We start from the raw sequence: 69362 nt of genomic DNA on the forward strand, positions 1-69362 counted from the left end.
TCATTGAGAGTCTCCTCGTTGTCCAGTAGTTACGGAACCATCATGAAAAAAGTAAAGGTTTGATGTTTTTTGTTTATTATTAAATTAAACCTGGTGTGTCGGACGGATGCTAATCGATACAATGTTGCCGATCTCCCGGGATTATTTAGAAGTCTAGATTTCTAGATCCATCTTTTTGTCTGGTATGTTGGGTGCAACAGGAGGATGTGGCATCATGACTGGTGCACCATAGAAGTCCACGCTGAAGACAAGGGGATCGTCCTGGTGTTTCTGGTTCGCTTAGTGCAGAGAAAACCAGGCTTATGTTATTGAGGACCTTTCTGGTTTTTTGGTGCTGTGGGTTCCTGAGTTCCATACAGATGTTGCGTCCTCAGGGTCTCCTCAAGTGCCGCTGTCGCATGTTCTTCAATGACTTGAAGGTCTTCCTGCTCAGGCGCCCACCTCCACCCCCTAGCCTTCCCATGAACAGCTCAGAATACGATTTGGGAGCTGGGGGTGTCTTGGCAGCCAACAATAACACCTTAACAGCATTGGGACGACCGTGGAGGGTGACGACCGGTGGGATAACTCCGGAGGAGGAATGGCATTGCCCGGCCGCAGCCACAGGACTTCTGCACCAGCCTGGATCCTTGGTTGGTGGTAGCGCCTCATCCGATGATTTTTGCAAAGGAAAGGGTGAGGACAGATACTCACTTGGCAGCAGCCTGGACAGCGGGATGAGGACTCCTCTCTGCAGGATCTGCTTCCAAGGACCTGAGCAGGTGGGTTCCCCCCAGAATTACAAAACTAGAAAATAAAGTAGAGGCTTCTGCTTAACCTGACAATCCGTAGCACGTTTCACACAAACACCCCCACTTCTAATAACGTAACATCTGCTTCTGCCCGTAATTCATGGTAGTGATCGTTGTCTGGCCATATCATGCATGCTTGAGTCTCGTGAGACATATCGCTGATTTAGGATTAAGTCTGGGATCTTAAAATGCCAAATTATAGAAAATAATGAAAACATTTTACTTATTTACCTAAAATGCATTTACGGATAAAAAGATGTATTATTTGTAAACTGCGGTCCAAAATATCTGGGTAAGAAGACATAGAAATGGAAGCAATTGAACCCATATAATCTGCCCATTTTATGTAGCTGCTCTAAGACCTCAAACCTTACTTGGTCCTTGATCTTCTTGTCTTATAGTCGGGATGGCCATATTCTCATGTAGGCTTGAATTCCCTCACTGGGTTAACCTCTACCACCTCTACTGGTAGCAAGTACCGCTTATCCACCACTTGTGTGTCAAATGTGAATATCAGAGGTCAGTCTTCTAATTTATTCCCGTGCGGACTCCCGTGTTGCGTATCGCCTCGTAGAGCCAACCAACGGTGTTAATTATTTGAGCTGCTGAGATAGCAGCAAAGAGTTAACATATTGTAGCTGAGATTTAAATAACCTTCGACGAACGGGACTGTCTGCGGGTTACAGGATCTGGTGAGGTTGTCACGTACTATGTCCTTAAACCCTACTGTGCTGACCTACGAAGCACTCGCTGAGCCATTAAAATGTCCCAAGACGCCAAACAAGCCTTCATTCCCCGGCTGAATAGCATTTTTTCTTCCGATGTATATTTACATTTCTCCAGCAAAACTGTAGAAGTTTTTTTATTTAAAAAAATCCAATTTTTTTATGTAGTAAAATGTTACCTTCTGCCATATTCCTGTGGTTTATGGGGACAGCAGGACCTCTCCAGACCCGGCTCTCCAGTTACTGGATCTCTCGCCTTCCACTAGAATTCTAAAGGCTGATTTTAAAAGGGATTTTCTGGAAGACAAACATCTAAAAAGTTGCAGAAATGAAGTATGTTGTAGATTTTCTAATAATAATTTTATTTGAGTTAAAGCCTTTTTTCCCCCCGTAGTATTCTGACTTACTTTGTGGAAATGTAGAAACTTTATGTGTTTAGCTTTGAAGACCTCGCTGTTCTCGATCAGAGTTTCTCCAGAATTCTCCAGAAGCTGCAATAAACCAGCAAAGTTTTCTCAGCATCTCCTTAATGTGTGAAGCTGAACAGGAGGTGTCTCCATGAGGTTGGACCATGGTGGTCTTGAGACCACATGAGATGGGGCTGGTGGCTGAGCATGACCATGTATGACTGGGTTGATGGCCACAATTGAGAAACACTAGTCTAGAGCAGAAAAAGAATCCGCATACAGATCGGATCCTTCCTGTGATCCCTTTATGTGTATCTCTTCTTCAATGTGTGTTCGCCATGTTTGTTGTGGGCTGTTATATCGTGGGTTATTTTTTATGGGATGGTTGCCATCGTTTTCTGTCCCATCCCAAAGACTTTTACGCATTTCACCATCCCGTCGACGAAGAATCGCGTAACCGAATCCAGTGAACGGAGGCGAGCGAGCATTTTCACCCATTTTCTAAAAATGATGGAAAATAAGACTTTCCACCCCATGCAGGGAGACCCCGTTACACACTACGGCGGGGGCGACCGGAGGGACGGCGACACTTTCTGTGACCACATGACTCATTTCTCGTGGATTCTAGTGAATGGTAACGGCTGTTTGTTGAGTCAGTGGACGCGCCGTGCGATGTTACCGCCTGGAGAGAACGTCGGCTGACACCGTAAGGAGAGACTTTCCCATTCCGAGCGCGTGCGACCAGCCACCCGACGCGGCGTACGTATTAGAGTGACTCACCGAGAGCGCTAGCAATTAAATGCCCTTTGTTGGGAACAGAGAACATTAAGTAACAGCTCTGAGGATTGATTCATCCGAGTTTCTTTATGCTTTTTTTTTTTTTTTGCAGTTTTTCTTTTTTTTAAGGAAAAGATCTGATTGTGTAGAAAATAATGCGGCATAAAAAGTGAATCACCGGCCGCAGCACGCAGGAGGAGGCTTCCTATTCCATCCGCCTATTTCTGGACTGAACGATAATAAATCCTAATCTCGCCTCATTTTGGGGATTATATCTGAAAGATGTCTGTCTCCAGCTGTTCATTTTAGGTTATATTTCACATAACATAGAAACATAGAATCTGCCGGCAGATCGGCCCCATCCGGCCCCCGTCTAATCTGCCCGTTTCTCCTGCTGTAAAGACTCAAACCTTAATCAGTCGTTGGTCTCGTCTTAGATTCAGGAGCCGTATGTCTTTCCCATGCATGTTTAATACCCTCACTGTATTACCCTCTACCACCTCTGCTGGGTGGCTGTTCCCCTTATATACCACGCTCTCATTAAGTAAAACTCCCTAATATCACATCTATGCCTTATTTCTCATTTTGACTTTTTGCACCGGATGACGTCGTCAGACCTCAGTTAGACCTCAGATAGTTGGCGGAGCTGCTGAGTCCGGTGTCTGGCAGTTGATGTTAATGGAGACTGAAGCGTTTCTTGAAGTTGACGTTTGTTTCTGGAGGTAAAGCGGGTTTCACAAAGAGTGGCTCGTAATTCGTCCTGAAGAGTTTGTAAATGTTTCTTATCTGCCCTCAAATTCTGTGCCGACGCGTTTGCGGTTTTAGTTGCCAGCAGAAAGAATTAACCGGAGAGACTTTGTTCTGAGTGAGCAGCGAAGGGACTGTGCAGGGGGTCCCGGGCCTGGGGATCCAACGACTGATTAAGGTTTGAGTCATTACAGCAGGAGATACGGGCAGCTAGACGGGGGCCGAATGGGCCGACCTGCCGGCAAATTCTTTGTTTCTACATAGTGAAGAAAGAGGCTAAAAAGCATCCAAGTTGAATAGAATGCGATCCTTCCTGCCCTTCTGTATCCTCTTTAGGATGCTAAACCCCGCTATGATATCTCGCCTGATCGTCTTTGTTCAAGGCCAAACATGCGCGGTGCGTATAATCCCTCCTTGTAGCTCCCAGCCTCCCCTCTGAGAGGTAATTGTGAGGTTAAGAGCCGTCAGCGCTCCCCGGGGACCCTCTGTGAGCTGCTCTGCTTATCAACGGCGCTCGGCAGCCGAGCTGACACTCTACCCACAGCCGCTCCTCAGGCCGCCAAACGATTCTCCAAATGTATAGATTTTTATTACGAGGCGTTCTCGGGGATGGCGGGCGCTTCTTTAAACGGATACAAAAAACGCGCCCCGGAACTTGCGGCAAACGGCCCTTAATTACAAGTCAAGGGAAACGGTGATTTGGAGAGCGGGAAGCGAATGTAAAAGATTTTATATTCAGTAATAATAAAAAATGTACGTTAATAAAACAGATTTACTTTTTTTATCAAACCTCCATAAATAAGATTAAAACTCAGTGTCAGGAAAGTATTCCCTTTGAAATCAATGGGTGCTTTTCCTAAGCATACGCACAGGGGGTCTCGTTAGACCCCCTACAGACACAAAGTATGGGAAGATAGCTTGGGAGAGAGGAGTCCATACTTCTAGGGGCAGCCTGCAGAATCCCCCATTGCAAATGGAAATTTTAAGGGACCACTCGGCTATTATATTGAGTGCACGCTGGAGCGTCCCTTTAATGTCCTGCATGAACTCAGTAGTCCACTCATTGGAACAGATGGGAAGTGATTTTTCCTCCCCGGCGTTATTCCACTCCCGCGCGGGCGTTAAGGACGCGGGATTATCTCGTTAGGGATTTCTGATGCATTTTGCGTTAAGCACCTGTCTGGGTTGCTGCGAAAGGCGTTGGGTTCCACATCGCAGTCGTTGAGCCGCACTAACGAATCGCCGGTAATCTGGGGTCAGGCGAAGCGCGCTGAGAAGCGTCTCCGGTCTCCGCTCCAAATCACGGGGATGATTCAACGAGTGCGGCGCGGCGGAGACCTGTAAACGGGGATCGGATGAAAAGGAGAGCGCTCCAAAACGAGTGACTCTTCCTGAGTGGGACAACATATCCTAAGGTGTCCCCACATAGTGCGGAGGGACTTCATGACTACGACATGCGCAGAGCAGCCCCCTGGAACTGGAGTTCCATTTAAGGTCTCGTTAGTGGTCCCTTTAAATTTCCATGCGGTCCGATTGAAAATGCATGGAGGGCAATTCTTCAGGATCCCTCCCATATGCATTTGCCCCTTTGCCTGCCCCACCTGCCCCACGACTCTGGCTTAGCAAGGTTAACAGGCACCACTAATCGTGACGCTCACTGGCATCAGTGGGACATTCCACTGGTTGCTATGGCGATAAGACCACTTTGCACCAGAATCGCTTTGCTTAAACGCGATCAATTTGTGAACCGAGCTACGAGAGCAGATGTTTGTAAAATGCCTGTTACATTTAAACATTTCTCATTGCGAGTCACCGGGGGGGGAAAACTGCCTCTCTACCCGACGTAAATAAATAAATAAATAAAATACTTCGATTTAATTCATATCGCGCAAAAGGCTTTCCAGGGGCATATAAATCTACATTTAGGAAATAATAGCGGGATTGAGTTCACATAACACTCAGAAATGCCTTAAAAAAAAACCTTGTGTAATGCGATCAAATAACTGCCGGCGCGGTGAATGAATGAATGAATGAAAGATTCCTTTCCGTCTCGGGGTGTATATTTAGATCGTAGTAAATATATAAGAAGCGTTTGGTTGATTGCCTTGTTGTAAATCTTTGTTGTGTTCGCCGGCTCCGCAGCTGTGTTTACAAGGAGAGACATGAGGATTAATGTCACTATTGTATCCAAGCGAGACATCTCGGCGTAAGGAATGAAAAGAAGATGTATCGTCTCGGCAAGGGTTCTCATCGTAACAAAATGTAGCATGGAGCATCCAACGCAGATATCCTGTAGGCCTAATAAACTTTGATGGGGAGCACCTTTGGTGGGATTGAAAGGTTCAGGTCTAGGTTTGGGATCGTAAAGTCATGCGGGCTTTTAAGACTATGCGGTTCTTTCTTTTTTTTGGCCAAGTAATGGGTTCTCGAGCATCTCAGGAGCCTTTCAATGTCCTCTTGGATTTTTTTGGTGGAATGAGTTGGTTTTAGAATGCGCAGATCTGGGGTCAGCAGTGGAATTCTGGAGTTTGTGATCACACCTAGAGTTTCAGGCTGTTGGTTCCGGAGTTTTCAAGCTCCTTGTTGGATGTGGAGTTTTGCAAACATGGGTCCGTTTGTGGAATCTTGAGTTGATGAGCCTTCGGTAGACATATTCAATCGGGATACTTGATGAGACAATAATGGAATGATGGAAAGACATGAACATGTTGGCCACATTTAGTAAGGGTGTTAAACATGCGCGGGATAGACATAAGGCTCCTGAATCTAAGACGAGACCAACGACTGATTAAGGTTTGAGTCTTTACAGCAGGAGAAACGGGCGACTAGATGGGGGCCGGATGGGGCCGATCTGCCGGCAGGGTCTGGGTTTTTATGTATGATGCAACGTGAACCGTGTTCACGTAGCCTCTACCACTTCTGCTGGGAGGCTGTTCCATTTATCCACCACCCTCTCAGTATGGTAAAACTTTCTGCATTACGTATAAGCCTGATATTACAGACGCCAGCGGGACTTCCAAAAAGCTTTGAGCCAATGGAAGATGGCGTTTCCCCTTTACTTGGCTCCTATTGGCTGTTCAGCATCTTTACATATATAGTCTCCACGCTCCGCATATAAATATTATGTATGTGTAAAATATGAACCATTACATGGTGTGTAAAATGTAAGTTGATACAAAGAAGCAAACTGTGCCTCGCCTCAAACAGCTAATTATCCCCAAGAATGTAAGAATTTTGAAAAAAATAAAGTTATATATATATTTTTTTTCTTACAAATTAGTAGTTTATTGCCGTATTTTCACGATGGTTTATTGTGTTATTCCCACGTAGGAGCCAGACTTAGAAGTGAAGAGGAAGTTAAAATGTTACCAGCGGGGGTTTACTGTACGTTCCAGCTCTTTAAATATCCGTGACCTTATCTCTTTGTTTGCTGATATTATTCCGGCTTCGAAATGCCAGCGCCGCGCCGCGTCAAGGCAAGTGGGCGACAGATCTGCACCAAGCGGCAATTGCTCTTAATTTATATGTTCTGAATGCTCTGGGATCTGGATGTCAGGGGCTTCAAAGCACTATATGCAGATGCGAGAAATTCATTTCTAGAGGGAACTTAGAAACATAGAACCTGCCGGCAGATCGGCCCCCATTCGGCCCCCGTCTAGTCTGCCAGTTTCTCCTGCTGTGAAGTCCGTAATCATATCCTAGATGTCTCCCTACCTTGTCCGCTGACCGCTTTTATGTCCCGTCACCTTTTCAGCGGCTCCTCTTCTTCTCTTGCTTCTTCTTGTTCTTCTTTCTTCTGCCTTCTTTCTTCGTCCGCTTCCTCCTGGCATCCGCTCCGTTAACCAGGCCTCCCAGTGCTCCTCTCGGTTGGAGGAACGGATCAGAGTCAGTCCCTGTGGTAGGCGCCATGGCTCCGTCCCTTTGCAGATTTACTCCAAGAAGCCAGATTACTAGAGACGGATCTGTCTGCAATATTCTGGCTTCTTGGTGTATTTTCACAAAAGGGTGGAGCCACAGCGCACACCACGAAGAAAGTCTTTCCCTCGTTCCTCCAATCGGGAGAGAGAGAGTGTGAGCGGAGGCTCCATCCTATCGCAGAAATACCTGGATAACGGAGCTGATACCGGGGAGAAGCGGACGAAGAAAGAAGAACAAGAAGAGGCAAGAGAAGAAGAGGAGCTGCGGAAAAAGAAGACGGGACACGGAGGTGGTTGGCAGAGAAGGAGCGAGAGTGAATGAGTGTGAGTGACAACAAATTTTGTCCGAACCGAAAGGGCGAGAAGCAAAATTCATTGTTCAAAAAGAAAAGTACCAAAAAGGAACTGAAAAAGGTTGATTTAAGGACGAGGTGTATGAGAATATTTACTTTGTTGGGATAAAATATCTGTAAGAAGTGATATTTTAAGGATACGTATTGATAGATTTATCAGGACTGGAATGAAATATTGGGAATCGCGGCTGTTTGTGAATTAAGTAAAAAAAATAAAACTTAAACTTTGAGTCTCCGCAACCCGGGTGTCTGAAATATTAAGGTACGCGAAGGGTCTGCGAAAGCCTCGTTTCTGCACCGATAATTTTATAGCGGAATGAGTCAGAAGCAAATGTGGAGAGACGTAACCCGCGGTGACAGGCGGAACGCGGGGAGAGAAGAGACAGACGGGGGGGAGAGAGAAAAAGCAGAGGAGGCGGATTAAATGAGCTGTGAGGTTTTACAACAGTGAATTACTGTGGACAGCTCTGCGATGGATGTGCGACTCCACCCAGCACTGAAACGGTTAAACGATGTCTCGTTTATAAAGAAAATATACCTACTAACACGCAAACACATGTTCACTCTCACACCGTGCACTTATACATACGCACACGCATACCTTCCTCGTACCACTGACCCTTGGCTGACCCCTGGCGCTCTAACTCCATACACTGACACACACTCATGCTAACACAAAATACACAAACACACAGTCACGCTAACACCATATAATAACATCACACCATACACTGACACACACTCATGCTAACACAAAATACACAAACACACAGTCACTTTAACACCATATAATAACATCACACTATATGCTGACACACATCGTCATACAGTAACACACGCGCACATGTGCTAACAATATACATTCACACATACTAACACCATAAGCACACACACACGCTAACACAAACACTCACTCATAATAACATCATACACGTAGAGACTAGATACACAGACACACTTACTTTCCCTCTCTCCCTCTCTTCCCTCATTAGTAAAGCTTTTCAGCTCTCCCTTCTCCTCTCCCTCTCACGTCTCGGGGAGCCCTCATCATCATCATCATCACTGCGTCTTGTACTTCTCTACCAGACACCTGGGCACCCGCAGCACCGGCCTGAGCTCGCCCTTGGAAGCTGCTTTTCGCATGAATATGACGTTCTTATATGATTATGGTATTTGGCTACTGGACCCGGATCAGAACCACGGACAGAGCATGGATTCTCCGCCATCAATGTATTTGCTGCAGTCTTTGCAGTCTTTTACTCATAAATATTCTTTTCTGTTGTTCTTTCTGTTTGAGTTTAATTCTCTTCCTCTCATCTGGTCAAGAACCTTTATGAAATACTCTTTGGATTGGCTAATGTATCCGCGGGCACCCTGGGCACTCTGTGTTAACGCGGCGCTTTGTCCTTCAGGGGGAGCTGCTGAGCCCGTGCCGCTGTGATGGTTCTGTCCGGTGCACCCACCAGCCATGCCTGATAAAATGGATAAGCGAGAGGGGGTCATGGAGCTGTGAGCTCTGCTATTACAAGTACCACGTTATCTCTATAAGCACAAAGAACCCTCTTCAGGTGAAGGTATTTAACCCTTTATCAACATTTACATTTCTTTCATCAACAGCAGTTTTTGGCTTTAAAAGTCATTAAAGGTATTTAATAAAAATGATCTCCACCATTCAATGTAGTTCATCGTATATGTTTTGTATCTATATATATATCCACACACACACACACACACACCTATACACTATCGTTCCAAGGTTTGGGGTCACTCCGCTGTTTCCATGAAAAACAAATTTCTGGCTGTAACATAATTACAAAAAGGGTTTCCAACCATCAAGTAGCCTTTTACATATAAAGTTTGATCAGCGAATACAACGTGCCATTGGAACACAGGAGTGATGGGAGTGATAAAAGGCCATTGGAACACAGGAGTGATGGGAGTGAGAAAGGGCCATTGGGACGCAGGAGTGATGGGAGTGATAAAGGGTAATTGGAACACAGGAGTGATGGGAGTGATAAAGGGCCATGGGAACACAGGAGTGATGGGAGTGATAAAGGGCCTTTGGAACACAGGAGTGATGGGAGTGATAAAGGACCATTAGGACGCAGGAGTGATGGGAGTGATAAAGGGTAATTGGAACATAGGAGTGATGGGAGTGATAAAGGGCCTCTGTGGGCCTATGAAGAGATTCCATTAAAAATCAGCCGTTTCCCGATACAATAGTCATTTACAACATTAACCCCTTTTCTTTAAAAAACAAAGACATTTCTAAGTGACCCCAAACTTTTGAATGGGAGTTTATATATCGATCGATTTGCTTACAGTATGTTTGTATCTTAGACAAAACATCATTATTGCATTTCATTTATTACGGATACGTTTCTTATTCATTTGCCGGATACTTTGTATACTTTTTGCCACGTGAAGCCTATGTGATAATGTTTCCATTTTAAAATAGGCAACACATATGTATTAGACACCCATCTCATCATCTCTGACCCCGTAGGTAGATCCAAAGAGTACGGGGGTCCGCAGTGTCCAAAACTCTCCAATTTGCTTAGTGATTTTAAGAGTTAAGAAAAAGAAAAGTTTACTGTCTCTTTAATACCCGTAATCGTGGAGAACGTTTTATTTTTGTGATATTTTGTGATATCCCCCCAGAATAATTTAGCTCCTGTGTGTCGGCATGCGCGTGTCTCCTTATCATTGCAGTGGCAAGCCATCTCGCTGACCGTCATTGAGAAGGTCCAGATTGCAGCCGCCATCTTGGGCTCCCTCTTTCTTATCGCCAGCATTTCGTGGCTCATCTGGTCCACATTTAGCCCCTCTGCGAAATGGCAACGCCAGGACCTCCTTTTCCAGATCTGCTATGGGATGTACGGGTTTATGGACATTGTCTGTATAGGTGAGTGAAGAACAAAGCCTGGCGTCAGATATTGTGGTCCTGGAGTCTATAGTCGTAGAGTCTATTATCTTTTAAAGAAGATTTAGAGTCATATAAACCTTTGGAGCCGTTGAGGTCTCTTGTTCGGGTGGAATATTCATCATGAAAAATCTTTCTGTAGCTGGGAAAATGTGTCCAGATCCCCTTGATACAAACTCATACTGATACAAGACAACTACAACTGTTACATATATATATATATATTTAAAACTACATATTATGATCATGTTAACGGCTGTTTTACCTGCATATGTCAGAGACATTTGCCAAAAAAAAGTGCTAGAGGTGTTTTCACCGGTAATGAAAAGGTTTATTTCTTAAAGATTCCTGACAGAATGATGTTATTCCTCGTTGGGGGAAAGAAGAACGAAACCTTGATACATTGTACATTAGAGTTCTAATGATGCTTTTGTAGCAAGTTGTTGGCAAATGTCCCAGAAATCAATTAAGGTCAAAGGATCAATTTAATGCTCTTTTTTCCGTTGACCCCACGGAATCAGTTGAGTGCGGATCTTTCAGCTTTCATTTTCGAATCTTTCAGTGTCCTTTGTCTAATTTGCTTTTAGACGGGTTATTGAATCGCTCACCATGTATCCTTCACCTCCAGTAAATCAGATTAAGGATTAGACTCATTATCGAGCCCAAGAGATCTGAGCCGATAAAAGTCATCTGTTTAGAGACCTCGCTCATATTTACCAACACCTAAGGTGCCTCGGCAGGGGCACTTACCTATTCAATCGTGTCTAGGAACACCATATCACTTGCTATGTGATTGTACAGCACTGCGGAATATGATGGCGCTATATAAACCAATAAACAATAAGGTTGGTCGGTTGGAACACAGAGGATTTTCTAGCTCATAAAAATAAATATTTCTTGTAGCCAGTTTGGGGTATTTTATTGTTTTTTCTCAAACAAGCAAACCACTGTCGTTGGGAGATCAATATATTACATCGAATACAGGGACATTTGGTCTTTTTAACACGGTGAGCAGGGTCCTCTCTTTGGCCCCGACTATTAGCCGAAGCGTCGGCAAATAAATCGCAGCTTTTCCGGCTCATAATGTTTATAGCCGGCTTGCGCGTGAGACTCGCAGCCGTTATGTGGCATCATAAAAAGGAGCAGTCGGGCTTAGCCAGCGCTGGAGTCTCGGCACAAATCGTTATGCAGATTACAGTCTCCGTCCCTCTGATGTTGACAGATGGCAAATAATTATTTACTTGCGAGTGTTTGTTTGCGTTCTAACTTCGCTCGTTTGTAGGTTTCAGCCGGTTAGAGCCTCAAGTGATTGCGGATATCAGATCCGATTCCATTGATTCCGATAATAACCAGCAGATCAGTCTGCAGTGCCCCACCTTCATTGGTGTAAAAATCAATCAAATCTGTAGGCAGGAGTGAGTGTTGTTACGCTATAACTCACGCATTCCGATAAGGATCGGCATTATTACCCAACTCGTTTCAAGGCCCCTCTTTTATGTTATATCTCGTCAAATAATTATCTTTTTTGTACGCCGTCCAATGATTGGTTTTCATGATAAATTACCCAGAAAATCATCTATTGCAACAAACAAAGAAAAACGTTCTATTTCGATGCTTTGGGTTCACTTGGACGACGCGACGAATCCAAAGCCACCCAGATGCGTAAACCACATAGAAAAGCCGCTTACAGCTGCTGCGTCTTAAAATATACGAGCATGGAGCCGATGGGGCCACACTGGTTTAACCCTTTAAAGTGGATCCGTTACTTCTCCTGCGGGCCTAAGCACTTCCTGTCCAACCGCAGAAAGGAAACAGGAAGTAATAGTTTTGTGTTCGCAAAGAAACCATGAATTTATGTAAAATATATTGAAAAACCACACTATAAAATAAAACAAATAATAATCACATATTTAACGGGGACGTCTTCTTTCCGAGGCCTTCGCTGCAGCTTTCATTTATTTTTTTTTGCTGTGTGTACGGAGCGTTGATTTAATATCAATGCAGTGAAATCCCCCCGGGGGGGTACAACCTCCTTTTGATGATTTTCTTCGGTTCCATTTCTTGAAACATGTTATTTTTTTTCCATCAGTAGTTTACATTCACCGTGTAATTGCCAGATCCCGCCGTTAATAGCCCCCCACAGGTTATATTCTGGGAGATTTGTTTAAAAAAAAGCAGCCATTTTATTATTATTTTACATTGTGTTTTACAAACAGCCTTCGGTTGAGTCTGACATGCCGAGGCTTCATCTGGTTGTCATGAGCATAAACTCCATTTTTCTTGTTCCCTCTCTAGTGTTCAGGGTCTGATTGGCAAATATTTTACATTCAAATTGTGTCTTTCTTCAGGGTTGATAATCCACGAGGGACCCTCCGTTTATCGGATCTTTAAGCGGTGGCAAGCCGTGAACCAACAGTGGAGGGTATTGAATTACGATAAATCTAAAGACTTGGAGGACCAGAAATTAGGAACCAGCCAACAGACGAACCAACGGGCCTCTTTCCAGGCCAATGACTCTTCCACCGGTGTCGGCTCGGCGCACAACGCCACGGCAACCGACGGTGGCAACCATAACCACGTCCCGCCTGGAATGATGTCTCACCAACACTGTGCTTACACTATCTTCCACATCCTTAGCAACCTTAGGCCGCATGAACAGAGAAGTCAAACTAGCGCTAGCAGAGAGTTTGTAATGAGGGTAACAACGGTCTGAGAACACAAGATGGCCTCGAGTTAGAGCCGGGTGTGTGCCTTTTCCTTTGTTCAACAAGCGTCAGCGACACCTTCTCCTTCACAGAAGGCTTCCGGAAGGCTGGAGAAGCTGATACATCACATTCTGTGCTCAATTTAAACGTGTGACCGAGCTAAGACTTGGAAGCATAATAGATGGAACCACCTAACGTGGCAAGCATGCGCGGTCCTCGTACGAGCAGAGGGGGGAGATCGCGGGTCCCTCGTAACATCCAGGATCTCTTAGCTTCCTTTCAAAAAGGCCGGTAAATTCCATGCTACGTATTGTGGCTCCATTTAGAATCCTGGAAGCACGAAGGTTCTATAAACTCACTGGAGTTCCAGGCTTCTAGAGCCGAGAACTTGTTTCACTGTAACCGGTTATTAAACTTCATCCCTCTTACGCTCCAGAATCCAAAAAATGGCACCAAGTGGCCCATCTCTGGTCCCATTGATTAAGGGATGTGTGTTTCTGGCTTTCTACTCCAATTTCTAACGCTTAATTATTATTAATAATTATTCATCCCGATCCCCGATATATTTGTTAGTGTAACGTATTTCTCTTAAGGGTCCAATACAGTTCACTTAGCGTAAAACGAAGTTCAGATGAAGTCAAGATCTTGGTGGTGGCATGTTCAGCCCAAGTGAGGTCCTATAGGCATGGAACATGATCACAACAGGGATGATTATTACCAATGGGCGCCGCCATATTGTCCATAGATGCCATTCCATGATGGAAGCTGTAGAAAGAAATGGTAGACTCAGCACGTCCTAACGTCAACCCCACCTCGTGAGGACAGATACCCCTGCTCAGTTCCTAGACCATCACTAACAGAGCCCAGAGGTATAATCGGGGAGACAAGACAGGGCCAAAGATAGACCTCTTCTTACTTCATTGAGGCATTTATGGCAGAGCTTCCCATTTAAGATAAATTGTCTACCCTTTTTTATGTTTAATGTTTCTATTAAGGGTTGGCGTTAAGATCTCATTATTATAAGGTTATTCTTTTCCTTTATTCCGATACGGAACCTCAAAAGGGGTAATTAAGATAATAGTTTCCATTTGGTGCATTTTGGGAAAAACAAAAGCTCTGCATGAAAAAGTGCCATCGTTCCAAGAACAATATATCAGACACGAGTCTCACGTTAGTGTCTGGTCGTGGAAGTAAGTGCCTGATGACCGATCGTTTGGTACAATTTGGGAACAAATATCGTTTCTATTCTGCGCCTTTGTACCAGAGATCCACGTACCTGTGCCGAAATCTCTGTACCAAAATATATATATAAAAAATATATATTTCCAGGACTTCAAAAACCCTCCGTGTGCCAAAAAATTTCCTTCCTTGAAAATCCTGCGCTGGTTCTGGTAAAAAATCCACATCCAATCGGACAAATTCTGAAGCACAATATGTTGCGATATAATAAAGCAAATTCCCCTGTGTATTTATACACAGAAAACAAAGGATTTTGGTTCTCTGTAGAGTTCATTCTTGGTTCATGTAATCATTTTGTGTTCAGTGCCTTAAAGGTGAGGAGGGAGGGCGGCAAATCCTGTATTCTGGGGGGGGGGGTAGATATCTGCCCATCTCGCCCATATTGAACCAAATTAGGTCTGTTTAATAACGTAACCAACGTATTTAGTTCTACATTTCTTAAAGAACCAAGTAACGCAGCGTGGGCTTCCTGGCAGAAGGAACCAAAGATCTTCTCAACAAAGACTTCACGATCACATTAAAAAAAACCGATATTCATTTAAGGGAACAAAGTATCCGATATTATTGTATCCCATAACAAAGAAGAATTCCAGCTCCTGCCGGCGGGAACGTCTATAGGATTTGTCCTGTTGAGTCCTCTTTGAGTTCGTCTCTATACGTGTCTCTCGTGTGGAGGTAAAAAGAAACGGCGTGGATCCTATAAATGATCCTTAAAAAAAGGCTTTACAGAAGACAACAAGCAGGCGAGCGTAAGAACCTTCTGGAACCCCCGTCTCCGGCAGACGTCGGATCGCGGTGTTCTTAGCAAATGGCTGATTTATACCCCCCCCCCCAGAATGATATATAAAATGAAATACATTAGAGTCTTTTGGCATTTGGACGGGCGTTGAGGTCATAGCGAGTGACGTCCTAAACCTATGGACCGCTGACCGCATTCGAGGCTATTCAGAAGGATGGTCGAGGGTGCCTGGTAATCCTCCGATCGCCCGGATGAAGGTTAATTTAAAACAAAATAAAGGCATTAGGCAAATAACCAATTCAAAGAATTATTTCACTGGCCAGGTTGGGCTATCGGGCAAATTTCCCGGTGGGCCGGTGCCGCTGTGCGGAAGACTCCGTGTGCCGCCGGATACACGCGGCCACAAAGGTGTAACGATGTATCCAGCAGCGGCTGCACGGATATGATTTTATCAGCCGCTGGCCTTAAAGCGCCGGAGACAATTTTAATCAACCAAAAACATTTTTTCTGTAGATTTTTCATCTCCATAGTAAGTTTTTTTGTTCTATGGAAAATGTTCAACAAAAGTCTCGCTGCGAAGGAAACGATTCATTTTCATCTGTAATCGATCGCCTTTTGTGTGAGGACGGCGTTCCTTGGGAAATTATTAATTACGCGGCAGAATTATAGAGAAAAGAATTTAGTGAATAAGCCCCACGTAATCCTCGGCATTGTCGGGGAACGCAGCGCTGACCTGGTTTGTAATATAATTAGAAAAGCCTCGTTTAGCCTCATTTCTGCCGGGACGCGATGCTTATTGTTTGTTTGTTTTATGAGATTTTGGGAACTGAGATATTTAATTTTCGGTAAGACTAATATCAGCGGAAACGCAGGCGGAATTAGAGCCGTCCCTGGGGCCGGGAGACTGCATTCTGCACTGCCTTTATAATGTAAAAGTGAAATTATCCACATTATTATTATTTTTATTATTATTATTTGTATTATGCTTTTATTCGCTCCAACGGCAAAAGAAAAAAGAGTAGGGGGAGGGGCAGATAAACTCGGCATAATTTGGGAAATGAGTTAAATTTGGTATTTAAGCCCCTGATGTATTGCAGAGAATTTAGAATTTAGCTCAAATCCCAATAGAAACTCATCAAATCTACGTCTTTTCCCTGAATCCTCTCAGATCCTGACATTTCTTGAAGTTTTGAGAAAAGAAATCAGATTTCTCGAATGTGTGTTTAATATTCATGAGTTTATATAAGAGGCTGCAATTCTGAATTAATCAGCTTATTAAAGCCTTTGTGTTCATAAATAGCAGACAAGTCCCTCGCCGCCGCCGCGTAACGGCGATCATGAGAACAGATCTATGGAGCCAACTGTTGGATCAATAGAATTAACAAACATTATAGCGTCCGAGGCGGCTTTCAACAATTATTCTTTTACTTCATCATTAGAAACGACGGGGGAGAGAGGGAGGAGAAGAGACCTGGGGATGGCTCTGTATCTCTCCAAAGGGTTAATCGGACTTAAACCCCCTCTCACCCACGGGACGGACGAGGAAAAAGAAGAAGAAGGAATAAAAAAAGAAAAGGAAAATAAAAGAAGAAAAACGATGATGAAGAAGAAGGTAGAGGAAGAACAGAAAAAAGGAGAAGAAAAAGAAGGTAGAGAAAGAAGGAAGAAGAAGGTGGAGGAAAAAGGAATACAAAGAAGAAAAAGGAGGAGAAGAAAAGGAAGAAGAAAAAGAAGGAAGAAGAAAGAGATGAAGGAATGACTTTGGGAGGCACATGATAGGCTTCCCAGGGGTATGTTTAACTTTTTAACCCCTTCTATCATACCAGGCACGGGTGGGGGGGATGTAGAGAGGCACATGGTGGGCTCCATGCCTCGTCACTCGTTTGCTGACTTGTGTTAACGCAAACGTAGAAGGTTGAGCCGCCCGTATCGTCGAAGCGTTAATAAAATGTCCGCTCGCCGTTTCCCGGCCCGATGTCGGGTTGGCTAAAATGTTATTTTTTGGTCTTTTTTTTTAATCTTATGATTTCCAGATCTGGATTAAAAGGGTTAACAGGAGAGGGAGAACCGTGAATAATTCCAATAAAAGTCGTATGTTCGTGCGGGATAGACGTAGGGCTCCTGAATCTAAGACGAGACCAACGACTGATTTCACCCCATTACAGACCTCTATAAAATGTCGTTTACGTTATAAGGTTTTCGCCGCGTGGATCGCATTCGGAAAAAACAGGTGATTAAGGGTTAAACACCCCAAATTCTAACAAACCACAAACTGAAAATTAAAAGGAAAACAAAAAAAATAACATTAATTTAGCCACAAAAACTGATTCCAATTCTGCAGCCCTTAGAAACTATAATTAAATCTGCTTCGGCCCCCCTGGGGAGGAATAATTACGGGTTTCTGCGTGTGTTTTGAGTTCAGAACTGGGTATGGAAATGGTTGTTTTTATTTAATGTTCGCGGTTCCGTAAAAAACAAATCGTTCCACCTGCCCCCCCCCGACTGCCCAAATGACGGGTGGCTGGGCGAGCGAGCGTGTGATAGACCCTGGCAGAACGGCCCCTGTCTAGTCGCCCGTTTCACCTGCTGTAAAGACTCAAATCTGGAACCTAAGCTGCTGTGAACTACAACTCTTCTGACACTCAGCCAGCCTCTGGACACACGCTGTGATCATGATGAGATAATTTTGGGTTGAAATCCTGGGTTCTGTGGGGGGGGGGGGATTTGGGGTTATTAGGTGTGGAAGCCGAGGCCGGTGGCAGCCTGTGGCAGAGACAGCATTATCCCGCTCTCACAAAGGCTGCCTCAACCAATCAGCAACTTAACCATAGAGAAGAGATAACCTAACGGGGAGGAATAACCGAGACAGCTGCTCCCTTCTTTGTCTAGTAAATAAGAGTGCAAGCTCTTCAGGCTGCATGCAAAACAGACTTCACATCACCTCTAATTTGCTCTTTAAATCTCATTCCCACGTCTAAAAAACAAAAAAGGGGGCCCTGAGGGCCCCCCCCGAACATATTGGGGCTCACCTCCGTGTGTCGGAATTCACATTTTACTGCAGATTTAATGAAAACAAGAGAGAAATAAACGGCGTTTTCCCGGCCGGCTTCTCGTTACCGACACCCCTGTGCCCTGCGAGGCGGCGGCTCCGGGAATGAAGAGAATGAATTCATTTAATGAAAACACATTTAAAGGGAAGCCCCCCGGGAGGTTCATTAATTCTTACAATATCTACACAGATTTACGGCGTGTCGCTCCTCTGCGGCTTTGCGATCGGATGGAGCTCGCGGAAGGGGTTTTTTTTTTTTTTAAGGTCTGTTGGAAAAAAAACTTTCAGGAAGTTGTGAAAAAAATGATATCGATAGAAACGCTTTATTTTAGAATATTTGCATGGAAATCGTGGGGTGGATTTAGTCCCAAAAACTCCTTAAAAATGTTTTTTTTCTAGGCTTCCTATAGTTTGTTTACATTTAATGTGAACCGAAGCCCCGTTCCCATTTCTAGGTATCTAAAAACTAGTTGGAGACGCAGAAAACGTATTATCTTGCCGAATAAATCCATCGTCTCACAGCTCGCGCGCGCGATGACGCTCGTTCCGAGGGCCGCTGGAGAAATCGGGTCTCCAACACATCCCAAAACCGCACAGAATAAATATTACGGAAGAAGATCTCCCGGAGACCCCGGGTAACGACGGCGATTCCATCTCGCATTCTGCGGCTCGTGACGTTTTCCCGCAGGGCTCTCCGGCAGGCGGTCGCCGGAGAGATGGATCCTTCCGGAGACGTTACCATGTGACATGTATGCGGAAACAACCAAAAAACTACGTTACGGAAAAAAAAAACAACACAATTTTATTTCTTCATCTGGAGTTACAGCTGAGTGTTGGAAGCCATGAGCATTCCGGACGAAAGGCACTTCGGAGGGGGGCAGCGATCAGATGGACCTTATTAGCTAACTGGGGGGGGGGTAAAAAAAAACACAGACCGATAATAAAGGGGGGGATTATAACATAAATCAATCTTTGTGCCCCTCCCCCCACCTCCGTTCTGGATGGGCTCCCCAGGTCACCCATAAGGGATGCAGTTTAAGAAATCTACATAAACTTCACGGCCGTGAGACGCGATCCGCCGGTCCGAGCGTTAACCCCTTTCAGCCCCAGGTGTGGCGGGTTACACTCCACGTCACTCTGGGACTCGGTGGGTTAATATGTAAACTGTTGCCGTTTAACGATACTTTGCGTCGGATTCGTCGGTCCGAATCTCCAAGCGCTTGCTTTTTCGCGGCCGCCTCTGCTTCTGTTTGCAGGTTAAATCATGTCAAGCTAAAAAAACGGGAATAAACGGGAGCCGGGGGGGGGGGGGGGAGGGGAGTGAAAAAACGGTATTTTGGGGGAATGTTGCAATATTTACTATTATATTTACTTATATCATATCCTCACCAGATCATCGACATCTCCGTCTTCATCCACCATGGACGTGTCTTCGGGTTTCTTCTCTGTTTCTGCCAGAAACTGGAAGAAAAATCAGCCGGTCAGACGTACGGACAGACAGGTCCCGGTCAATCAGATGTTAAATCGGACGTACGGCGCGGTTACCGGTGCGTTACCGGCTCCTCTTATGGAACGTTACGCACGGGGGGCTCACTCGTTACCCGTTTTTAATTTGCAAGAGGCCTGAATTTTCCAGATTTGAATACATTTGTATCGGCAGAAACGCCGACGCGGCGGGGAGGACGCTGATCCGCAGAACGCGGACGGACCCCCCAAGTAACGTTTTAATCGATAATAACGGGTCCTCGCGTCGCGGCTTTACAGAAGCCCCCCGTTACGCGGGGTATCGACGCGTTTCACAGTCCCGGGCGGACGACATACCATCTTGGCTTCCGCGGGAGTCACCGAGCTGCCTTCCGATTCTTCTCGAGTGATCAGAGAGACGCCGTCTAATAAAACAAAACCAAAAGGAGATTACGGGGTGCAGACCGGTCGACCACAGCACCCCAAACCCCGTCCGGAGTCCGCGTCGGGGGATTTAAGACGGGTTTTAAAGTCGAGATAAACAAACTTGCCCGAAACTGAACAGAAAAGGAGACGTTACAGAAATAATCCTGAGCAGATCCGTCATTTTATTCTTTTCTCTCAAGATTTCTCAATAAAAAAAAAGACAACACAGAGGCTTTAAAGATGTTTTTTTCAGTCTCTATGGCAACAACCAATCTGGGCCTGTTTTTTTTTTGTGTTCCCGACTAAAACGACGAATGAGTGGAAGTTTTTACACCATTAAAGAGTTATTCCTGGGAACGGTCCGGGGCATTCGGGGTAACGGGAATAATGGATATAATGTTAAACTTAGATACAAAAGTGTCAAATTCAGCAGAGAAGGTGGGACAGCAGCTTTAAATAGGGAGGGGGAAGGAAAGAAAGGAAAGATTTGCCCCATCCCTGTATGAAGGGGCAACTAGAAAGAAAGGGAGTGGTCACGTGACCCTTGGGCACCGGCGCACATACATACCCTGAACTACTATCTCCCAGAATTCCTTGAGAGCGCCGCCTTCCACCTTTTCTTTAAGGACTTGGAGGAAATCATTAAAATTCCGAACCTGCGACAACTTCGGCGTTAAAGAAAAAAATATAATGAGCGCGCGTGAAGTTACCGAAACGCGGAGAACCCGACCCGAAACCCCAGCGGCGTTTAGCATCGGGTATCGCTGTCCCTTTAATACGGCAGATGGGGGGCCGGTGGGGGTGCATTAGCCGCCTGCTGTTGCGGGTCTGTACGGAGCAGGTGGTCTCGTCACGGCTCCGCGGGGCTCTGCTCTGCGCATGCTGGGATTCTCACTCACCCGGACGGCCTCGGCCCTCAAAGCCGCGATACAGCCGATGCTCTTGGCGTAGTACTGCGTCTGCTTGGTCTGCAGGAACTCGTAGATGCGATTAACCAGCTGATCGCTCGCTGGAAGAAGAATACAGAACTAAACGTACGGAGACAGTACGAGGGGGGAGAGCCGCAGATCGGCCAAGAGACGTCCCCGACAGAGGCATCGGCGGCCAAGAGACGTCCCCGACAGAGGCATCGGCGGCCAAGAGACGTCCCCGACAGAGGCATCGGCGGCCAAGAGACGTCCCCGACAGAGGCATCGGCGGCCAAGAGACGTCCCCGACAGAGGCATCGGCGGCCAAGAGACGTCCCCGACAGAGGCATCGGCGGCCAAGAGACGTCCCCGACAGAGGCATCGGCGGCCAAGAGACGTCCCCGACAGAGGCATCGGCGGCCAAGAGACGTCCCCGACAGAGGCATCGGCGGCCAAGAGACGTCCCCGACAGAGGCATCGGCGGCCAAGAGACGTCCCCGACAGAGGCATCGGCCAAGAGACGTCCCCGACAGAGGCATCGCGACAGAGACGAGCCGCTCGCGACAAGAACATAGACAGCCGCTCTATACATACAGAGGACATAGACGGAACTGTGCAAAGATTTGGGGTCAGTTAGCTACTTTTCAGGACTGTCTCGTGTAAGGGGGGCCGGTATTCATCATCACAGTTGCGAGACGGACTATGATATCGATGCCTAGAGGGTTGCGCATGCAGCTTAAGGTTTAAGAGGAGATTTTGGGGGAACTGACCTTCCTTGAATTTTGCGTTCTTCTGTCTGACCAAAACACGGAAATCCTCTGCCGGAGTAACGCTGCCCACCTAAAAAAACCCAGAAAATTATGATTCAGCCGCAAAAATCCCACCCACGGCATCTAAATGCAGGTCGGTGACCGGAGGGACATCCGGGAGAAGGAACCCCGCAGGGCTCCGAACAAATCCTTGCATGGGTGAACTCGGCCCCCGCACCGCTCTGCGCAGAACCCCCGTGGCCCCGAGTGAATCCCACGCGGCTCTGGGCAAACTCGGCGTCTCTCACGGCTGCACTTACAGAGGTGACGTTGCCGTCGGCCAGCCGCATGACACTGAAATCACCATCTGCAACCTTCAGCTTCTTACTGTCGGGTTCTTCATTTCTGTTAAAAAAAAAAAAAAAAAAAAAAAAAAAAAAAAGAAAAGGAAAGAAAGAAAAGGAATGAAAAGGGAGACCCCCCAGGGCAGAAGAGATGACGTTCACCCTTTCATTTAGACAGACGCCGGCGGTCGGAACCTACTTGTCCTCGAAGACGTCCTGCGCCGTCCTCTGCTCCTTCTTCTTGGCGGCTTCTTGCAGCGGGAAGCTGCGCTTCATCTTCTCCAAGGACGCCCGGCATGCGGCTTTAACTTCCGCCGGCGGCTCCAGCATGTTCAGGAGATGCTGCTCGGCGGGTGGCAGCGGGTCGTCGGGGTTCAGGGCTTTGTGCTGAAGACACTGGCGGTCAGACAGAGAGAGGAGACGGCGTAAGACGAAGACGAGGACCCGGATCGGTTTTTACGTTTATTTTACAGCCGAGGTCTGAACGGGGGAACGACCGGCATTATCTGATCCGTTCCCCGACGCGCTCACGAACACGGCCACCCCGGGGGGATGCAGCGGAACCGTTCAAAAGTTTGGGGTCACTTAGGAATTTCCTTGTTTTTGTTAGAAAAAGGAAAACAAATCTTCATAAAAATACCGTGAATTGGATCAGAAATCCAGCGCAGACGGATATTTAATGGAATCTCTTCATAGGCGCACAGAGGCCCTTTATAACTCCCATCACTCCTGTGTTCCAATGGCCCTTTATCACTCCCATCACTCCTGTGTCCCAATGGCCCTTTATCCCTCCCATCACTCCTGTGTTCCAATGGCCCTTTATCACTCCCATCACTCCTGTGTTCCAATGGCCCTTTATCACTCCCATCACTCCTGTGTTCCAATGGCCCTTTATCACTCCCATCACTCCTGTGTTCCAATGGCACGTTGTGTTCGCTGATCCAAGTTTAGGTTTAAAAGGCTAACTAGTGGTTAGAAACCCTTTCTGTAATTATGTTACAGCCAGCAGAAATGTACTTGTTTCCATGGAAACAGCTGAGTGACCCCAAACTTTAGAACAGTCTCGTGTATAAATGTACATATTTATAGTTTAGTTAAATCTGGAAAGCCCATTTCCCGGTTTATCGCATAAAATGAACGATGGCATCGATACAGAAACCACAACACAACAACAAAGATCAAACGGCAGAAGACGGATAATCTGATGCAAAGCTGTTCACAATCATGTAGTAAATGCGTGGAATGGCTCACCGCCAGAGGTGGTAGGTTGCAAGCCAAGGAATTGAGGAATCATAATTGAGAGGATGAGACGCTCTGTACTTCGCGAATCAGCTAACGTCCGTTATCGGAGGTTGCCATAGAAACAAACCTTATTGTAAAGATATCCATAAGAACTCAAGAGAGGGAAAAGCCTGCGATGCCTAACGGCCGGAACATCTATGGATTGATAACAGCGGCCAATCAGTGACCGGTCGGGGCGGGAAAAACTTCTAAATTGGGGTCAGGGCAGGAAAAAAAAAAAAAGAGAGGCAATTCTGTAAATCCGCATTAATAATAATTCCTGGCAATTCTACCAAAGAGCTCGGATTCTACTCGGTACTCTGATTAATCGGGGATTTTCTATATTAAATTATAAAAAAAACTTTTATCAGAATCCAGAAACAGGATCTTCCATTCTTAGCGGTCGCCGGGGGGGATACGGGGAGGAAAAAATAAAGACAAGAGGAAAAAACAGAAGGACAGAGAAACGAGACGTTCCAGACAATCAGGCTCCGTAACGATACGGCGTCCGATGAGGGCAAAGGTCGGGCGGCCGGAGCCAATCAGCAATGATCAGTAACAACAGAGAGATAGTTAATTGGGGAGGAATTATAATGTAGATACGGAGAAATAGTTTGGGGTCGGTCACCTGGAACAGCCTCTGGAACTGCGGGTTGGGGATTTTGCTGGGTTTAAATAAATCCTCGACACTCTCGCCATCGTTTCGCACCAAACTCATGCTGTCAATCAGGGAATCCACAGCAGACAGCTGCGCGTCTAACGACGAGAGGAGACTCATTATACGGGGTTAAACACCCAGCAAACAATAGCAGAGTGTGAAGCCCCCGAGGGCCACGTCACTATCTACCCCAGGACACCGTCACGCTCACGGTGACCACCCCCCACTCACTGGGCAACCTGTAGCCGAAAAGGCTGAGAGTGATAGGGACTGACTTACTAAGCCTTGCTTATAGCAGCCCCAGACGTTGGGTCTCCTTCTATACATTATACCGGCTCGCTGATTTATCTATACATTATACAGGGGCCGGCCACTGATTTATCTATACATTATACAGGGTGCCAGCTCGCTGATTTATTTATACATTATACAGGGTGCCGGCCACTTATTTAACTATACATTATACAGGGGGCCTACCACTGATTTAACTATACATTATACAGAGGCAGGTCACTGATTTATCTATACATTATACAGGGGCCGACCACTGATTTATCTATACATTATACAGGGGGCCGACCACTGATTTAACTATACATTATACAGGGGCCACCCACTGATTTATCTATACATTATACAGGGCATCTCACTGATTTATCTATACATTATACAGAGGCAGGTCACTGATTTATCTATACATTATACAGGGGGCCGGCCACTGATTTATCTATACATTATACAGGGGGCCGTCTCGCTGATTTATCTATACATTATACAGGGTGCCGGCTCGCTGATTTATCTATACATTATACAGGGCTGAAAACGAATAAAGGTTTTCTCGGCTCTACCTGTTGGCGTGAACTTCTTGTTGTTCTCGAGGGATGAAAACAGATATTGTCTCAAATCCTCCATGAACGGCAGCTGCACGTAAACCAAGCACTGAGAAACGACGCGGAACATCGATTAACATAAAAAACACTGCGTATGGTGAAAAAATTATAATTAAATACAGAAAATAAAGCAAATATTCAACTTTTATCCACAGATCTGACAGATAAATCTGCGCCGGCTCCGTGGCGCGTACCTCGTATTTCTCCTTGATAAGCGGGAAGGCCGCCCCGACCTGGGGGTTGGATCGTCTGTCGTACGCGTAGCGCACTATGGCCACCATTTCCATTTCATGCAGCGCGTTAATCAGCGCGGAGAGCGCCACGTTGGCGGCCTACAGAAGAGGGAGAGACGTGATGATGAGCTTGATGGACAATTACCCTCTTCCACTTCTGCTGAGCGGCTGTTCCACTTATCTACCACCCGTAACCCCCCATCTTTCCTCCATGCTATACATTTGGGATATTCTTTCCCTTTTGCTCCCTTTAGACTATCTATATCCTTCTGAAGATATATCATATTTGCTTTTTACCTCTGTACACCAAGTGGTTAAACAGCAAAGAGATCAATGACTCTTATGTGATATTGTGGCCTGGCTCAACACCAAAAGAACTGTGTAGAAGCTGAATAGATCTGGCTGGACGCAGACCGCCTAAGTGTTTCTGCTGCTAATATCGGCGAACCTAATAAAACATCGAAACCAAACTCACCTCATCGTCCTTTGGAGCAAATATCTTTACAACCTGGTTTCCCATATAATGATTTCTATCAATCTAAAAAGAAATCGGGGGGGAATAAATAAATCAACATTACAAGTAAAAAAAAACTTTTTTGTAAGAGGATCTATCACTTTGCCAAATCTTAGACATTATAGTGATATACGGCGGCTGAACCCATGTAACTGTATACAATGTATATTATATATGTAAATAACCCCCCCCCCCCCGTGCCGTACCAGCGATGATTTCGTGAAGCCCAGAACTGCAAAGCATTTTCCTTCAGTCTTATATTTCATCTGTTCCTGATCCACCTTTGCAAACGGGACGATGTCGCTCCCGTAACGGAAGCCTGTAAGGGACAAAACCAAGTCTGCGCTAAACACGATTCGGCATGTGGGGCACGCAACATAAAGCCACCAAAAGGGGGCTGCATAGAATAAGGGTCCCATAACAGAAACATGGAAAGGATCCAGGAACGTAAACAATCATACAATCCGTGTTAATATATGTACTTTTGTGTTGAACACCAAAAAAAACACAAATATAAGGCTTTTGGCCCAGAATAAGTGCAGCCCAGGGCTTTGGACGGCTGAATATTTTTGGTTCTATAGAGTAAAGAAATTGTCAGAAATAACCATGAACGGCCCCGAATACCTTGAATCGTGTCGTCTTTCTCGATTTCCGTTTCCTCGTCGTTATCCAGACAATAAACCGTTTCCTTTTGGACGTCTTCTTTTTTCAGCGTTTTGGCGTCTACAACCGCCCAGGATTTCTTCACTTTCTCCTCCGTGACCTGAAAGTACCAAAAAGTGGAAAAAATTAAACGCAAGCGCGTTGACTCCGCCACGAAGTAACCCAAACGTGAGACGTCGCGTAGCTTTAAGCGTCAGATAAGAAGAAAACATACCAAAAAAAATGGAAACAGGAAAAAAAAATTAGCGGTGAACCCGGAGCCAGAGGCGTTACGTACGCATTTATACCCCACGATGCGGATCGAAAGATGGGATCCTACGGTAAGCTGGCAGGGCCACGCCATCGGTCGCCTTTCTATCTTCTTGAATATAGATAATTGTTCCAAGCTCTCCCTAAATCAAGGTAAATATGCAAAGAGAGTGAGATGCGGCGGCCCACCGGGTCCATGCGGCAAGCGGGCCGGCGCGTTCGCAAGACCTCACCTGAACGTGTAAACCTCATCCAGTCCGTCTTCACCGTCCAAGGAAAACATGATCTTCCGAACCATCTGGACGCCAGCCCGCTGATCATCGGATAACCCTTTGCCCGGTCCCCGGCGCGTCTCGGCGTTGCCTGCATCCCCTCTGCCGCTCGGCCCTTCACCCAGACCTTCATCTTCCTCGTCCACCGGAAAGGGCAGGCTATGGAGAACACGGATTGTCCTTCGTTACCACGCAGGCAGCGTTCTCCTTCAGCGGAGCGCTCGCGTAACTTACAAGAACTGAAGGGTGATCCCAGCTTGCTTGAGGTTAGCCACGATGACCTCCACCTGGTCTGCAACGAAGGGACTGCTGAGGTCAGTGAAAACGGCGATGTGAAGCTTTTCAAACTTCTTGCCTCTAAAATAAAGAGACAAACAAAAGATGCAGAGAGTTTAATACAACACACAGCAAACCCATCGTATGCCAGAGGAGATCAGGTGGATTGACACGTCATAATGCATCATCAGACATGAACTCACGGCTTAGTGAATAAAGCCATCAGCTCCCTGGGGAGTCATTTCGCTCACCGCAGATAACCAAATTCCATCCCGCATTCTAAATCCAGAGTCACTTTCCGGCTATCGATACTTACAGAGTCTCTCTCTGAAGGATGTCCATGCACACGACCAGCGCGTCCAAGACTTTCCGCGTTAAGGTCAATTCACGTTAAATAATATTAAAGGGTTAATGACGTGTTCGGCGATCACGGGTGTTAAAGACGACGTTTCACCTGAATGACTTGTATAACTAAATGCAGCGTTTAGTTTAGTCCTCCTGAAAACTCAAAGCCTTCTTACGTCAAATTCATTTCGCTTACCGCTTTTACGGTCATGTGACACGAACGGTAGCCGCTGATAGGTTGTTGCCATGGAGACTTGGGTTGTTTTCAAGTGATTAAACTTTTTGGAGGAAAGAATAAAATAGCAGATCTGCCAAGGTTTCTTTCTGGGGATTTATTTACTTAACCATGAGCTGCCGGCGACACCATATTAAAAAATGTTTAAAAGTTTACCCCGAATCTGCCAGCTCAGCCCTTCCTGCCGGAGACGCTAACCGTGATCGGTCTGTTATAACAACGCTGGAAATCAGTGAGCCGATTGGTTAATAATCTCCATTATAAACGGGGGGCGAAATAAACCAGATGTACGCCGAATAAAGTATTTATTTCCCTTGGAACGAGGTCTGATCTTTCTTTCATTCTTAGCCGGGGAATATTGTCGCATGCATTGTACATGTATGGCTGGAAACACTAGCGTGGATCAAAACACTCCTCCACGTGGATCGGGACATCTGCCACGGCAATAAAAGCTTTGGGAAGGATACAGTCGGCTTGCCGGGAGCCGGGCTCAACTTCGTTTTGGATTTTTTCAAGGAGTTCGAAGTCTGGAACGTACAAGTGCCGCAAAACGCTGATGTTCTGGTACTGATCCCGGGCAGCCAGAGCGTTATCGGTGCCATCCGTGCCAAACAGGACCACCGCCGTCTCATCCTTGCTCTCCGCAAACACCTGGGCCAAAGAAACAGCAGGTTACCGGAAGAACTTCGTGTAAATCAGCTCACCGACTGCGAGCTGCGCAGGGAACGAAAGCTTTGTGCGTCGTAAAAGAAACATCAGCTGCTGTCCCCGGCAAAGCGCAGATTGGGGTCACCTTTACATGGACCCCCGACGCGTTTTCCAGCATACAAATCTTCAACCGTGGCAGATACAATCTAAACGAGGCGCTTTGTTACATGAGTGTTAAATTCAGCAGAGCCGGTGGAACTGCATCTTTAAAATCTGTGAATACTAAACATATCCGCGCTGGAATGTTCCTTTTAAAAGCCGCAGGGGTGTTTTATGACGATAAGATTACCTGTCTCTGCAGGAAGAGCGTCATAACCTTCTTCGCTTGTTCGAAAGGAGACTCCTCTCCCCGACTGGAATGGCTCATCGCAAATCCCACATCCATGCAGAGAACGACGGCGCTCTGCGAGACATTACACGGAATCGTTGGTAAAAACATACAACAACGTTTCTTCACTGGGAGGGTGGTGGACAAAGGGAACAGCCGCCCAGCCACATCAACTCCCATCACCCCGGGTAACCCACAGCCATTGCATCCTTCCCCACTCCACTTACACCAGCCGTCATCAGTCCAGCTACAGGTACACTTTTCACCCCGGCCTATATCATTTCAGCTTCCCTTACCCCAAACTACTTGCAAATCCCATCACCCCAGGTACTGCATCTGCCACCCCTGCTACCCCCAGCACCCCAGTATCACGTGTGTTTGTTTACATAACGCACTATAGGCTGTAAAGCCCCCTCTCAGGGCAAACCCCAGGCCCAGTACTGCAAGGGGCGGAGTGGGGGTGTCTAGCCTACCTTAGCTGCCCTCGCCATGTTATTGCCCCTCTGTTTGCAGACAGGTGTATCAGCGAATGCCTCCCCCGGGCACACAGGCGGCGGGGTACAGTTCCGGCTCAGTGTCAGACAGGAGCAGGGAAGCAGCGGCCCCTAGTGGCGGTATTGGGGTATTGCACGGTTATGTGCCCCGTCAATACTTCCTGGTCCATCTGCAATAAAGCAGCCCCCCCTATACCTACTGCAGGGTGAAAAGGATTTACCCTTTAACCCCTACACTACAGGGCTGCATTCAGATCATTCTGTCTTCCATTGTGTTTTAAGTCTTCTAGAAGGAGATGCAGCCTGGACCCTGCAGCTAATTCACGGCTGTTAACTTAACATTTAAAAGTAAATAGGAATATAAACCACATTACGCAATATGGATCACCTCATACCTCCCAAGTGAAGAGACCCTGTTTAGGAGGGACAGTCCCTCTCCTTCCCTGATGCCCCTCTTTCCTCCCCCAATGCCCCTCTTTCCTCTCCTGTTGCTCCCCTTTCCTTCCCTGATGCCCCTCTTTCCTCCCCTGGTGATCCGCTTTCCTCCTCAGATGCCCCTCTTTACTCTTTTCTAGGAGGTCAGGATGTTTGCTGGGTATGAGGGTATCTCAGGGTTCTGCAGCCCTAAAAGCCCCGATAATGTGTATCGAAGCAGATAATTTGCTCTCTGACAAGGGAACCGCGTTCGCTGCGACCGCTCCTTCTAACGATGTTAAGACCTCTGTTTGGGGGCAGAAGCTTCTTGCCTCTGGCTGTCTGTCCGGAAACAGAGGGCAAATTGTATGTGAAAAAACGAGACGTTCACAGCGACTCTGCAGAAAGAGACTGCAAGCATTGTGTGGCCGGTCTGAGTATCAGTAACGAGTATCTGCGAGCCCCCAATATGCATAAAATAACCAGACTGGTCGATCCATGGTTCCGTCGTTCCCGCTGTGGGCTCCGTGATCCCCCTACCTGGGAACTCTTAGGATTTGCCCCTGAGTTTCTGCCCTGATATTGGGGTCACGGAGTGGAGGGGCAGATTTTCGGGGTCGCACAGCCCGCAGCCGACGCATACTCTTCATTGATCTGCTAATACCTGAGGCGCCTCATTAGTGCTTTTACTGCCAGCATCTTATGGTTGACGTTCCTGCTTGAATAGAGGTGACGCAATAAAACGTATCTTTAAATAATGACAAGGTTGCAGCCCCTTTGGAAAAATAATTTAGTTTTTTGTTGTTTCTGGCGTGTTTAGAACACAGATACTGATTGCACTCCCATTTATTCTAATTTTATTATAAAATTAATAAAATTGTTCAGATATCGGAGCGATCACAGACCCTGGAGAATTTTCCCCGTTGTTACTCGTGCAACACCTTCATAAAAATCGGTATTTTGCTTTATCCAAAACTAGTTAATTCGCTATTCCTCCCCTTTGTAAGAGAGGTCAATCTCCTATTCCGCTCCGAACAGACAGCTTTCCAAACATTCCTGGGAAGAAACGAAGTTACAGTTTTCTGTAACCAAAGCGTTTCCGTTGTTTGGGGGTTTAAATGCACAGCGTCTCTTTTCCTGCACACATGTTAAAAGGGTCACTTCAGTTTTCCAGGGACCCCCCCCCCATAAAAAAAAAAAAATTCATATACATTTTATTTAAATCAGAAAGAAAAAGGGGGAAAAAAAAAATGCCGGCATGGTTGGCAGGAAAGTGGGGCGTCTCGCACCCCCGCTCCACAGTCTTTGCCACTGAAGACCCGGAGACACAGAAAAGCGGCACGGAGGTCCCAGGTATGTCCCGACCCCCCTGCTGATGTTCCGTGTCAATCATTGCCATTAAAGGCACTAGGAGAGCTTTCCGAGCTAACGGGGAGTCTGAACGGCATGCGTTCAGGCAAGAAAATGTTGTGCCACAGAATCCAGAATAATGAAATAGAAGTTCTACAATTCCTTCTTTTAACATAAATGAAATTAATTGTTGTACTGTAAACACAGCGATGGAAACAGAGAAATACTTTAAAAATCTGTATTTTAAAAGGGAGAACTCATTTCCGAGTACATTTTTTTTTTTAATACCAGAAAATGCTTTTTATTTTTTAATTTTTTTTACCGATTTCCGTTAAGAAATGCAATTCGATAAATATTTGTTTCTCCAGCTTTCGGTTGCACAGCGTCCGCATTACAACCCATGGGCAGAGAAGCACCTGGGTTTTATGGTCTGCGGCAACTCTAATCACCCTCAGCCAATTGGATTTTTAAATCAAAACAGCCAACATAGCGAGAGCTGCCTCCGCTGCCAAGCTTTTCCCAGAGGTGACATGCACGTGCTTTCTAAAAGCTACAGTTTTTTTGGAAGAAATGTGAAGAGCTTTGAACAAAAATAAATTTAAAAAATAATAAAAAAGGCTTTTTTGGGGGGTAGATTGGGGGTTTTGATCATTTCAGGCAAAAGGAGAAGAAGCAGCTCATGTGAAGCACCAGTGATGGAAGATATTTGGCTCAGACTGCCGACGTCTCCACTCCTTGAGTAGAACCTTTTGCAGAAAGGCTCCCGGAGATATTGTCTGAATCTAGAAGCTCCACGATGCTGTACGGGGAACAGTCCTCCATGCCCAGTTTGCTGCAGAGCCAACCGCAAAACCCCTTCTCCATGTCCCTGACCGCACGCCACCACTCGCCGAAGGACCAGGATATCTGGGTCACAGCCGAGTACAGAGCGAGAGAAACGGACAGGGCCACGATAATGATGGGGTAGAAGATCATCAGGAACGGACACACCGTGATCTTGTGCCAGAAAGTCCTCTCCTCGTTGTAGACCAAGAAGATGTTGTACCACGCGATGGTTCCATAATAAAACGACAAGACGAAGGCGAGAACGAAGACGACCGGCACGCAAAGGATGCTCCAAAGCAGGACATGCGGACCTCTGTCCAAGCCCACGGAACATTTCTTCCTTTCGTCCGCCGTCTTCTCTTGTAAAGGTTCCCTGGACCTGGTCAGCTCTTGAAGCTCCTTCTCCGTTAGGGTCACATGGATATCCACCATCTGGCCTTTCTTCTTCCCACGAGTAATCGTCCCGGTTAAAGTAACATAGCGACTGTCGGGGTGCGTACTCCATCCTCCTGTAAGAGTGTACACGTGGGAGGTTAGCAAGTACATGTTTTACTCTATCCATAGGGTGGTAGATTAGCGGAACAGCCTCCCAGCAGAAGCAGCAGAGACTAATACAGTAAGGGGGATATAAACACGCATGGGATAGGCATACGGCTCCTGAATCTAAGACGAGGACAGGTTATTGTAACAGATTACACAATACTTATACGGATTGTTTCATTCCAACCAAAATGTACTGTGAGTTATAAAGGTTGTTTTTTCTAAAAAGCCGCAAATATTGGGACATCCTGTTAAAATATATAACGTTAGATAAGACACATTGTATGTAAGTGATAACCGCCCCCCCTTTAAGTGATGACGGGGTATAACATACCGTCAGATACCGGGGTTCCAAGAAACCTAGCCCCTTCCTCGGCAGTCCTCTCTCCCTCTTGCCGATTTGCCTGATCTTCCTCCGACACCTTCTCATTGTCAGACCGATACACGATGATGGACTCAGGCCGAGGCTCCTTTTTCTTTTTCTTCTTCCTTTCTACGGTAGTTTCTCCAGTTACCCCCTCGAAAGACACAGCCGCCGCTGCTCTCCTCAGCGTGCCCTTCAGGGGGCTCTGGGGGGCACTTTTAGTACTCTTGGTGGCGTTCTCCACCTTCCCCGTATCCTCCTGGATTTCCTCGCTCTGCATTTTTGCGATGGGAAGAGGACTTACAGCTCATAAGCAGAACCCATTCCTTTCCACGGCACCCGGCGCCGACAACCGGCCTTTAAACCTAAAAGACAGAAATTAGAGATATTATGGAAAGTTTTCATTGGTCGTTACAACGTAACAGCATTTTCTAGCAAGCCACGGAGATTCCTTTAGATCTGCTTTGCGTTGAGGAGGATTCACTTATTTTTTTAATTAATGGAACGTTGCTTTTCAAGGTCCCCATCTATCATTCGTTCCATAAATGGAACTTGATGGGGCCCTGGGCAAGATACTAATTCCGGGGCCCCTCTTCCGCTCACTTTACACGTGGGGCAAAAAGAAAGAAACATACCCCACATAAAGGACTTTATAAAAATTCAAGTCTTCTTCTAAATGGACATTGAAATTAGAAGGTGTTCCCCATACAGAATGAATGTCTGGCCGGTGGAAATACACTTTGACCCATACACCGTGTATGGGCCGGTGGGCTTCCATACCCCAAGACTTTGGAGAGCATTTTTTTTTTTTTTCTAGCATCTGTTCACACAAACGCCGCGTGGGAATCACATCTGCCCCGGGAACGTTGCTCTTTGATGAAATGGGAAACAGTGCAAATGTCCGAATACGACCTCGCGCCTAGATGTGCGAGAACTTCCGGACGTCGTTCACGCCGCTTCCTAGGCTAACGTCGCAGTAACAAAGCGTAGATGGGAGCAAACTGTAGACGGAGCCAGGCGGGTTCCTAGGAGATGGGAGCTCGTTGGAGCAAATGGGACTGAAGTCAAACCCCCCCCCCCATTCCAATCTCCATGGAGCGAGGACGGGGCCGTTTTTAATAACGCTAATTCAGCCCGTCCAACTTGGACTGTTCTTCAAAGGAAGAGCCTCACATTCTTCCATCAACATCTAAAGAGCCATATATAAGCACTGAACCCAAGAGCTGACCATTAATAAACCTATACATTCCCACGCTACAGGTGACATGAGAATATATATATGAATTAGTAGAGCCCAGTCCCATTAATCGCCCCTTCTACTGGTTGGACTGGACTTCCAGGGCAGTTATTATGGGAATCTTGGATTAACGCCTGAAAGAAAGCAGATGAAACGTTTACGGAGCAGCTCAGACTGGAACACCAGTGCTGGCATTCACAGAATTCCCGATGAACTTCCTCCAACCCGGGAAACAAACGGTTAAAACGTATATTACCCCTTAAGCCCATGCATTTAATTAACCATCTGTGTGCCAGAGGGTATACTCCAACTAGCAAATGAAAGGAGCTTGCAATCTATTGAGCCTTTTAGTAGTTAAATGGCAGGGTGTGTATCTGGAGCTGAAACGAAACATTTGCAGCTGAATTACCCCCGGAATGCCTGTTGATAGATCAATTAGCGCATTGATCTCAGATCTGAGAGCCTAGTGTTTGAGTCATTTAAACAGTCAGAAGAATTGGCAAGTTTCACTGCAAGGGGAGGAAAAAATATCCAAGAATAGACTGGGGGAGGGGGAAGCTACTGGAGAGACCTTTCTACAGAGAGAGGAAATGCACCCAGTTACCCTGCCTGCCATGAAACCTCAGCTGGGTGTGTATGGGGGGGGCACGCACCCCCATTAATTCAGATCCTTAATGTTTTTGGTAATTACACATTTTTCCAGCCTGACCATAAATACCAAAAACTAGAAGACTTTGAAGGTTAAAATGAATAACATCCTATAATATTCTCCTAAAGCAGTGATTCTGATTGTTCCCATAATATGACCTCATTATTTAATATGATGTATGCTTTAGGCCATGATAGATAAGTGGCCTTAGGCTAGAGTTACATATCACATAAAAATATTTATATTTAAAAAGCATGATACACACAAATATTTATATTTAAAAAGCATGATACACACAAATATTTAGACAGAATGAATAATGACAGATTTGTAACAATGTAGCAGAGAATGAGATGTTTCTCCTCACTATACGATCTGCTCCCTGGAGGGGGGGGGGGGTTCTGCTCACCTCCAGCTCAGGGTGATGACTGCCATCCCCACCACACTCAGCCTGCTGCACCCTGGACAAAGAGGTGTAGGGACCCTCACTCCACCAAGCCACGCCCACCAGCGCATCCCAGGGAGGAGATAGAGCGCTTTCACATGACGTCATCCCCGCACAGCTGATAGCAGCCATGGCTGTCTGGGAGCTTTAACCCCTCTGGGCCTGAAAATAGCAGAACCTTTGCTATGGGCAATAATAGGAAGCTGGGTCAATAGGAAAGGAACCCAAATCGGGCTGTTCAAAGATATATCTATCTATCTATCTATATATATATATATATATACACACACACATATATACACATAAATATATATAATATATATAATATAACATATATAATAAAATCTAAATATTCAGAATAAAACACGGGATCATCTTGGACAATCCCAGAGCCATTGCCCCAATTTCAGCATTTCAGGGCGAAGGGGTAAGTTATCCGGGTCACACAATGTGACTCCTTCGTATGTATAAGACTCTCAGTTGGCGCTTTTGCTCCCAGTTTCATATTCCTGCTTGAATGCAGGTGACTTAACCAATAGTATCTTTAAGTCATGACAAAGTGAAGGTTTCCATGAGGACCGATAATAGAGTCATTTCAGGAACAGATTTGATGAGTAACTATGTAGTATTTGCATGATGGGCTATTAAAGGGTTAATGTTTAAAGAGTCTCAGGGTCCGCTCACTTAGAAAGATCCTGCAGAAGCCTCAACAGGACAAGCTCAATGGGCATTATCAGGTCTCCGTGGGGTTTGCGGTGTCCGGCTTCATTGCCCGGAGGTGACACAGGCTCAGGTTCAAGAGAATAAGGCTTGATCTATACATTGTGCTGGCCAAATTTCCTTATATACAAGTATCTAACGGACCCGGTTCCTTCTGGATGCCGTCATGTAGGAAGAGCATTGATGCGGCTGAGCGTGGCGCATGTCATACGCGCCCAACCGAGCATGGAACCAGAATGCGACGTAATAACATGGCAAATCAGGTCAAGTGCCAGTTGTTGGGGAAGGCCGGTGTATGGGTCAAAGTGTATTTCCAGTGTGAGCCGTCTGTCCAGTTTTGGGGACACGCTTTGCCACGCTAGATCTGAAAACATAAAGGGCATCATCCGTGCAAGATGCCGGCCATGGCTTCCGGCGACTGTTGGGAACACGTGGGCTTCTAGAATTTTGCCCCAGAATTTCTTTTATAAATACCCCCAGATGTAGCAGGATGATCTGTTTTAACGCACACCTGCCTGAGAGCATTGGGCCACTTGGCAGCTATGCGACGTTTAGGACGCACAGAGACACTTTTTCTTTAAGTTGTTTTTTATTAATGCACATTATTATGCATGGAATATTATCATGAATCCCTATTTCTTTCTCACATTTTGGGCTGGTTTACAGGATTTGCCCTGTTTAGGGGTCACTGCAGAGGGGCGGGGCTGGGGTAAAGCAGGGACACAGAGCGTCAATCTGCTGGTTTCCATGGTAACTAGGCCGGCGCCCTGCTCTGCTGCCTGACCCCGCGGACCCGGAAGCGATCCTCTCTCCCATCATGGCCGCCTCCAGTGTGTTCAAACCGGGACTTTTCAAGCACAAAGTGGCAATTGTGACCGGGGGAGGAACCGGCATCGGAAAAGCCATAGCGGCCGAGCTGCTGGGATTAGGTCAGCGTCTTGGGCAGCCAAATACCCCGCGGGGCTGCTGGTGCACTTTACGGTCAAATACGGGTCAATGTCATACTTTGGGCTCTGGGGCTGGATCCAGGGTTGTCAGAAACTGAATGAATTGCATGAATTTGTATATATTGAAGCGCTCTTTCTAGAATGTGTAGCTGTCACACTGGTGTTTTTTTTAATGACATTGTACAGTTGGGCGCTTTATTTATAATCTATACAGTCCTAGTTTTGGGTCTGTCAAGAGACATCAGAGAAGTACCTATAGGTATCCCTATAGGTGGTGCCCAGCAACAGGTAAAATGTACGTGTCCTGAATAAAAGGGGTTGCTATGGCGATCCTACTGCCGCATGGTGTGAAATATTCTTTACGTTAGTAGATAGAAACATGGAGGCTTCTGTAACATCTGTAGCAGATCATTTTATGTAAAAGTCCTGCGAGTGCTCCGGCTTCCCTGGATATTATATATATGTATTTATTTTTATTTTCCGTTTTTTTCTTTGCAGGTTGCAGCGTGGTCATCGCTTCACGGAAACTGGAACGGCTAAAAGAAGCTGCCCAAGAACTCGTTTCTAATATATCTCCAGCGAATCCCTCGCTCCTGACTCCTATTCCGTGTAACATCCGCAAGGAAGATGAGGTTAAGATTTTCATTCAAAACACCAATTTTGCTTTATGGCAATGCTAATGAAGTATATTCCTCCATAGACTTTAAGCAAAGTGATTAAGACTGAGCCATTCTATTGTCCCCCACAGGCAGTATGATAAGGAGTCGGGGGTTTAGTAGATTGGGGGTCAGATAACAGAGGGAGAATCATACAGATATGATATATTATGGGGAAAAACTAAAACCAGTTTATAAAGAAAACTGCACAAGATCTCATTTAAATATATACGTTTTCTTATAATAGGTGGAAACGCTGGTAAAATCTACTCTTAATCTCTACGGGCGGATTGATTTCCTGGTAAACAACGGAGGAGGCCAGTTCCCAAGTCCGAGTGAAGCAATCAGTGCCAAAGGGTGGAATGCGGTGATAGACACCAACCTTACTGGGACGTTTTACTGCTGTAAAGCAGGTAGTCGCCCTGCGTGAGATAATGCGATGTAACAGCCGGGATCTAGAGCCAAAAACATGGAATTTAACACAAAAAAAATAACAGAATGGAGAAACCGTAAAGACGTCAGGATAACTGTGTAAAAAGCAATGGATCATGACAAAAACTGCATATCTGATGACATTACAATTTTAATACTTGATGCCATATGTCACTAGATAAATCTACAATGCTGTGAACTGGGGGGGGGGGACTTTTGCTTTTAATAAAAGTTTAGGTTTTTATGATCACGGGATTGGATTCTTAGCTGTTCTATCAGAAAATTGAAATGTTTGATGAATAGACTTAGGTTATTAATATCGTACCGGGGCCACGATTGTGTTCATAGCGAGGACCCGTCTGTAATTCTATCGTTTCGTTAGTTGTCCCGCTAATACCTCTTTGTGTTTTCTCCGCATGCGCAGTATACAACGCCTGGATGAAAGAGCATGGAGGAGCCATCGTCAATATTGTGGCGGACATGTGGAAAGGGTTCCCTGGCATGGCGTAAGACTCTGCTGAAGCTGCTAGCACCTTCCCCACCAACGTTCTCCTGAAGCTTTATTCCTGGTGTTCTTCAGCATCTGTTCTAGCCCCTGCCACTCCTACTGGAAGGCTGATCCATGTATCCAATACCCCTACAGCCTACTTTGGTCACCCGTACAATCTTATCCTTTTAGCAGCATATCCGGTCCCGATAGTCTAATCGTCCATCTTCTACAAAACATTCTTCCCCTGCGTACTCCTGTAAACCTCTGCATGCATTTATTATTAAACAGAAATGTGTTTGTTTTTTTTATTGTGAAAATTATTAATCAAGCTCTTTTTGTCTTAAAAGGCACACCGGAGCAGCCCGGGCCGCTGTCGATAACTTGACGAAGAGCTTAGCCATTGAATGGGCGCACAATGGCGTTCGAATCAATTCCATCGCTCCTGTGGGTAACAAACCATATCTTCTGATCTGTCGTGTTTGACTTCCGCTCACTGAACCTGTCCGCCGGGGGCCGGGCTGGTGAAAAGTCCACTTGTGGGGTTCCGTCCAGGCGCTGCCACCCGTGGATAACGATTTATTGGTGTTTTTATTTTTTTTTTATTTTCAGGGAACGATTTTCTCACAAACCGCGGTTGAAAATTACAAGATGGGTCCTCGTTTGTTTGAAAGCTACATCCCAAAGATTCCTGCCAAGAGACTGGGTCTTCCAGAAGAGGTAACGCCATAACGCGTGCGGCCCCCAGCCCAGCAGGCGCTTCGCGTGACGCTAAAAAATTGTGTCGGGTTTGCTGTAATCATACTGCACTGACCATTCATTAAAGGTGCTGTCCCGCTGACACAAAGTGCGCTCTATAGAATGCCAAGTGAATGAATGATAGCAGATTAGTCGTTTTATCCTTTTCTCTAATGGTTTAAACTGGCAAGATCTCCCGGTATCGGTTAAAGTACATCTCCCAGGTAGCGGTCGTTTTTAAATCCGCAGTCATTGAGATTTAGTTGGAGATTTCAACTCCCTGATATTATTATTATTATTATTATTTTATTGTTATAGTTTTATATAGCGCCATTAAATTTTGTAGCGCTGTACAATGGGTAAACAGGACATAAGTAGTATATAACATAACAATTTGACTGGATCAGGCGCTCTGATTTAACTATACATTATACAGGGCTTTCTGCAGGTGGGTCGGCCCTTCATAATGCTCGGGGACGTGTGTGGAATGCCCCATCCCTTCTCTAGTGATCAGTTCCCATTGGCTTGCTCATGCCGGCTATATGACCCCCTTTTATGCGATTCCCCAGATTTCTCCGATGGTCTGCTTCCTGCTGTCGCCTGCCGCTTCCTTCATCAGCGGAGAGACCGTGAGAGTGGATGCCGGACAGAGCTTGTACGCGTCTCCCTGGGAAGTACCAGGTATAACCAAATATTACTTTATTACTTAATTATTAGTCCTGAAACCAGATTCCCATCATAAATCTCTTCTCGGTATATAAACGGCCAGATTTGGTTTAAAATTTGATGTAAATGTTATGTCACTCAGTTGGCGTCTTATAAACTGTCACACTGATGTTTATCTAAACTTTATACTTAACTTTAAATGTGATAATTTAACTCTTTTGGATAAAAAAAAAAAAAAAGATTAATTAAACTTTCCCACTCAAACGGCTGTTTTTTTTGGGGGGGGCTCAGATCATAACCGGTGGCCAGAAGCCCCCGATGGAGAGAACAGCAAAGCTTTAAAGGAGATGCTTTCGGACGTCCCGCCGCCAAAGCTCTGAGCGCAGGGTACGGGACCCGCGTCCCCGAGTGACAGCCGCGTGCGAAGATTGATTGTAAACCAGATTTTTTATATATATATTTGTTTAATTGAATGTACATTTTTGGCTACATTGTTAACCCACCGAATAGAGACGGTTTTTGCTGCTTGATCTGGATACCCCGGCTGCTTCAGAATATGGAGATAAGGTCCTTAGAGTTGAATTCCCTCATCCTCAATGCAGGTCTGCGAAGACTGTGCCCTCACCTTTTATCCACCACGTTATCTAGTAGGCAACCCAGCCGCCACTGGGTTAAATCCGGAGCCCAGAGTTGTTGCAGGGACTCGCCGTCCTGCCGCGTTATAGACATTAAGAAAAAAAAGTTTCCTGATCTATTTTGTTAATTGCACTTTAATTACATTAAAGCCTTAAATATTAAATGAAAATTAAGGCCACAATTGTGTCATTTTTGCCCGTCTGCCTGTTGTTGATTATGAAGGTTAGAAAAGAGAGTAATCTGTTTTCTCGTTTATCTGATCGATTTATGGTTGTGTTAGAGTTCTGCTGGTCAGTGGCTCTGCTCATTATAAATACCGGTATTCAGGGGAGGACAGAGGGACTGGCCACGCTAAAATGGGACACTTGGGAGGTATACTTCTCACGTCTCCCAATGGAACCAAGGATGTAAACGCTGGAGTCAACTTCGCTGTTTCACAGTGGACGCCATTTTCTTGGAGTTCAAAGCGCAGAGGAGACACTCTTGGTCTCCGGGCAAATGGCCGGCTCCGCCTACGCCAGAGCGGCCCCCGCCGCTTCTGTAATCTGTTTGTGTCTCGGGTGCGTAACTCCTGGTGTGACGTCTCGCTGTGTCCAGTGTGTCTCGGTGGCCGCATCTCGGGACTGTCGGTTCCCCGGATCCCGGTTTCCAGAGCGGGAGACGTGGGATACGCGACGGGGAGCGTGAGGACTCGGAATTCTTGTCAGCAGTGCCGCTCTGGCGGGATGGCCGCCATTTTGTGAGGAAGACTGGGCCCCGGAGAAGAGGGGAGCCGGGCCCCATGTGAGTGTTTGTCCTCAAAGCTGCGGGCCCCTCAGAGCTGGGGGAGCCGTGAGCCCCGAGCACTCTGTGCACAGGTGGGTACCTCCTGCTTAACTGCCTCGGGGGGGGGGGTGTCTACAGCTACCTGTCACGTACCTGGCGTGGGGGCAGGGCAGCCGTGGTTCACACCGACTCCCGGCATACCGGGAGCTGCATCCGACACAGGGGTAACCCCTATTCCAGTGACACCCCAAGGTGGCACCTTTCAAATTCCCCCCGGGTAGTGACCCCCATATCCTAGTTACATCTCCTGGTGACCCCTACACCCCCCAACTACTCAGCGGGTACATGTATCCACTACTGCGTACAGGTTCAGTCACATGATACCCCAGCTGCCGGGCATCAGCATTTCTTAATACCCAACATGCCAGCCTAGTTCCCCCCGGGGGGCTCTCATAATTCTAAGGCGACGAGCCTCTACCCACCGCCACAGCACCCTTCCACGCAGGCGGCATTGGGGGCGATAGAACGGTATCCCTGGGCCAGGAGCAAAAAAAATTCCTGCCCCGTTTATACCCCTTTAACGAGATGACTTATTGACCCCCGGTAGGGTATTCCCGCAGGTAAAGCAATTTGAAAGTCGTCATTTATCTCACCCCGGTCTTGGCACATAAAGTAAATATATATACCGGAATATAACGCACACGCCACTGTGCAAAAGTTTGGGGTCACGCCGCTGTTTCCATGGGAACCAAGGGCATTTCAGGCTGTAACATAATTACAAAAAGGGTTTTCTAACCATCAAGTAGCCTTTTACATATAAACTTGGATCAGCGAACACAGGAGTGATGGGAGCGATAAAGGGCCATTGGAACCCAGGAGTGATGGGAGTGATAAAGTGCCATTGGAACACAGGAGTGATGGGAGTGATAAAGGGCCATTGGAACACAGGAGCGATGGGAGTGATAAAGGGACATTGGAACACAGGAGTGATGGGAGTGATAAAGGGCCATTGGAACCCAGGAGTTATGGGAGTGATAAAGGGCCATTGGAACCCAGGAGTGATGGGAGTGATAAAGGGCCTCTGTGCGCCTGTGAAGAGATTCAATAAAAAATCAGCCGTTTCCCGCTACAGCAGTCATTTACAAAATTAACCCCACCTGTGCTGGATTTCGTCCCATTTCATATTAGTTTAATGGACAAAATGTGATTTTCTTTAGAAAACAGGGACATTTTTAAGTGACCCCAAACTTTCGAGCGTGCGCGTTATGGTGTGTTTGTGTGTCAGGGTGCGAGTGATATTGCCGCACTGTTGAAGTTGCAATACCGTTCTGAATACAGACCACCCTCTGATTACGAAATCTGCAGTTCCTGCTCCTCTGACGGGTTAGAAAGGCTCTGTTAAAGTGACGAAATATCTCATGGTTTTATTGCACGAAGCTTCCGCTCTCTGCGGGAAACGACTCGCCGGCACCGAGCGACTGCGTTTATTAAACTGTTTTTGGGGCCGAAGCGTGTCCGGGATCGGTTTATTGCAGTAAGGCAAAGTCGTGGTAGATCTGCTCAGCTGGTTTATGACACGAACCATCTTAATGTCAGCTGAAGAGGACGCCAGTGGAGCTTGCAATCTAATGCAATTCAATGAGCTAATAATGACGCTCGATTTATTGTTTTAAAGGGACGGTCTAATGTCACTGACGTCCCCAGTGAAGAAGAATGCATGCTTAAGTACTTCGAGTACATTAACCCCTTCGTTACCCTGTACACAAGGTGGCACGATTACCTTTAGGACACACACCTTCGCCCCCCCCCCCCCTGTCAGCAGATGATGGCTTCCAATCGACACGCAAGTGCCAGTTCCCCGGTGCATCAGGAATGCCCGATCAGGTATCCCCTTTTGGTAGGTGCCGCTGCTGACACCTAACAGAAGGTCATGGAGGTCAGGATAACCCCTGCAGGGTCTGTCTAGATCTCAGAGTGCTCCCCCTGCTGGCGGATCACACGCTTTGCGATCAGCAGGAGAATCAGGGAAGATCAAAGAGAAGAAAGAAATAATAAAAAAATAAACAATACAATAAGCTCAGTGATGTCATTGTGATATCACTGGCATACATAGGATTAAACCAACATGATAAAAGGCACGTATGGTGTTCCCTTTCAGATAAGGTGGTGGATGCATGGAACAGGCGCCCAGGATAGATATGATTAAGAATGAACGGGTTAACGTGGTCTGAGGCTTCTGGTAGCCGGACGCTTTCCGCTCTGCTCTTCTCCTAAATATTCTCTCTAATGCTGTATTACCATGAGCGCTGCAAGACACGGGACTTCGAGCCCACGGCGTTCCTGCCGGCATGCAGCGGAGCCCACAGCTAAATGGCGTTACCGCCAGCATGCAGCGAAGCCCACGGCTACACAGCGTTCCTGCCGGCATGCAGCGAAGCCCACGGCTACACAGCGTTCCTGCCGGCATGCAGCGAAGCCCACGGCTACACAGCGTTCCTGCCGGCATGCAGCGAAGCCCACGGCTACACAACGTTTCTGCCGGCATGCAGCGGAATTATCCGCGGCCAGGTGGCGAGTCGGCGGTTTTCGTTCCTTTTTTTTTCGTGATTCTTTTTTGGAAGCGTTTTTTCCCAAAGGAGAGATTCTGTCTGAAGCTCCGGACTTCGTCTCCGTCTGCACTGGATGTTCTCACACTTCTTTATTTTTATACTATGGGAGAATTACAAAGCCGTATTACGGTAAGAAATGCGATATTCCAGCACAGAGTTATTTCGCGCTCGCTTGGAAAGGGATTTTACAGATTTTGGGGGTTTTTTTTCTACTCTTCTGGTATTTCAGGTCTGACTACTTTGCAGGTTTTTATACTTGTTTTTCTCCTCGCTGTTCCCACGTTTTAAGTGTTACTCCGTCTGGTAGTCCTGGGGGGATCCTTCTGGGAAAGTGGTGGGACGGCTGAGGTCATGCGATATGAAGAAGATGCCGCCAGCTCCTGTAAGGGGGGTGCTCCGGCCTGCCGGCTCCTGTAAGGGGGGTGCTCCGGCCTGCCGGCTCCTGTAAGGGGGGTGCTCCGGCCGCCGGCTCCTGTAAGGGGGAAGCTCCAGCTGCCGGGTAAAGAATGCCTATTAAAGTATTTTTATAGGCTTTCTTCGTCGGTGGGGCTGCTCAGGGACGTTTTCAGAACACGGCTGGAGTTCCAAGATCTGTAGGTTCTAGTATTTTGCATAAAAAAGCCACATTTGGTAAAATTACTTGTAATACCTTGTAAGCACGCTCTCACTTTGGGTCTTGCAAACGGTTTCTCCGCATGACCGTCCTCGTACGTGCCCACTGTGTCTCTGCTTCGGCTTTGCCGTCGCGTGACCTGCCCCTGGAGAGCTGGGATCCACTCGTTACTTTATGGTTAGGTTTAAGGCATCTAGCAGTCTGGGCTGTAAATTTGGAAACGTTAATTTTTTTTCCTTATTTTTTTTTTCAGGAAAAGGAAGAAACTGCCCATGGGAAGTTTATCTCCCCGAAGGATCCCGTAGAAGCCGGCTGCCATCATGGGTAAGAATCTACTGGCGCTTCAGCTTTCTTCTCTTGTCCCTTGCAAGACTGAAATCGTCTCCTAAAGGCGAATGTTCTCTAAGAAGTGGAATCTTGTGCGGAGGATCATGAGAATTGTAGTTCAGCAGCAGCTGGAAATTGCTATCTCTTAGCTGCCCCGTTTCTAAGGCAAGAGTGTGTTTTAAAAGGATTTGACGGAAAGGGGTACTTCCGATGGTTCCTAAACAGCCCCAGAGTAAGTGGCCGTTGAAATAATCACTTAAAACAGGTGCAGGTATAAGCCCCTCGGCCTTCGGCGAAGTACAACGCCAACGATTGCCGCGTTGCACAGGAGTCGTTATTCAGTTTTGCAGGTAAAACCTTTTAATATATAAAGCCCTGATCATCCTGCCGGCCCTCGGGGGGCGAAGGGCTCTTGTTTTAATACACTGGTCCATGGCAGTGGATTCAGAACAATGTTTTCACGATGAAAGTAACAATAGGTCTATCACCATCTGTTTCAGATTAAATGGTATCCATTATGTTCCTTTATGTGTTTTAGTAGAACCTCGGAACATTTTTTTTCAACGGATACACTACTGTTCAAAAGTTTGGGGTCACTTAGAAACCTTCTTGGTTTTAAAAGAAAAGCAGATTTTGTCCATTAAACTAACATGAAATGGATCCGAAATCCAGCGCAGACGGGTTTAATGCTGTAAATGACTATTGTAGCTGGAAACGGCTGATTTTTAATGGAATCTCTTCATAGGCGTACAGAGGCCCTTTCTCACTCCCATCACTCCTGTGTTCCAATGGCCCTTTCTCACTCCCATCACTCTTGTGTTCTAATGGCCTTTTATCACTCCCATCACTCCTGTGTTCCAATGGCCTTTTCTCACTCCCATCACTCCTGTGTTCCAATGGCCCTTTATCACTCCCATCACTCCTGTGTTCCAATGGCCTTTTCTCACTCCCATCACTCCTGTGTTCCAATGGCCCTTTATCACTCCCATCACTCCTGTGTTCCAATGGCCTTTTCTCACTCCCATCACTCCTGTGTTCCAATGGCCCTTTATCACTCCCATCACTCCTGTGTTCCAATGGCCCTTTATCACTCCCATCACTCCTGTGTTCCAATGGCCCTTTATCACTCCCATCACTCCTGTGTTCCAATGGCCTTTTATCCCTCCCATCACTCCTCTGTTCCAATGGCCCTTTATCACTCCCATCACTCCTGTGTTCCAATGGCCCTTTATCACTCCCATCACTCCTGTGTTCCAATGGCCCTTTATCACTCCCATCACTCCTGTGTTCCAATGGCCCTTTATCACTCCCATCACTCCTGTGTTCCAATGGCCTTTTATCCCTCCCATCACTCCTCTGTTCCAATGGCCTTTTATCACTCCCATCACTCCTGTGTTCCAATGGCCCTTTATCACTCTCTTCACTCCTGTGTTCCAATGGCCCTTTATCACTCCCATCACTCCTGTGTTCCAATGGCCTTTTCTCACTCCCATCACTCCTGTGTTCCAATGGCCCTTTATCACTCCCATCACTCCTGTGTTCCAATGGCCCTTTATCACTCCCATCACTCCTGTGTTCCAATGGCCTTTTATCCCTCCCAGCACTCCTCTGTTCCAATGGCCTTTTATCACTCCCATCACTCCTGTGTTCCAATGGCCCTTTATCACTCTCTTCACTCCTGTGTTCCAATGGCCCTTTATCACTCCCATCACTCCTGTGTTCCAATGGCCTTTTCTCACTCCCATCACTCCTGTGTTCCAATGGCCCTTTATCACTCCCATCACTCCTGTGTTCCAATGGCCTTTTCTCACTCCCATCACTCCTGTGTTCCAATGGCCCTTTATCACTCCCATCACTCCTGTGTTCCAATGGCCCTTTATCACTCCCATCACTCCTGTGTTCCAATGGCCTTTTATCCCTCCCATCACTCCTCTGTTCCAATGGCCCTTTATCACTCCCATCACTCCTGTGTTCCAATGGCCCTTTATCACTCCCATCACTCCTGTGTTCCAATGGCCCTTTATCACTCCCATCACTCCTGTGTTCCAATGGCCTTTTATCCCTCCCATCACTCCTCTGTTCCAATGGCCTTTTATCACTCCCATCACTCCTGTGTTCCAATGGCCCTTTATCACTCTCTTCACTCCTGTGTTCCAATGGCCCTTTATCACTCCCATCACTCCTGTGTTCCAATGGCCTTTTATCCCTCCCATCACTCCTCTGTTCCAATGGCCCTTTATCACTCCCATCACTCCTGTGTTCCAATGGCCCTTTATCACTCCCATCACTCCTGTGTTCCAATGGCCCTTTATCACTCCCATCACTCCTGTGTTCCAATGGCCCTTTATCACTCCCATCACTCCTGTGTTCCAATGGCCCTTTATCACTCCCATCACTCCTGTGTTCCAATGGCCCTTTATCACTCCCATCACTCCTGTGTTCCAATGGCCCTTTATCACTCCCATCACTCCTGTGTTCCAATGGCCCTTTATCACTCCCATCACTCCTGTGTTCCAATGGCCTTTTATCCCTCCCATCACTCCTCTGTTCCAATGGCCTTTTATCACTCCCATCACTCCTGTGTTCCAATGGCCCTTTATCACTCTCTTCACTCCTGTGTTCCAATGGCCCTTTATCACTCCCATCACTCCTGGGTTCCAATGGCATGTTGTGTTTGCTGATCCAAGTTTAAAAGGCTGATTAATGGTTAGAAACCCTTTTGCAATTATGTTACAGCCAGAAACTTCCTTGTTTCCCATGAAAAATGCTAATTGTCCTGTTGGTTACGTGACCCTATTTGATTGATGATGGGGGGGGGGGTAGAAGGGAATAGTTAATCAGGTTAGGGATTTATTGTACTGTCTTTTAAACTAAATCTCTTAAAACAATTTTAAATGATAGAAAACTAAAAAGCAAAAGTTGTATTTGGTTTTAAGTTGTGTTGCTGATCGTTCCCTTTATCGCCTGTTGCTAGTGGCGCGCGGAGAATGGAGGAATAGTGTTTTACAAATCTCTATAATACGGCGTTTTTTCCGGTCGCTGTCACTTTTAACAGGGATTTTTGCTGGTCGTTATATACATTTTTTTCTTCTTCCTGCATGCTTTTCCTTGACAATAAAGGGTTAAAAATCTTTACTCTGTGGGAACCTCCTGAATGCGTCCGTCCGCCGCGGCCCTGAGATACTCCTGTCTGCGCAGAAAAACAAACGTAAAGCGCAGGTTTGGCAAACATATGATGTCATGTCTGCGAGCTGTGACACGGCGCGTCCAAACTGTACAGCGACCGGGGAGGGGAGCAGACGCTCTGCAGACAGCACCAGACGGGGGCCTTTAGGAGATGATATTGTGATCTTTGCAGCCGTAGCGCCCCCCCTCTCCGTAACCGTGGTAACACGCGGCTGTCATACAGCTCTGCCATGACACGTCGGGACCCTGGTCAGCACCATTTCTTCACCAAAAGAACAGGAAATTAATAGGAAACGTGTCACAAATGACTCTGCTTAGGTGTGTGATAGTCTGCGATGGATACGGCAGGATAAACAGGCAGACCAGGTGGGCCTAATAGGGCCGATCTGCCAGCTGGTACTTGTGATGTTGAAAGAGTTGTCTGATGTATCTCTTGATGTCTGGAGGTGCTCTCCACCAAGACCAGAGGGTCAGGGGAGAGCGTCCGCGTCGAAAACAATAATATAATAATACATTTTTGTGTCCCCCGCAGATGAGCAGCAGGCTCTGGACTCAATCATGCAGGATCTGGCCGTGCTGCATAAATCTAGCCGGCCGGCCGCCAGCCTGCAGGACGCGGTCAACGCCAAGTCCACGTCTCCCAAAAAGCAGGTAAGCTGTGCGAAGCTTGTCATGGACCCAGTGAAGGGTGATACGAGGAAGCTTAAGCGGTTAATTCTGCATGACGCTGTGGACTCTGATGGCTTCTATCTCTTCTCATAGTTAGATAGCCCCTCGTTTTCTAAATGTCCGGGATTGTGTGCATCCGCTGTCTATGTAAAGAACAATAAAGATTCTGGTGTTCCAAGTGGGTTTAGGGCCACAGGGAAACCAGGCCCCCAATCATTTTTCTCCCCTAAAGTGGGTTCTTGCATTCCCTCCCAGACCGAGGTCAGTAGGGACAATTGTTCTAGAGTTTTCTTCGTAGGTGAAACCTACTGAAGTCTTCCAGGGGTGATGGTGGCCAAAAGTCTCAACCCCCCCCCCACTCCACCAACAGAGAGTCTTTGGGGACCCGGCTCCGCAGTGCCGTTCCCAACTGTTACTGAAATCACCAAAAACTGTGGCCCCGGCTCCACACCACAGTCATAGGCCACGGCATATTTAAGTGGGGAAAAAACCCAAAAACTGCGAGGCCCGAAGGAAAACAAAAATCTACATTATCCTAGTGCTCTTAAATTCCCGTGTAATGTGGCCCCCGCACCACCTAAACACGGGGGGAGGCCCGCGTAGCCCCATACCAGGGGCTCTAAAAGCATACCCCTGGCATCGTTCAGCCTACTCGGCCAGAGGACCGAGCTTTCTCGCAGGCACTTCTTAGCCGAAACGCAGAGAAGCGACTTTAATCCGCTTTCTTGCTACGGGGCAAACTTGTCAAGGTGATGCGTGGCTGTGCACGTGGTGATTAAAGGAATCTCCCTACATAATCTATACATGATACGGGGCCAGGGTCATTGCTGCAGGGGAAACTGGCTGGGCTCGCTCCTTTATAATGCGCAGTGTGGTGGGAAGCTGAGACGTCACAAGTTATTATTAATATTATAAAATAATTTGTTTTTGTTACAGAACGACGTGCGAGTGAAGTTTGAATTTCGTCGGGAAAAGAGGCGAGTATCGAACGCCGACCTTCCACTTACTCTTTTGTTTAGCTTTGTGAATTTGTTGTGGGGATTTATCACGTAGCTGGGCACCGGTGGGTTAATCCACCTTTCAGAATGTTTATGAAGGAAACCTCCGTATGTGACAGGGCCAGGCTAGCTGGCTCATGTGTCATATGAAGTTTAGCCGGGTCACGGAGCACTTTTGTGTCCGGTTCCGTATACCGTGACCCGGTAATATATTATATTGTGTTTATTGTGTAACCGGCCCAGAGACTGATGTGGATTCAGCCCCAGCCTTCAAAGAGACGATCCTATAATCTGGCTGGGGCTCTTAATCAGCCAACACAGCCCTGTCTGCCCAGACGGCCCCCGCACTACAGGGGGGATAACACAGGTGGGGGAACCCATTGTATTCTGTAATCCCCTCACCTGATACATCCCCTGTATACTGATGGGATTTGTGATGGGATGTGGTTGATGGGATTGGGGGTTGGGTTCGGTACACATTGCATTGAGATTGTATAAAGTTCTGTGTGTTTGTAATAAAGAGAAGTCTTCTTGGTTTACTGCGAATGGTGGTCTGGATGATCCGTGGATAGCTGAGTGCTATCCGTATGAGGGACTGACTGGTGATTCCTCAGACCTCAAACAGGGGTACCCAGCCTTGGGTACGGTGACCCTGTAACATTTGGTGGCAGCGGTGGGAAGAATCCCACGACTTGGGTGAAATCCAAACCACCAACTGGGATTGCAGACGAGAGACACCGAGAGAGCTCCTGGAGGTTTGTAGCAAAGGAAAGGCTACTCTGATTGCGGACTGCAGAGAGATGGACCGGCACCAGGATGCCCCAGAGGAGAGCCTCGGACTGAGTGCTCTACAAAAGAACATTCTATGGCACCTATCCCTGTACCCAGGAGGGGCTACATCGGAGCAAGTGACGGCGGTGATTGAAATGTGTCACCGGGAACTGAGCCAGAGTGGGTCTGTATCTCCCAGACTAGGGGAACAGACCCCCAAAATATCATACCAGGATATCCAACCCTTCCGAGAACCCGAGGGTGAGACAGACCGGGTTACAGCCGAGGTGTGTGAGCTGGAACACCAGCAATGGCAGTTAGTCTGCGCCTGCAGACTGGAGGGATGATTTCTCCCATCCCCACTTTGAAACGTACTGGGCACAGTACTGGACAATGTGGGATCTACGAGTTCCACTCCTGGGGGAGAACCCGTTGCCGGAGTGGGAAGACGAATTGAGGGGTCTCATATATGCAGAGCTCGACCTCCAGAGCCGCTACCAGGGATTCTCCCAGCAGTTAGCAGGTGAAGACCACAGCGACCCTCTGATGCTGTATAGCCCCGTCGACCCAGGACTGATATATGATGCCTTCCAATTTGACTCGTCCTTCGGAAGCCCCTGCCAGTACCGCAGGGATACAATCTGGGACAACCGTGCAGAAGTCCTGGTTTATGCTATTCCCCCCGAGCTGGAGGCTGTTATGGATTGCCTGGTCCAAGAGGAATGGCAGCTCGAGAGGGACTATAAAGAATTGCTGCGGAGAGTGGAGCTCCAGGAGTTACAAGGAGACTGGGAGCATGGTACTACAACTTGCGGGAGTGGGACCGAGGTCCTCTTCACCTACTCCGCGGCCCCTGCCCTGGTGAGAAGAACCGAGGTCCTCGCCAGCAAGAAGAAGCGGAGGAGGAAGCCAAAAGCTCCGACCCAAGTCCTCACCGACAACCCTGGCTGCTCTACCCCGGCAGAAGAGATGACTGTCCCCACCGCCCGAGTAAGTGGCACAATCCCCCTCACCAAACCCTTATCTATGCTCGTAGAAGCCAGGGCCCCAGATTGTCCCCCTGATTTCCCGAGTGTCCTGGGAGAAGTCCGGGTCACTGCCCCAGAGGTTCCCACTGAAGTCCCCGGTGACCCGGTAGAGGCACCGTTCCCTAACCTAGCGAGGACGCCAGAGGGGGTGCCGAGTTCCCTGGGTCCTCTCAGTAGCCTGGCGCAGGCCCTGGTTCCTATCCCTGTGTTCTCCGAAGTGATCCCTGGTTCCCCAAGTGTCCTCCTGGAAGCCCAGGTCACTGTCCCAGAGTGTTCCTCTGACTCTCCCCATGCCCAGGCAGAGGCACCTGTCCCAGAGAGGAAGATCGAGGGTCTGCTTAACCCTCCCGGTGGTCCAGTATTGGCACCTGTCCCTGCCCCGGAGTATTCCCCTGGGTCCCCTGAGTACCCCGCAGAGCTGCTTAGCTCGCCCAATAACCCTGTAAGGGCACCTGTTCCTGTCCCAGAGTGTCCCCTAGGTCACTCCAGTGTCCCGGTAGAGGCCTCGCTTACTACCTCTACGCGTTTCCCTGGTTCCCCGAGTGCCCCCGGCCCGATCAGCAGGGTTTTCCTTCCATGCAACCACCCTGGCCTGGCAGCTGCCCCAGACTCAGTTCCCAAGACTAGGGAGCAAGAGTCTCCACGTGCCCCTGTTACCCCGGTGAGGGGGATAGCCATGTGCCCCCGGCTGAGCTGGGACCGTCCTCCAATTCACAGAGGACTATTGACTATCCTTTTGGGCGACCAGGGCCCTGGCCCACCTTCAATGGATGCTTCTGACAAAGGGGGCCATGAACTAAGGCCTGCACCTTTGAACTTTGTCCACTCGGACAGCCTGCAGCAGACCCGTGTGGATCTGCCTGGTCTGCCGGACCGTTGGTCAAGGGGGAGATCTGTGACAGGGCCAGGCTAGCTGGCTCATGTGTCATATGAAGTTTAGCCGGGTCACGGAGCACTTTTGTGTCCGGTTCCGTATACCGTGACCCGGTAATATATTATATTGTGTTTATTGTGTAACCGGCCCAGAGACTGATGTGGATTCAGCCCCAGCCTTCAAAGAGACGATCCTATAATCTGGCTGGGGCTCTTAATCAGCCAACACAGCCCTGTCTGCCCCGCCGGCACCCGCACTACAGGGGGGATAACACAGGTGGGGGAACCCATTGTATTCTGTAATCCCCTCACCTGATACATCCCCTGTATACTGATGGGATTTGTGATGGGATGTGGCTGATGGGATTGGGGGTTGGGTTCGGTGCACATTGCATTGAGATTGTATATAAATTCTGTGTGTTTGTAATAAAGAGAGTTCTTCTTGGTTTACTACGAATGGTGGTCTGGATGATCCGTGGATAGCTGAGTGCGATCCGTATGAGGGACTGACTGGTGATTCCTCAGCCCTCAAACAGGGGACCCAGCCTTGGGTACGGTGACCCTGTAACACCGTATTCCTGCGTCGGATGGAAATCTCGCTATTTCTGTGCAGGAGCCGCTATCTTACTGACCCGTCAAATGTTTAATTATCCTAAAATATCATTTTCAAGTCTTCTAAATGGTTATCTGTCTGTGTGACACACACTCACTCTCTCCTTTTCTCACTCGCTGTCGCCCTCTCTCACTCACTCTCTCTCTCAAGGAGAGAAAAATATAGATTTTCATTAAAATGGCACCAAACTATAAGGGTGTGCTTATAATCGGGACAATATGGTACTTAATCCTCAGCCTTTATTTCATTTATTTAGTCTGCCTCTGATTAGAGCCCCTTGGTGTTAGTGGGGAGTCGGGGGGGGGGGGGGGGGGGCTTCTGATATCCCAAAGCATGTCCTCTCCTGTATTGTATGAAGAGCTTTTAAAATAGAAGGCAGCGCATGTTGTGAATCCGGTCGGGTCAATTAACATACAGATCCCGTGACAGAGACCAAAGGTTTCTGCTGATACAGAGTAATCCTCTCGCGCTGTTTATACAGAGGAGTCATAAACGGAATTAGAACAAATTCCGCACAAGGCCAGTCTGTATATAACCGCAGTGCCTTTGGGGTCTATTCACTAAACGAGTGTTTCAGCTCTTCAACTTCACTATGCATTTGGAAGGGCTTAAGTCAGTGACCTGCTGCAGGAAGAACTTGCCTGGCCCTGTATAATGTATAGTTAAATCAGAGAAGGTTCTTGGCAGTCTCTTTACTTATCGCATTGTACATTATACAAGGTCAGCTCAGAGATTCATAACTAATAGAGGAATGAGTTAAAAACCACAAAACTGTCCCTTAACTGCATAAACTCCTTTCAAATAAACAACTGACTATCCTTCCTGCCCGACATCTTCACTCCTGTTAGTTTTTGTTCTGTGACGTATCTTTTTACCTGTTTTTAAATGATTTAAGTTCTTTGCGACTCTGATGCTTTTTACCTGCCAGAAATTGGCTTGTTTTGGGTAGTAACATATACACAACTGTTCAAAGGTTTGGGGTTTGTTTTTTATGGAAAACAAGGACATTTCTGTCTGTTAGATAATTACAAAAGGGGTTTCTAACGAGCAATCAACCTTTTAAACTTGAATCAGCGAACCCAGGAGTGCTGGGAGTGATAAAGCGCCATTGGAACCCAGGAGTGCTGGGAGTGATAAAGCGCCATTGGAACCCAGGAGTGATGGGAGTGATAAAGGGCCATTGGAACACAGGAGTGATAAAGGGCCATTGCAACACAGGAGTGATGGGAGTGATAAAGGGCCTCTGTACGCCTATGAAGAGATTCCATGAAAAATCAGCCGTTTCCAGCTACAGTAGTCATTTACAACATTAACCCCATCTGCGCTGGACATTTCTAAGTGACCCCAAACTTCTGAACAGTCGTGTATTTATACTTTAAGCTGATTGTGGATTTTCTTACATTTATTCTTCTAAAAAGAGAAGTTTTTATGACGGCCTGCTTTTTCTTGTTCTGTGTACAGAATCCTGCAGTTCCCCCGTCCGGTTCTCTTACAAGATGTTTTCGCCAAGGCGAAGGTGGCGTTCGGGCAGCGCATGGATCTCCATTACAGCAATAATGAGGTAACGCTGCAGATTATTGCGACTCGGAGAAGAGCAGCGAGGTTTCCACGCCAAATAAAAACAATGTTGCAATCTTACGGCTTTTGTAGTCCGCGGTACAATGACGTTCCTAAAGTGGCCGTTCAGAGGATCCTAAAAATATTCTGTTCGTTGCTATGGTGATTGTGCCACTGTCACCGCTTTGCACCAGAAGTGCTCTTCGCTGTTGAAGGGCCCATAGAAAGTCTGTGGACACAAAAGTATAGTTCCAAAAATAGGAAATGCTTAGAAAAGAGGTCAAAGAGTGAAACATGGTGGGTTTAGGTCTTCATTCCCCGTGATCCTCTACGTCTGCCCATAGTTAGCCCCTTAAGAGGGTTTAACTCATCGCATATATCTATACGTGGATTTATATACTTTGCAGCTGGTAATCCCATTAAAAACGCAGGATGATTTGGACAAGGCTGTGGAACTGCTGGATCGAAGCACTCACATGAAGAGCCTTCGCATACTCCTGGTGCTACACGGACATGCGCAGGTATGATGAGCAAAGCAAACAATCAGTGCCCCCCGACCCCCCCCCCCCGCAAATACTATTTAAAAGCCATAAATGTTGGGGCTTCCGTAACGCTATGTGGCCATATATCGATTCGCCAGCCACTACGTCAGAGCACCCCAAGTCCTGGCTATATTGTTTACCGAGGAGCTGAATCAGTGGGACTGCAGCACACTTTAACCCATTGAGACTCTCATGCAATTTAAAGCCCTCTCTGGACACCATTCATGAGGCTCCTGTGTGGTCGGAGCGGCTACTCAACCTTAAAGTGCGGTCAGAACCTGCAAATATGCACGAGAAATACAGAAAGGGTAGTGCACATCCTATAAAAACATAATATGCATACACATTCGTGTTCCGGGGTGCTGCTGAAATCATCAACATGTACAAAGCAAAAGGGAGGTATGATAAAACATGTTTCCTATTTAGTATACCAGAGTGAAATGCTTGCATGTATTGAACTATGTGGCTGGTGAACGAAGCTTGCAATCTATGTGGTTTGTTCAAACACGAGTCGCCGGTACATTCCCAGCTATGTAAATGGGTTTAAAATGTTATTTATTATTGTGATGTGCAGGTTCCCAGCCCCTGTGACATGGAACGTATACCTTCCCTGGAAAATCTGGATAAAACCGTGGTTGGCATGATGGAGAGGACCTGTAATATAGCTGGTAGGTGAAAAGGTGTATTTATTATCAAGTCAACGTGCCATTGGAACACAGGAGTGATGGGAGTGATAAAGAAGATATTCCATTAAGAATCATCTATTTCCAGCTACAGTAGTCATTTATAACATTAACCCTGCCTGCGCTGGATCTCTGATCCATTTCATGTTTACCTTGTTAACTTGTGCTTTTCTTTCAAAAACAAGGATTTTTCTAAGTGACCTCATCAGGTTATATGTTCTTTGACTGATTACTTCCTTATGCATTTTTAGGTACTCAGACCAGGGATAGAAGCTCTCCTCCTCCAGGATACATTCCCGATGAGCTCCACCAAGCTGTCCGTAATGGGTCCTTCACCAGCATCAACAGTGAAGGAGAATTCATACCCGAAAGCATGGACCAAGTAAACCCCCCTCCCCTCCCCGTTTCTCTTCTGCTTTATACCTTATTTAAAATCCACTCTTATTGTGGAGATCTTTCAAAATATTTTTCCCAAATTCAAGTAAAAGCTCTTAATGATTTGTTACTTGTCCCTTTTGCTATGTACTCGCTATGTAGAGATTTCATAGAATGCAAGAACCTGATGAATCGTTGGTTGGCTATTTAAAAAGAAAAAGCAAACAAAAAAACCAAACATTTGGTTCCCCCGGTTGACCGGTGTGCTAAGTCTTGAAATGTAATCATTATATGTCATCAAGTTTAGAAAAAGCCAATCAAGATATTTTTTAAAAGGGGGGCATGTGAGGATTTGTTTTTCGAAAGTGATCCCCTTTAATAAGTAAAAAAAAAACCAACCCCTAAGCCTTTTGTACCTTTCTTGTCTTTGTTTAGATGCTCGACCCCCTGTCCCTCAGCAGCCCTGAAAATTCTGGATCGGGAAGCTGTCCATCCCTAGATAGCCCTTTGGACGGGTAAGTGAGATATTCCAGAAAATGGCAAATTGCTCAGCTCTTTTTCTGTCTCCATTAGCTACATTTTTTCCAGCCCTGGTTAGAATCATTTTCCCTTCCCGATAATTTTTCCAGCTAATTTGCCCCGAGGAACAAACGACTGTTCCTCCATGATATTCGCGCACGGTGTGTGTGACGTTCAGGGGCAACGGATTGTTTCGGGATAGAGCTGGAAGAGAGGATTCGCACTTTATTGTATTGGGGAGAGCGGAGGATACAGATGGCTCACCGCATTTCTCTTTTGTATTGTTGCAGAGAGAGCTATCCTAAGTCGCGCATGCCGCGAGCCCAGAGCTACCCGGATAATTACCAGGAGTTTTCAGGTAAGGAACGTTAGTATCGTTTTCTGTCGCCCCGGACCTGGAGTAGATATGTTTGCTTTGAAAATATTTTCAAGGTGAGATGTTTGTGACATGCGGTAAATAATTGACAGGCGATGGTATGAGCTGTGATGTAACGTTCTATAGACGAGGTTTAACCCGCTGCGTTCAAAGCTTCCCACGGAAATAAATCTAATTAATCTTTTAGTTAAAACTAGGGAAATAACCAAATAAAAAGCAAGATTCAAGAGAATCTGAGACAGTTTGGATGAGTTATAAACGCTACAGCCGCACAGATTTTATACGACCTCCATTCCCGAAAAAGAGCGAGAGAAAAAAATATGAAATTTACGATCTCTTCCATCCTTGGAGGGAAAACCACAGCTAAAGTTTTTTTTTTAACAACATCGGTTAGCGTTTGAATCTAGGTATTTATGATGGCTGTAGGACTTTGCTGCTACATAGTTTAATAGTAACATCCTCAAAGGCAAGCTGGCCCGGTTAATAACCTTGCTGAGGATGGTAGGAGTTTTCTTTTTTTTTTTAATGATAATTATTAATACGTTTCTGCTCTGCTTTCAGAATATGACATTCCAGTGTTTGAGAAGTTTGGAAAGGGCGGCACGTACCCACGAAGATACCACGTTTCATATCATCACCAGGATTGTAATGACGGTGAGAAGCAGCTTGTTTTATTCTCTTTGCAGGGTTTTTAGTACCGTTTGACTTGTATTAACAATCGCACGGACGGCCCGTAGAGTTGGTTTATGTGTCTCTGATTCTCCTAAAATTCCTTCGGCACATATATTGGGCTTAGAGGAGCGGCAGAGCTTACATCGGCCGGCAAAAGACAAACCTAGCTGAGAATGTGCTTGGAGCTTTACTCGCTATTTAAAGAGGAATATAATTCATAATTAAATTAAACTGGAGCGGAGCTCTAGACAAGCAATGGACTGGACCAATACTTTGGGACTTTTTAATGGTTGCCATGGCAATAAGGCCACTTAACCAGTCTTTTTTTTATATAAAAAAAAAAAACACCATTGCTTAGATCTGTATCTCCAGCCCTGTCCTGAAAACCATTTTATGCCTAATGTCCGTCTCTAAGGTTGACTCTTTGTTGGGACGGCGTAAGATATCGCTGCTCATACCGCTTAAAATTCTCTCTATTGTTCAGACATGAATAATAAAAGATAAATCACGTATGATTGTGCCCCTTTTATATCGAGAGTAGTCGTGCTCGCTGTCTTACACCGGCTTTCAATTTATTACACAGGTCGCAAAACCTTCCCCCGAGCCCGCAGAACCCAGGGCAACAGCTTCCGATCCCCGGTTAGTTTCAGCCCCACCGATCACTCCCTGAGTACGAGCAGCGGGAGCAGCGTCTTCACGCCCGAGTACGAGGACAGCCGGCTGATGAGACGGGGCAGCGACATAGACAACTCCACGCTGACGGTGATGGATATCAGCCCGCCGAGCCGATGTAAGTATTCGGTATTCTGGTTCTTTTCACGCCGGTCAGCCGGGTGATTTAAAGAGCTACCGAGAAAGCAGAGCTCATGGTGTCTGGCTGTCGTCCCACATGTCCAGAGTAATGCTGCGTATGACTAAAGTGTTCTCAAACCACACATTTTTACAAGAAAAGGGGAATATATACAGCAATAATTACAGCTTCAGATTAGAGATGGTATATGCATCATTAGAAGATGATTCCGGGTCTCAGAAGCTGCATGATTATTTCTCCCATTAAATTCTCTCCTATTTCATGGAAGCACTGTTTGGATGAAGTTCCCTGTTTTGATTCCAGCCCCGCGTGCCCCATCCAACTGGCGGCTTGGGAAGTTACTGGGACAGGGAGCCTTTGGCAGGGTGTACCTGTGCTACGACGCGGATACTGGCAGAGAACTGGCTGTCAAACAAGTCCAGTTTGATCCAGACAGTCCGGAAACCAGTAAGGTAAGATTTAGAGAATCCCCACCAGTATTCTTTATCTCTGGGCTTCTATTACCTGGGGCCGTCTGCATTCTGATTACTGCATCTCTAGGATGGGGCAGTTTCAATCCGGGGCTTTATTCCACATATTGCATGTCTTTTGTTTTGTCCGCCTGCCCGTCCATGTGCGTTTTCCTTGCTGGTTAAAGTAGCTCAGTCGGGTTTGTGTTGTAGGAGGTGAACGCTCTGGAGTGTGAAATTCAGCTGCTGAAGAACCTCTTGCACGAGAGAATTGTTCAGTATTATGGCTGCTTGAGAGATACCCAGGAAAAGACTCTCTCCATATTCATGGAATATATGCCAGGGGTAAGATCCGCATGATATATACCATCCGCTTGTTCTTTTACTTGCATGTTGTTGACGCTTTGAATCCTCTTTTTGCAGGGATCTATTAAGGATCAGCTCAAGGCTTATGGAGCTCTTACCGAGAACGTGACTCGGAAATACACCAGACAGATCCTGGAAGGCGTTCACTATTTGCACAGTAATATGATTGTCCATAGAGACATTAAAGGTAGGTACTGGCGGTCCGATTGTGAAAAGATCTTAGATCTGTCCCGGCCTTTCCCAGCGTGCAGAGCGTCCTCTCCTTACCTGATCGTTTTCCCCCAGGGGCAAATATTTTGCGAGACTCTTCAGGAAACGTGAAATTGGGAGACTTTGGTGCCAGCAAGCGGCTGCAGACGATCTGTCTTTCTGGAACAGGGATGAAGTCGGTCACAGGGACGCCCTACTGGATGAGCCCAGAGGTCATCAGCGGAGAGGGCTACGGCAGAAAAGCAGATATCTGGTGGGTTCTATAGGCTATTTAACTACCCATCAAGACACGCAAGTAACTTATGTGTCTCTCCTTAAAGCGACCCAGGTCATTTATAAATGGCCTCAACTCCGCATCTAAGCCGATAGGGAAAGCATCCATCATCATGGTGTTGGCTGCTCATTAAAAGAGACCGTTTCAGATTAACAAAATATCTTCACCTTCAATTACGAGCTTCTGATGTGCTTCACATTTCAGCCATTCTCCTTGTCTGGGAATTTAGATGATTTTTTACTTTTTGCCAATTGGGACTGGAAATCCATGCTAGTTTTGCCACCTCTCGCCACACAGCTTTTATATAGTAAACGAGCGCGTCGTTAAACATCCTCCAGAGCAATTCGTAGGAAAGCACTCCTTTAAACCTATTTGTAATGCGCGTGTTTGTTCCGTAGGAGCGTTGGATGCACGGTGGTGGAAATGCTGACAGAGAAGCCTCCTTGGGCAGAGTTTGAGGCCATGGCCGCCATCTTTAAAATTGCAACCCAGCAAACGAACCCGCAGCTGCCGCCGCACGTCTCCGAGCATTCCCGGGACTTTCTCAAACGGATTTTTGTAGAGGCCAGGCAGAGACCTTCAGCTGAGGAGCTCCTGAGGCACACGTTCGCGCAGTATCACTAGCGGCTTCGCTTCACCCGGCTCTTCCGTTTTCTTTATTTGTTCGGGTTTTTTTTGTCTTTTTCTTCCAACGGTGACGGCACTTTAAAAGAACGACAAGAGAGATGAATATTTCTCTCGATTCTCTGATTTCCGTGGCGACCCGGAGATCTTGGATTTAGTTGTGGCCTGGACTTTTTTGAGCTCGATGCTCGAACCCTTTTGTCAAGGTACCGCTGGGCCTGTCCCCAGTCTGATAGCACTTTAGTACATTTCCATTCCTCGTCCTGCAGTAACAGGAACCCGATGGTACAAAGGGGCAAACATGTACAAATCTACCCCCTGCAAGGCAGCTCTGTTTTTTCCTTGGGTAGTACATGCGCCTGGTTCGAGCGCCGCTTGGGATCAGAGCTGTTTGCTCTTGGGTTTAATATATATATATATATATATATATAATTTTTTTTTTCTCCTGGTTTTTAATTTCCTTTATACATCCCTGTGTTCTTTCCCACCAGTCCTATAATCATTGTTCTGTGATTCGAATTTAACAAACCACGAGGAGCCTTGTTGAAATGATTTAAGGGAATTGAGCACCGCTATTGACACACACACAGCCGCCTGTAGCGTAGCACTGTTGCCTTGAGGTGCCAATTTTGTTAAATTGTGTACTTTTGACTTGAATTAGTACTCTGAATGGCTGGGTTTGCAAATGCAATCTTAACATTCCTCCCGCTCCTCCACTTTGACTCGCTCTCTTTTTATCGGTGCGCTGTTGTACGGGATGATAAGAACGCCTTGGTCTGTGAAACCAGTGTATGCTGGGTAGCTCGGTTGCTAGACATGCTTTGCTAAGCAAGGGTAAGAATCAGAGGAAGACATGTTGGGATTCTGGCTCCGCAAATGAACACCCAGCATGCGCTTCAGTGATGTATTTACCTTTACCCGGCTTACTCTCCCACGCTCTTGAGTCCCGGGAGCGTCCGACACGGCACGGACCCCCGTAGTGTTAATGGGCCGTTTGGGGAGACCTGTGATCGCCCATTGAGCAGTGGCCCTACTTGGAGCCGGATTGGACCAGAAGGCTTAGTCGGCCGCGGCCGGAATAAAACGGTGTGATTTTTCATAGATTTAAAAAGTTCGCTTTGTAGTAACCGGGCATTTTAGGTGAAACAACATTTTATTGTTAGCGCGGAAATGACAGTTCTTATTGTCTGCTAATCATACGATACTGTAGAAGATTGATAAAAAGGGGGAACTTACAGCAAGAGAGATCTTAAGTAATGTTTCTAAATTTTGTTTGTCCTTGGGTCCATTTTTCCCATCACAAAAACATTTTTTTTCCACAGAATTGTAAGAAAGCGGCAAACAAATACTGGGCGGCGTTCGCTGATTAATATATATATGTTTTTTTTTTTACTTCGTGCTTAATATATTTGTAAATTTTACTGTCCAAACGTTCAGTATTTGTAAAAAGCAGTTTTTTGGCGTCATCCATAAATTTTAATCTGGCGACGAGCCTAAGAATAAGCGACGCGCTTAACGTGTAATTTCTGTAAAATTACATATAATGCGGGCGGCCATGGGGTGCGACTCTTACATGCGCCTTAAAATGTGTCGGCGGCGCAGGCGGACGTAAAAGATTAGCAGTTTTATTGGTTTTAGTTCGTTATTTATTATAATGTAAGATGATGCTTTGGCAGCTTTTACCCGGAATATATTGTGAGTGATTCTCAAAGACTTTTTTTTTATCACAAATTCTATCACTGGGTATTTTTTTTTATTATTATTATTCTACCCCAAATCGATAATTTTCCTCCTGGCCGGTGTCCAACATACAGAGTTGCCCTGTATAATGTATAGTTAAATCAGTGAGATGCCCTGTATAATGTATAGTTAAATCAGCGAGCCGGCCCCCTGTGTAGTGTATAGATAAATCAGCAAGCCGGCGCTCAGTATAATGTATAGTTAAATCAGTGATCAGCCCCTGTATAATGTTTAGTTAAATCAGTGAGCCAGCCCCCTGTAAAATGTATAGTTAAATAAGTGAGCCGGCCCCCTGTAAAATGTATAGTTAAATAAGTGGCCGGCCCCCTGTATAATGTATAGGTAAATCAGAGAGCCGGCCCCCTGTATAATGTATAGTTAAATCAGTGACCGGCCCCCTGTATGATGTATAGATAAACCAGCGAGCCGGCCCCCTGTATAATGTAAAGATAAATCAACGAGCCAGCCCCTGTATAATGTATAGTTGATGTAGGGAGATTTCCCAAATCTCACTTATTTAACTATACATTATACAGGGCCGTCTAAGGGAAATAAAGGCTGTGGCTGTCTCTTGATGATATGCAGTGGGAATAAACCCCTCTGCTCTGCTGGGTTCCGCTCGGTTCTGCTGGGTTCCGCTCAGTGACGGGAAGCTGATCTTTACGGAAACGTCGCCCGCTTTAGGTTTCTTTCTCGTGTTTTTATCTAAACGCCAAAGACAGTTTTTTTACGTAAAAGCATTTTTCTGCTCGTTATTGTCGGACTCGTTGTTTCTGTTTTTTCCGCATTTGTGGGTAAAAGGATGTTTGACCCGTTTGTAGCATTAATATTTACTTGATTACGTTGCAAAACGCATAGGATAATAAAAGCGTTTCGTAGCCGTTTGGTGGCCGTGGGTTTAACCCCCGGCCGTCTGGTCGGTTTTGTGCAGCCCTTGCCAACATTTTAGTGGATGTTCTGCTCATTTTAGGAGATTTTGGGTTATTTTATTGAATTAAATTGGGTTTGCTGAACAGCGGGAATTCCCTACAGTAGCTGTAAATAAGTCTGTAAATTTTGTATTTTTTTTTAACTTTAATCTTTGTTTTAGATTATGGTTTCCTAATTTTCTACTGATTTCATTCACTTTGGGTTCGTGGGATTGTGGATTTTTTTGTGGCAGCCTTTCATCCGTGGGTACGGAGCGTATTTAGTGGACTTGATACTTTTATTGGAAGTATCTCGCCGCGGCTGTTGGTTACTCTATAGAGATGAGCTATCCGGTTTGGGGGTATAACATGAATAAAATGAAGAAGAGACCTCGATGGCCTCTGAAACCCACAATCTGTTCTACGATGAAGGGATCAACGTTCTACGGCTAAAACGCTTTGTGTGAATGAAATGATTGTCTCTCGTATTTCTGAACCAGAATCTGCCGCAGGAGAGAGAGAGGCTCCAGCAAAGCTTAAAAAGGGTTTATAGAAATCAAGAAATTGTGCGTTTGCCAAATATTGGGTTCATATTGGCTTTTTTTTTACATTTTGGTGCTTCGTGTTAAATCGAGAACCGTTGTTATTTTTGATTATTAATTTCCTCTTTCTGCAGATTGTTTTATTACAATATCCCACTTCTCACCCAAAGCCATCTCCTGTTCAAAAGTTTTGGGTCTCGGAGCCGTTTTCCTGGAAAACGAGGAAATGTGCTTTTCTTTCAAAAACTAGGCAATTTCTAAGCGACCCCCAAACTTTTGAACGTTGGGAAATTTGTAATATTTCTCACCTGATTGTAAATGTTTGGGTGGCATTTGTAGGATTCCTTAATGTACAGCGTATTTTATTTTTTTTTTAAACCATTTTCTGTAAATATTTTGAGGTTTCGTTTTGAGCGATACGTCTGTCAGCGTTATATACGTCTGTCTTTACTTTCCAGCACCTAGTGGGGGACAGTGTGGCCCTTCAGGGGAATTAACCCCTGTTTAGCGGAGACTTTTTAAGCAGCAGCCGGGTTCTGCCCTTTCTTCTTGCCCCAGGTACCTAAACCCAGAAATAACTTTTAGGGGTTAATGCCAGAAAAGGCAGAAATACATCATATTTACTCACCTACCATAGACAGGGGGGGTATTATTCTGCTGTAGCGTGTTTTATGAGCGGCATATGATGCTTCGGTGCCCTAAGCGTACGAGGAGGGTTAGACATCTCGGATAGTTCGATACTTCCGGGTAAACGTGGCTAGCCAATCACGGCTGAATTCGATTCCTGGTAATCAATGTATCCATAAAACATGAAATGGATTGTCCCGGATTCAGTATCTGCGATAAAACGTATCACTGGTTTTCCCCCTCGTTTTTTCCATTGTAATTACGTTACATTAAATCACATTTTATTTACAGAGCGCCCGCAGACTCTGTAGCGCTGTACAAATCTATGCAAGAATTTCTATTCGATTACCTACGAGAAATATATCTCTGGCGTGGAATTCAGAAGAGACTTGCGATACGTCTCGGATACTGAATTCACAATGAAATGTATCTGTAAAGCCGCCACGAGATTATTTGTTGTCAGGACTTAACTTTGTATCATGAGCGGCAGACCCGGAGCTGGAGGGCTGCATCGGTCAAACACAATACATACTCACTCTGCTGAGAGTCCTCGAATGCCGTCTGATTTTACTATGCATCGTGCAGGGCATGCGGTTACAGGTACACGAGCACCGTAAAGGTAACGGCATACAACACGTCTGTCCGGAATACCCACGCGCAGAGAATTCTAGAACGTTCTTTAAGTTCCTTATTACGTTAATACTCGAATTGAGATTTTTCTGTATTGTACACAAAATTTCATGGTACGTACTAAACTAATGACATCTACGGGCAATTAAAAAAAAAGCATTTCCGTTTATTTGCTTAGAAATTGTGAGATTTTTATTTTTTTATTATTTTAATTTATTGTTTTATTTTAAATATTTTTTTTTTTTTTTTTTGTGTACAAAACATTGATTGGAATTCTGTAAATTTTTACTTTTTTTTTTTTTTTTTTTTAAGAGAAATGTGATATAGAATCCTAACTGTCGACCACAACGATCCATAATCTGCCTGATTTGCCCCTTAATTTCTGTATTTCTGTATTCTTCAGAACCTTTTGTTTTTCTATCGGCACATTGTTTATTTAGAATGAAAGATACGTATATATATATATAATATCTGAGAGATAATTTTCTAGATGTCTATATCTTCAGCTGGCTGAGATTCAGAAAATATTTTTATTTTATTTTTTTTTTGGTTTTTTTTTTCCAATGGTTTCAAATGTGTTTGTAGATTTGATATTAAAATATGCATTGGTACGATACAACCTTAAAAGCCAATAACTGCGTGGCGTCTCTTTATTCTGATTTGTGCATTTATTTAAATTCTATTTTTGTTTTCAAGGGAATGAAGTTACTCGTCCAATTCTTATTTTGCTACATTTTAGATTTTTAGCATGTATTTTGTGATTCGTTAGTCTAGCCAATAAAAATTCTTCCAGCCTGACAACTTACACTAAAATACAGTAATTTTTAAATTTTAAATTCTTTTGGATCATGTCTAGAGAGCCGCCCATGGGAAGCGTAACGGATACGGTTCGCACGCCAAGACCGGCACCACCTTGAGATTTACTGCTCAGAACAGCAAGGACTTAAAGCAGCATTTACACCCTGACTGGGTCCTTTAACTGCTGCCAGTTCTCCCCCTGTGTGGTAGTTGCACAAAATATCGGGGCGCTCCAGATCTGCAACGCCTTGCTAGTGGGATCTGTATGGCGTTATCAATGACTGCAGATAATTCCAATCTAAGTAGTAAACAGCAATATTAGGGGCCCCCTCACTGTAATCAGCTGATTGCCAAGTCTCTGCCTGTGGTCAGGGGCGCCGTTTTCAGCTGATTTGCAAAACCTACGTATCGTTTAAAAGTCCCCTCTGCTGCCCTCCTCCCTCCTTGCCCCGTGAATTAACTGCCCTCTTTATAACCCTCCTGAGGCCGGAACCGTACGATGTCAGCGCAGATAACGCCTTTCCCAGCAGCCGCCAGAGGGCGCTCTCGAACACGCGAATCATTAATTGTCCCTTCTGTGTACTCGTAGCAGAGACCGGAAGCGAGAGAAGCAACAGGAAGTGATCGCTTCAGGCTGAGCTGCTGTGGCGTAGAGACGCTGCGACATGGGAAGGAAAGACAAGTCGGACAGGGGTGAGTAAACAGCCCCCTCAGCTTTACCCCATGAGGGCACAGGTGGCGTACTGTCACGGGGTATTAGTGGTGGGGGTGTGTGGGGTATTACGCTGCAGTCTGCTGGGAGCCAAGTCGTGCAGTTAGAGTGCAAGTTTCTAAGACTACCAGGACCTTGCTATTGAAGGGGTTGTGCCTCTTAAATATTAATATTTATCAATTTTTACTTCAATGCTTTGCTGTGGCAGTGAATTCAATCTGTATTCTGGCCAGAATTAATATAGTGTTTTTATGCTGCCAGGAATAAAACATGAAATGCTCTAAACAGAGAGCGTGGGGCTTCCTTAAAGCTTACGTCGCATTATTTATAGAGTTTGTAGCTTTATTATGATAGCAGACGGTGGAATCGATAGCGTTTTAATTCACAATATACAAATTAGCAGTAAGATAAAGCATTAAGTCACGCTGGTACAGGAGAGGCGATGGCCCTGCTCGTGTGAGCTTACAATCTAAAAATCAGATGGTTGTAGGAACACGTTGGGTTTAGTTTCTAAAAATTTTTGCTGTGTAAAACACTTATTTTATCATACACTTAGTATCATACACGTTGTGCTGAGAACCTCGATGGCGCTTAAGGCAACAGATAATGATTCCTTGGAATCATTACTTTATTTTAAGGATTAACAGCAGTTCTGGGGACCCAAATACTCGGTTTTCGGGACATTTTCAGGACGTCTGTTAGGGGACTCTTGAAACGGGATTAGATCACCGTACCATAAAACATACATCTGAATGTCAGCGGTCTCGTAAGAAGTATATTTTGTTTTAGCTTCAGATGTAATTTGCGTATTTATTATCTTACAGACAAGAAGAAGTCCAAGAAGCGTCATTATGATGATGAAGAGGATGAAGAGGATGAGGGCCCAGGCGGCGAATACCAAGAAGCCGTTCCTTCTGCTGCAGGCAAGCAGGTGGATGAAGATGGCACCAAGCACGATGAATATGGAGCCAAGGATTACAGACTGCAAATGCCCCTTAAGGCAGACCATGCGTCCCGGCCACTGTGGGTGGTATGTGTTGGATTCTCACCTAAAATCACAGAAAGCCTTGTTGACATGGTGTGTTGCAGGAGTTTTCAGGCCGCACACTGGATGTTAGACTTGTGTTTTCAGACTTTAACGAAATTTGACAGTTCCTTACTAATGTCCCTAAAAGTGATGAGAAACGCAATGAAGCAGAGGTCTCCGAATTTTTGTTGCTCTCATGTTCTCACTCACTCTCTCATTCTCTCACTCACTCTCTCATTCACACTCTCCTGCCTGCTGATCCCTTCCTCGTCTCCTTTCCCGCAGCTCCGCCTCTTGTTCTATTGACAGAGTTTATGTACTTTGTCCGCAAATCCGTCTGCAATATCCTGGCCTCTAGGAATGTTTCCATACAAAGTGCAGAGACACGGCGTGCAACATGGAGACAGTCTCTCCTGGGTGTGTGCAGAGGCTCTGCCAGTTTGGAGAAGTACCTAGATAACAGAGCTGATACAGTGAAGAAGTGCACTGGGAAAAAAGATAGAAGGGGGCAAGAGAAGAAGGGGGCTGTGGGAAAGGAGACAGGGACACTGAAGTGATTGGTGGAGAAGGTGGGAAGACATTGAGAGTGAGTGTGAGTGACAATTAATATTGTTTCCAAATGGGGAAAAACCCTGCGAACCAAAGGGGCAAGAAACGGAGGGACTACAAATTATTTTAAAGTTTTTGGTCCGTTTGCACAAGTCTGCTGGAGACCACCATGTGTCGTAGAGTCAGTGATCGCCTGTTTGGATTCCACTAGGAATAACATTGAAACCAGGGCTTTCTTCCCCGATGTGCCATATTATGACTTATTTTCACATATTTGCAATTAAAGCTTTCATCCTAACGATTGTGAGGTTTTGGGTAGAGCAGCCACTGGTTTCTGCCCTAGTTATAAAACATTAACAAACACTTAAGGATTGAAACGGCCGTTAAATGAGCAGCCGGTGAGGTGGAGGTCGGGAGCATTCTGGGATGGATTCTCTTCATGTCGAATGGTTAACTACTGAATGCAGCAGACAGCATTATAATAGAACTTCCCATAACAAGCTATACATGACCGCATCCTATATGGGAATCTAGATTTATTATTATTTTTGGTTAATTTAATTCAATTCAGTCATTTGCAGTGATTTTCTTTCTTTTTTTTCTTCCTGTCAGGCCCCTGATGGTCACATCTTCCTCGAAGCCTTCTCTCCCGTGTACAAATATGCTCAAGATTTCCTGGTAGCCATCTCTGAGCCCGTATGCAGACCCGTCCACGTCCACGAATATAAACTAACTGCTTATTCTTTATATGCTGCTGTCAGCGTGGGGCTGCAGACCAGCGATATCATCGAGTATTTGCAGAAACTGAGCAAAACCGGTGTGCCAGATGGCATCGTGCAGTTTATTAAGGTGAGTTTAGCTGTACGGACGCTTTTTGTTAATGATTCCTCTCGGTGATAGGAAAAAAAAATCTGATGACCACAGATCAAAACAGATTTCATGTTGACGTTCTGACATGTGTTCCTCTTGTTTTTCTGCAGCTCTGCACGGTCAGTTATGGAAAAGTGAAGCTTGTTTTGAAACACAACAGGTGAGGGTGTCCTGTGACAGGTGGACTCCATATTTTGTGGTGTACAATGTTATTTAGGTACTTTACAGCAACTTCCCATAATGTAAACTCCCCCCTTTCATGGAGACCGTGTCACATGTATGAATACATAGGAATTCCAGTGCAAAGTGAAGCAATCACCAGGTTGCCATGGCAACTTCACCACTTTGTCACCACTTTGTATTAGCATTGCTACTCACACATAAAGTGTGTTCTCTATTTTCATACTAGGATCTGTATTTAGTGTATTTACCCATTATATTTCGAGTTGCATGTCCCCTGCGAGGGCAGTCATACCGTATCATTGCGCATTACAGCCTTGTGTACTGAAATGTACCTGTTTGTGGACCATTCCA

The 69362-nt window shown here is 46.1% G+C and overlaps 6 protein-coding genes across 7 annotated transcripts in view; 4 read left to right on the forward strand and 2 right to left on the reverse strand.

Moving 5' to 3' along the window:
- The first annotated feature begins 302 nt into the window (after positions 1-302).
- LOC149281300 (E3 ubiquitin-protein ligase MARCHF4-like) lies at positions 303-13353 on the forward strand. Its single transcript, XM_089499488.1, has 4 exons — positions 303-761; positions 9130-9285; positions 10430-10622; positions 12989-13353. Exons 1-4 carry the CDS (start codon positions 303-305, stop codon positions 13351-13353), a joined length of 1173 nt encoding a protein of 390 aa, XP_089355614.1.
- Positions 13354-19546: 6193 nt separating this feature from the next.
- Positions 19547-29406, reverse strand: LOC149281301 (DNA repair protein Ku80-like). Its single transcript, XM_089499489.1, has 21 exons — positions 29389-29406; positions 28877-28990; positions 28347-28530; positions 27616-27664; positions 27258-27380; positions 26985-27182; positions 26780-26894; positions 26464-26602; positions 26046-26158; positions 25801-25863; positions 25287-25424; positions 25051-25141; positions 24173-24300; positions 22463-22659; positions 22240-22324; positions 21941-22010; positions 21162-21271; positions 20831-20927; positions 20194-20261; positions 19762-19833; positions 19547-19618 (listed from the first exon to the last, which is right to left on the reverse strand). The coding sequence occupies exons 1-21, from the start codon at positions 29404-29406 to the stop codon at positions 19547-19549; spliced, it is 2244 nt and encodes a 747-aa protein (XP_089355615.1).
- Positions 29407-31884: 2478 nt separating this feature from the next.
- On the reverse strand, positions 31885-33182 carry LOC149281302 (transmembrane protein 169-like). The gene is made up of 2 exons (XM_089499513.1): positions 32873-33182; positions 31885-32507 (listed from the first exon to the last, which is right to left on the reverse strand). Exons 1-2 carry the CDS (start codon positions 33180-33182, stop codon positions 31885-31887), a joined length of 933 nt encoding a protein of 310 aa, XP_089355639.1.
- Positions 33183-36770: 3588 nt separating this feature from the next.
- On the forward strand, positions 36771-40259 carry LOC149281303 (peroxisomal trans-2-enoyl-CoA reductase-like). Its single transcript, XM_089499511.1, has 8 exons — positions 36771-36882; positions 37399-37532; positions 37804-37969; positions 38413-38494; positions 38826-38922; positions 39088-39195; positions 39783-39894; positions 40171-40259. The coding sequence occupies exons 1-8, from the start codon at positions 36771-36773 to the stop codon at positions 40257-40259; spliced, it is 900 nt and encodes a 299-aa protein (XP_089355637.1).
- A 3391-nt stretch (positions 40260-43650) lies between these two features.
- Positions 43651-60425, forward strand: LOC149281304 (mitogen-activated protein kinase kinase kinase 2-like). The gene is made up of 18 exons (XM_089499490.1): positions 43651-43848; positions 44756-44826; positions 48188-48264; positions 48548-48666; positions 49621-49661; positions 54429-54528; positions 54932-55045; positions 55641-55734; positions 56001-56131; positions 56560-56639; positions 56934-57001; positions 57581-57673; positions 58275-58481; positions 58806-58954; positions 59165-59296; positions 59375-59504; positions 59603-59780; positions 60200-60425. Exons 1-18 carry the CDS (start codon positions 43651-43653, stop codon positions 60423-60425), a joined length of 2208 nt encoding a protein of 735 aa, XP_089355616.1.
- Positions 60426-66335: 5910 nt separating this feature from the next.
- The window catches only part of LOC149281305 (general transcription and DNA repair factor IIH helicase/translocase subunit XPB), a 9727-nt gene continuing 6700 nt past the window's right edge, over positions 66336-69362 (forward strand). Inside the window, exons 1-5 of one of the 2 annotated variants that reach the window (XM_089499453.1) lie at positions 66336-66363; positions 67207-67412; positions 68070-68089; positions 68540-68807; positions 68939-68988. In XM_089499453.1, the coding sequence (XP_089355579.1) occupies positions 66336-66363; positions 67207-67412; positions 68070-68089; positions 68540-68807; positions 68939-68988 (572 nt within the window). The remainder of the gene's footprint in view (positions 66364-67206; positions 67413-68069; positions 68090-68539; positions 68808-68938; positions 68989-69362) is intronic. The other variant, XM_089499454.1, reaches the window with a different exon arrangement.

This window comes from Sceloporus occidentalis, unplaced genomic scaffold (genome assembly GCF_023333645.1).
Source record: "Sceloporus occidentalis isolate IW3139 unplaced genomic scaffold, rSceOcc1.0.p SCAF_136, whole genome shotgun sequence".
NCBI classification, from domain to species: Eukaryota; Metazoa; Chordata; class Lepidosauria; order Squamata; family Phrynosomatidae; genus Sceloporus; species Sceloporus occidentalis.

What these genes read in the sequence shown, in the direction of transcription:
- LOC149281300 (XM_089499488.1), top strand. Translation starts at nt 303, where the DNA reads ATGTTATTGAGGACCTTTCTGGTTTTTTGGTGCTGTGGGTTCCTGAGT. An exon ending in GCTTCCAAGGACCTGAGCAG is followed by an intron (nt 762 to 9,129) that starts GTGGGTTCCCCC and finishes TTTGTCCTTCAG; the next exon opens with GGGGAGCTGCTGAGCCCGTG. An exon ending in TATGGACATTGTCTGTATAG is followed by an intron (nt 10,623 to 12,988) that starts GTGAGTGAAGAA and finishes GTCTTTCTTCAG; the next exon opens with GGTTGATAATCCACGAGGGA.
- LOC149281301 (XM_089499489.1), bottom strand. An exon ending in CGGCTCCCGGCAAGCCGACT is followed by an intron (nt 27,665 to 28,346) that starts GTATCCTTCCCA and finishes TAACGCGGAAAG; the next exon opens with TCTTGGACGCGCTGGTCGTG. An exon ending in GAAAGACGACACGATTCAAG is followed by an intron (nt 26,159 to 26,463) that starts GTATTCGGGGCC and finishes TGTCCCTTACAG; the next exon opens with GCTTCCGTTACGGGAGCGAC.
- LOC149281302 (XM_089499513.1), bottom strand. Translation starts at nt 33,182, where the DNA reads ATGCAGAGCGAGGAAATCCAGGAGGATACGGGGAAGGTGGAGAACGCC. An exon ending in TGGAACCCCGGTATCTGACG is followed by an intron (nt 32,508 to 32,872) that starts GTATGTTATACC and finishes ACACTCTTACAG; the next exon opens with GAGGATGGAGTACGCACCCC.
- LOC149281303 (XM_089499511.1), top strand. Translation starts at nt 36,771, where the DNA reads ATGGCCGCCTCCAGTGTGTTCAAACCGGGACTTTTCAAGCACAAAGTG. An exon ending in AAAGGGTTCCCTGGCATGGC is followed by an intron (nt 38,495 to 38,825) that starts GTAAGACTCTGC and finishes TTGTCTTAAAAG; the next exon opens with GCACACCGGAGCAGCCCGGG. An exon ending in GAATCAATTCCATCGCTCCT is followed by an intron (nt 38,923 to 39,087) that starts GTGGGTAACAAA and finishes TTTTATTTTCAG; the next exon opens with GGAACGATTTTCTCACAAAC.
- LOC149281304 (XM_089499490.1), top strand. Translation starts at nt 43,651, where the DNA reads ATGGCGTTACCGCCAGCATGCAGCGAAGCCCACGGCTACACAGCGTTC. An exon ending in GAAGCCGGCTGCCATCATGG is followed by an intron (nt 44,827 to 48,187) that starts GTAAGAATCTAC and finishes TGATCTTTGCAG; the next exon opens with CCGTAGCGCCCCCCCTCTCC. An exon ending in TCCATTACAGCAATAATGAG is followed by an intron (nt 54,529 to 54,931) that starts GTAACGCTGCAG and finishes TATACTTTGCAG; the next exon opens with CTGGTAATCCCATTAAAAAC.